General features: G+C 34.2%; 2 protein-coding genes and 1 non-coding gene across 5 annotated transcripts in view; 1 reads left to right on the top strand and 2 right to left on the bottom strand.

The window, feature by feature from the left end:
• Window positions 1-5,944, bottom strand: part of vdra (vitamin D receptor a) — a 56,944-nt gene extending 51,000 nt beyond the window's left edge. The window contains exons 1-2 of one of the 2 annotated variants that reach the window (XM_051104710.1): window positions 5,803-5,944; window positions 5,366-5,428 (exon numbers count right to left, since the gene is read on the bottom strand). In XM_051104710.1, the coding sequence (XP_050960667.1) occupies window positions 5,366-5,428; window positions 5,803-5,833 (94 nt within the window). In that variant the 5' untranslated portion in view covers window positions 5,834-5,944. The remainder of the gene's footprint in view (window positions 1-5,365; window positions 5,429-5,802) is intronic. The other variant, XM_051104711.1, reaches the window with a different exon arrangement.
• Window positions 5,945-37,003: 31,059 nt separating this feature from the next.
• Window positions 37,004-37,075, top strand: trnaq-uug (transfer RNA glutamine (anticodon UUG)). The gene has a single exon. It is a non-coding gene; the product is annotated as a tRNA-Gln (tRNA).
• A 2,094-nt stretch (window positions 37,076-39,169) lies between these two features.
• On the bottom strand, window positions 39,170-71,086 carry calcrl2 (calcitonin receptor-like 2). 2 transcript variants are annotated; one of them, XM_051104704.1, is made up of 13 exons: window positions 71,002-71,086; window positions 60,146-60,234; window positions 58,310-58,481; window positions 56,464-56,571; window positions 54,733-54,845; window positions 54,558-54,649; window positions 54,252-54,375; window positions 52,867-53,026; window positions 45,785-45,845; window positions 45,652-45,715; window positions 45,356-45,574; window positions 42,821-42,862; window positions 39,170-40,486 (listed from the first exon to the last, which is right to left on the bottom strand). In XM_051104704.1, the coding sequence occupies exons 2-13, from the start codon at window positions 60,197-60,199 to the stop codon at window positions 40,229-40,231; spliced, it is 1,467 nt and encodes a 488-aa protein (XP_050960661.1). In that variant the 5' UTR covers window positions 60,200-60,234; window positions 71,002-71,086; the 3' UTR covers window positions 39,170-40,228. The 2 variants fall into 2 exon arrangements, with proteins under 2 accessions (XP_050960661.1, XP_050960663.1); XM_051104706.1 differs by having other exon boundaries at window positions 58,310-58,478.
• Between the last annotated feature and the right edge of the window lie 1,003 nt (window positions 71,087-72,089).

Here is a 72,089-nt window from a genome sequence, read left to right as displayed (position 1 = left end):
CTCAATGGACTCAAACTGGACACAAATTACACTTTTTATTACTTGCATTTCAGACTTTTGTTGTCAAAATAAAACAGACTAGAAGGAAGTTCATGTATTGTTTGCTTAATAACAATAAATAACAAAAAAATAACAAAAACAAATGTACTTTTGACATTTTTCAGTGGTTTAGACTCGCTTGAACAATGTTTAGTAGAGAAACTGTTTGTCCAAACGGTTTGTTAAAAATGAATAAATAAAATGAAATAAAGTGGCAGATTATAACTTAATAAATTTTATAAAAATTAATTCATTAGCTATTTTAAGCTTTTTCAATTACCTATTTATTAAATATATATAAATGTAAATATAAATATAAAATATATATATATATTTTTTTTTTTTGGTCATTTATTTAACCTTTTTTTGTCTTGTGAAAGACTTCACGGCTAAAAAAAAAAAAAAATAATCATAGTTTAATAGATGTCATAAAAATTAATTGCACTTCATTCAGACCAAGCTCTTATGAAAGCTCTTATTACTTATTACTTATTAATTTATTGCACTTTTTTTTTCATTGATGAAAAAATATAAAGATATTTAATTTATGAAAGAGCTTTTTAAATTATCTATTTATTAAACATTTGTATAATTTTTTTTTTAAATGTATTTTAAAAAAGTTAGTTTAGACTCTCTTGAACGGTTTACTTTTGTTCAGTGTTTAGAAACTCCAAACTATTTGTTAAAAAAAATGAATAAATAAAATGAAATAAATAAAATTGAAAGTTAATGTTGCAGATTATAACTAAATACATGTTATAAAAAATTATAAAATTTACAAAGCTATGTTATGAGCTTTTAATTATCTATTTATTAAACATTTTTATTTTTTTTGTAATTTATTAACGTTTTTTTGTCTTGTTAAAGAGTTCATGACTATAACAAAAAAAATCATATAATTAAATAAATGTCATAAAAAAGCTCTTTCATAAGAGCTTGTTCACTTAGCAATTTATTATTATTTTTTTTAATTTATGAAACATTTTTGTCCGGTATCAGAACAAACACACCACCAACTACATAAACTTACAATGAACAATAAAAATAATAAAATAACAACAAAAGAGCTGCTTTTTGTTGTTTTTCAGCAGTTTAGACTCTTTTGAGCATTGTTTATACACTTGTTTACTGTTTATTACTTGCATTTCAGACTTAAAAAATAAAAGAGTTTGTGTAGTGCTTGCTTAATAGCAATTAATAATAAAAAATAGATTTACAGCCGTTTATACTCTGCTGAACATAATTTACACTTGTTTAGTGTTTATGAATAGCCATTCAGAATTTTGTTGCCAAAATAAAACTAGAAAGAGGTTCATGTAGTGTCTGCTTAATAACACTAAATAAGAATATAACAAAAACAAATCTAGTTTTGACATATTTAAGCAGTTTAGACTCTTGAACACTGTTTACTTTTGTTTAGTGTTTAGAAACTCCAAACTTGGAACTGTTTGTTAAAATAAATACAATTAAATAAATAAAATTAAATGAAGTTAATGTAGCAGATTATAACTTAATACATTGTATAAAAAAGAATTATGTTAAATTAGATTTAAAACAAAGCTATTTTATAAGAGCTTTTTCAATTATCTATTTATTAAACATTTTTATTATTTTTTTAAAACATTTTTTGTCTTGTTAAAGAGCTCACGGCCAAAAAAAAAAAAAAAAACATAAAAAACAAATCATATAATTTAATAAGTGTCATAAAAATTCATTGCACTTTGCACTTTCATAACAGCTTGTTCAATTATCAATTTATTAAACACACAACCCACTACATAAACTTACAATGAACAATAAATAACAATAAAACAACAAATAAGCTGCTTTTTGTTGTTTTTTTAGCAGTTTAGACTCTTTTGAGCATTGTTTATAAACTTGTTCACTGTTTATTACGTGCATTTCAGACTTCTGCTGCTAAAATACAAAAGAGGTTTGTGTAGTGCTTGCTTAATAATAATAATAAATCACAAGAAAACAACAAAAACAAATCTGGTTTTGACGTTTTTCAGTAGTTTAGACTCTCTTGAACACTGTTTACTTTTGTTCTGTGTTTAGAAACTCCAAACTGTTGTTAAAAATGAATAAATGAATAAATAAAATGAAATAAATTAAATTAAATGAAAGTAAGTTTGTTAAATTAATACTTGTAATAAAAAAAAAAATGTTAAATTAAATTCAAACTAATTTATCTTATAAGAGCTTTTTCAATTATTTATTTATTAAACATTTTTATATTTTTTTGTAATTTATTAAAGATTTTTTGTCTTGTTAAAAAATTACGAAACAAATTAGGAACTGTTTGTTAAAAATAAATGAATAAATATATAAATAAAGTTAATGTAGCAGATTATAATTTAATAAATTTAATAAAAAATTACATTTATTTAAAACACAGCTATTTTATAAAAGTTTTTTCAGTTTCCTACTTATTAAACATTTTTAAAATTAAAAAAAAAATTGTCTGGTTAAAGAACTCACGGCTATTAAAAAAAACAAATCACAGCACAGGTGCCATTTTCTGTCCTCCTCTCATGAACTGCTGCCAACAAGCACACACTGTAACTTTGGTGCAAGTGTTGTTTACAGATGTGCAACTCAAACACGCTCATAAAGATATCTAATTGCACAATTACAAAAGGCACGATTGGTCTCGTACACAACCACCCTGAACTGGAAAAGCCTCTCGCGAGCGCGCGTGTGTGTGTGTGTGTGTGTGAGGCACATGTTCACGGCACACCACCACAATCGACGCGTATGCCGTTTAAAGCTCACGACCGTTCTTGCGATGCAGCGCTTTTCCCTTTAAAAAGACTATAAAAGATTTATATCAGAGGGAGCAAAGGCTACGCTCTGACACAAAACAAACACGTCGGACGCCAAACAGGGCAAAGTTTGTCTCAAATCAAGCAATGAGGAAAAAAAAAAAAAGAGGCATGCGACACACTGCTGTTTCACCTACAAACGGCTCTGAAATGTGTCATGTAAAGTGTAAAAAACGCAATGCACACTAAGTGCTCTTTAAGGCACGTTTTTCCTCTAAAGACTTACAGGAACGCATGACGTTGCAGCCGTTCCCACTGAAATACAACACTTCAGACCACTGCAGAGAAAAATATCAACGCAACAGATGGAACACGAAACTATGAATCTGATAATAACTGCTACAAATACAACCAAAAAGAGACGTCTAGTATTTCCTGTCTTGGTTGTACGTCTGAGCCTTAGGCAAGCGTCTGATCCAGACTAAAACTAACTAATAAAGCCAAAAGAAGAGAGTTAATAATACTCGTAATGCCACGAACAATCACTGTAATAACAGACGGATTTATGCTGAAGGCCACACGTGGAATTACTCTTCAGTAAAATCATGCAATTATCACAAACCGTTATATAAAAAGACAAGAACATTTGGTTTAATACTGATAATTGTTTCGTTATGGCCATTAAATGATGTAATCATCTATATTATGAATCAAAGCTGCTTTGTGAGCTGTTGTTTTTAAAGCATGTAGATTATGCATTCAGCCTGTGCTGTTTTATATGCTTTTTTTTGTTATCACTTTCAATTAGTTTACTTCATATTTTTAACTTATTCTTCTTGTTGACTATTTACGGGTCTATTTTTAGCGTCAACAATGCGATGCACTTTCGAACTGCATTGATTTGTTAGAAAAAGTGCTATGCAAATAAATTTGATTGCTTAATATTAAATATTACAATGTTTTTAACAAACAAGTCATTGTCTCTGTCGTATTTGATATTTAAACTATGTCTTAATTTTTAAATAAAGACTCCAGTGTTTAGATGCAAATGTGTTAATTCACAGAAAATGTGCACACAAAATAAAAATAAATGCATTTATCAGAAAAATCCTGACAAAAGCTAAGTTCTGCATTCGATATACCCTTCTCTTTTAACACTAATTCACACAAAAATAAAAATAAATGCATTATGTAACTGACTTAAAAGAAATTTATAAATAGATTTTAACATTCACAATCAAGCAACAAGCTAAACTTGACCAACATGGAAACACTATTTTAAGTTTATTATAGGTCTATTTATTTATTATGGCAATTTTAGCATTTGATGCATTTTGAACTGCAATGATTTGTTAGGAAACTTGTTATGTAAATACATTCGATTGCTTGATATTAAATTTTAACATTTTTTCTCATTACCAAGTCATTCTCTCATCGATTTCTATTTGATATTTAAACCAAGTATTATTCTTTAAACAAAAACTTCAGTGTTTAGACCAAAATGTGTTAATTCAGCACAGAAAACACGCACACAAAATAAAAATAAATGCACTTATCAGAAAAATCCTAACAAAAGCTAAGTTCTGCATTCGATACACCCTTCACTTTTAACACTAACTCACAAAAAAATAAAAATAAATGCATTTATTAATACGTAACTGACTGAAAAGAAATTTATAAATAGATTTTAATATTTACAATCAAGCAACAAGCTGAACTTGACCAAGAAGGAAACACTATTTTGAGTTTAACTGATCTGAGAAACACTGCAACTAGTGAAAATACATCGCCAAACAAGAAAACTGGAACTAATATTAGTCTATACCGATATGGATCCAGTATACTGCGCATCTGTAATTTAGAGACGTTTTATATGCTTTTGATTTTACTCACTATTTTAACTTCTTGTTTATTATAGGTCTGTTTTTATTTATTATAGCAATTTTAGCACTTTGAACTGCAATGATTTGTTAGGAAACGTGTTATGTAAATACATTCGATTGCTTGATATTAAATTTTAAAAAATTTTCTTATTACCAAATCATTCTCTCATTGATTTGTATTTGATATTTAAACTCTTACTCTTTAAAAAAAATTTAAAAAATAGTGTTTAGATGCAAATGTTAATTCAACGCAGAAAACATGCATGCAAAATAAAAATAAATGCATTTATCAGTGCATGCTGACTAAAAAAAAAAAAAAAAGATACTAACAAAAGCTTCGGCATTGGATATACCCTTCTCATAACACTAATGCAGCAATTTGCAAAAAAAAAAATAATAATAATAATAAATTAAAAAATACAAAGAAATCCATTTATTAATAAGTAACTGTTGGAAAATAAATGTTAAAAAGAAGAAAGCAACAAGCTGAGCTTGACCAGCATGGAAACATTAACGTTATATCAAGTTTACTGATCTGAAAAACACTGCAACTAGTGAAAAAGCATCGCAAACACTGTAAACAAGTAAACTGGAAGATATAAACAATAAAAGCTCATTAGAAAAAACTGGATCCAGTTACAATAGATCAAAAACACAGGATCCAGTAAGTGTCTCTACCTGATGTGGCATCACCGTTTACTCTGGATTCACACGCGCCAGCTTCACATTTAGATCTGAGTCCTAAAAACACACACACACACACACACACACAATGAGTTTGAGAGCAGCACTCACAATATTATACACTATTAGCAGCACTTCAAAACACAACTATAAATCACTGAGAGCCCAGAATCAACTCGCAGAATTATTTACACACCAGCAAACAAACACAGGTATCCAATGGTGTTGTTTTCCACAATCCAGTGTGTGTGTGATTGTGTTGTTTTGTGTGTTAGCATGTCAGATCTGCCACACACGCACACAAACATACGCTCGCGCACGCGCGCGCGCGCATATATTCACTCCACAGCCACATAATCGCAAAAAACTGACAAGTACAACGATCTTTTCTCACACGACGAACGCTAGAATGTAATTTAAACACATTTTACCCGAGTTAATCGGAGTTGTTTCCGTAACCATCCACTGAATCCGCTCACAGGCCGCAGTCTAAACTCCCGTTTAGTCCCACAGAACGCTGCTTCTTCTTCTTTCTCCAGATAAACCAGCAACGAGACGGACAGCAGCTTCGCTTCGCCCCGCCCTCCCCCGCCTCTGCCCGCATATCTATAGACATAGTTACCGAGCCGACCAATCGCGAGCGGCCCTCGCGACACCATCTCCGCCGATTGGGCGCAGCGCCTGACAGCTCGGTCGCGATTGGCCGAATGGCGCGCCACTGACTGCGAAGGCGGGCAACGCCCCCTGTCCTATAGGGGTGTGTCCTGACGTCATCGCTCAGCCGCTAAGAGGTAAACAATCTGTCCCCGCACAGTGTTTCTGTGTTTAAAAAAGTTAAAAATATCAAAAGTGGGTAATTCACATTCAGAAGCAGACCTCAGGAGACAGGACACAAAGAATGTGAGGGCAGATTTGGGTAAGAGGGATTTCAGAAGCATAATAAGGGGATGGCTGCAAAAATATGCAGGGTTTTATTGTGATTTATGACATAATTTGTAGGAATTTCCTTTTTTTAATCAACATGAATATATGAGTATTATGTAATTAATATTATAATTATATAATTGCTAATAATATAATCTGATAGTGTTGGATATCCAACAACAACCTGAGTAATTTGCAGAAATAAGATCATTTTTGTTGAATAATTTGTGGGGATTTCCTTTTTAATTACTATATGACTGACCCTTATGGAATTTAATATTATTATCATATTGTTGCCAATAAAACTAACGTTATTAAACATCCAACAACAACAACAGGGTAAATTGTATCATTTTTCTGGTAAATAATATAAATACAATTGCACATGAATATGGTAGTCATTCAGCTGAATGATATATATATTAAAATATTTTGATAAAAGTGAATTGTAGCAGTATAATAAGGGGATGATTGCAAAAATATGTAGGATTTCATTGTTTTATGATAATTTATCCAACAACAACTTGAGTAATTTGCACAAATAAGATAATTTTATTATAATTTTTGTTGAATAATTTGTGGCGATTTCCTTTTTAATTACTATATGATTGACCCTTATGGAATTTAATATTATTATCATATTGTTGCCAATAAAACTAACGTTATTAAACATCCAACAACAACAACAGGGTAAATTATATCAGTTTTCTGGTAAATAATATAAATACAATTGCACATGAATGATATATATATCAAAATATTTTGATAAAAGTCAACTGTAGCAGTATAATAAGGGGATGACTGCAAAAATATGTAGAGTTTCATTGTTTTTTATTGCATAATTTGTAGAGATTACTATATAACTAACCTATATGTAGGCTTAATCTATCATGATTATTATTTAGTTGGCAATAAAATAAACTAATATTACTAAACATCCACCAACAACAGAGTAAATAATATAAATACAATTGTACATGAATTTAGTTGCTTGGTAGATATATATCAGATTATTTGCGTAAACATTATTTCATTTTTTAAATTATATAATTTTTCTGGTAAATAATGTAAATACAATTGCACATGAATATGGTGGTCATTCAATTGAATGATATATATATATCAAAATATTTTGATAAAAGTGAATTTAGCAGTATAATAAGGGGATGACTGCAAAAATATGCAGGGTTTTATTGTGATTTATGAATAATTTGTAGGAATTTCCTTTTTTTAATCAACATGAATATATGAGTATTATGTAATTAATATTATAATTATATAATTGCTAATAATATAATCTGATAGTGTTGGATATCCAACAACAACCTGAGTAATTTGCAGAAATAAGATCATTTTTATTGAATAATTTGTGAGGATTTCCTTTTTAATTACTATATGACTGACCCTTATGGAATTTAATATTATTATTAAATTGTTGCCAATAAAACTAACGTTATTAAACATCCAACAACAACAACAGGGTAAATTATATCAGTTTTCGGGTAAATAATATAAATACAATTGCACATGAATGTGGTGGTCATTCAGGTGCATGGTATATACATCAAAATATTTGGATAAAAATGAATTTAGCAGTATAATAAGGAGATGATTGCAAAAATATGTTGGGTTTCGTTGTGATTTATCACATAATTCGTAGGGATTTCCTTTTTTTAATCAACATGAATATATGAGTATTATGTAATTAATGTTCTTATTATATAATTGCCAATCATATAAACTGATAGTGTTGGATATCCAACAACAACTTGATTACTATATGACTGACCCTTATGGAATGTAATATTATTATTATATTGTTGCCAATAAAACTAACGTTATTAAACATCCAACAACAACAACAGGGTAAATTATATCAGTTTTCTGGTAAATAATATAAATACAATTGCACATGAATATGGTAGTCATTCAGTTGAATGATACATATATTAAAATATTTTGATAAAAGTGAATTGTAGCAGTATAATAAGGGGATGATTGCAAAAATATGTAGGGTTTCATTGTGTTTTATGACATAATTTGTAGAGTTCCTTTTCAATCAGAATGATTATCCACAAATAAAGTAGTTTTATTGTGTTTTTTATTGCATAATTTGTAGGGATTACTATATAACTAACCTATATGTAGGCTTAATCTAATAATACTATTATTATTATGATTATTATTTAGTTGGCAATAAGATAAACTAATTTTATTAAGCATCCACCAACAACAGAGTAAATAATATAAATACAATTGTACATGAATTTAGTTGCATGGTAGAAATATATCAAATTATTTGCGTAAAAATTATTTTAGCAGTATAATAAGGTAATCATTTGATTGTAATTTTAGTGCATAATTTTTTTTTTCTTTTTAAATACTGTATGACTGACCCTTATGTAATTTAATATTATTATATTGTTGACAATAAAATAAAGTAACATTATTAAACATCCAACAACAGAGTAAATTATACAATTTTTCTGGTACATTTGCACATGAATGTGGTAGTCATTAGTTTGCATGGTATATACATCAAAATATTTGGATAAAAATGAATTTAGCAGTATAATAAGGAGATGACTGCAAAAATATGCAGGGTTTTATTGTGATTTATGACATAATTTGTAGGGATTTCCTTTTTTAATCAACATGAATATATGAGTATTATGTAATTAATATTGTTATTATATAATTGCTAATAATATAAACTGATATTGTTGGATATCCAACAACAACTTGAGTAATTTGCACAAATAAGGTAATAATTTTATTATAATTTTTATTGAATAATTTGTGGGTATCTTCTTTTTAATTACTATATGACTGATCCTATATGGAATTTGATATTATTATTAAATTGTTGCCAATAAAATAAACTAATATTGTTAAACATCCAGCAACAACAGTGTAAATTCTACCATTCTTCTGGTAAATAATATAAATACAATTAAACATGAATATAGTAGTCATTCAGTTATATATAAAAATATTTGGGTGAAAATAATTTCAGCAGTATAATAAGGTAATAATTTAATTGTAATTTATATGGCATATTTTGTGGGGATTTACTTTGCAATCAATGTGGCTTTATATTTAATATTGTCTTTAGGTAAAATTTGGGAAAAATTATTCTACAAGGAATCGTGTTAAAAATATGTAGGATTTTATTATAATTTATGATGATTTCTCAGGATTTTTCTTCTCAATAATGTGGATTTTCTTCTCAATTGATATGAATATATGAATATCTTAATATAAAACTAATAAGATATTATTATTATTATTATACTGTATGACTGACAATAATACAAACTGATATTGTTGGATATGAAGCAACAAAAACAAGAGATTATATAGATTTTTTTCCATTTGGGTAAAAATTACTAAAAATATGTAGGAATTTATGTATTTATTATTTATTTTGTAAATGATTTAAATACAGTGGCACGTATATGGTAAGTTTCATGATGTAAACATGGTATAAAAAAATCTCCAGAATTTATTTATTTTTTATTTTTAGCTGCAACACTATTCCAAAACCAAAACATACTGTAGGAGTTTCCTACGAATCCAGTGTGATCCAGTTCTTTTGAGTCTTTGGGAAATTCCCGTCAGGATCCTATAGGATTAGTCGCTAATTATGCTATGAATTCCAGGACGAATCCTGTATATGCCGAGTATATTGTGTCTAGGTTCAGTATGTGGCTGTGTCTCATATATCTCATGTGAAATGTATACAGTAGATCACGTGAATGCTGAAAAATAACGCCGTGACCACGGAGGCGGGAATCTTCTTTCAACCGTACTGATTCCATATGTTGCTTCTGCCACTGTATATGTGTGTGTGTGTGTGTGTGTGTGTGTGTGTGTTACACAACTGCACAACAATAGTCCCATCAGCACATGGTTTCAGGTTGAAACCCGAATCGAGGGGCTACGGTTAAACTTCTGACCTCGTCTTTATGTTACGCCGCCTGAAGCATCACTGGCCTCATTTTCCTCAGCGTTTCTTTTGTCTGTTTTGCCTGGGATGTGCTTTGAACATTGTTAGTCCCGCCGGGGCCGCATCCTGTGTTTAGGGTGTGTTTGAGGGCCTTTGGCTTTGTTGTTGAAACGTCTATACATTAATTGTAAGTCTGTGTTTATTTTGCTATAGTTTAAGGACAGAATTGTTCCTGAAACAGCTAAATTAGACTAAACTTCCCTTCTGGAGGGGAAACGTACCTTTTTTTTTGCCCACCAAAGCTGCATTTATTTGATTAAAAATGCAATAAAAACTGTAAAAATGTGAAATATTTTTATAGTTTAAAACAGCTGTTTTCTTTGTGAATATGTGTTAAAATGTAATTTATTTCTGTGATGAGCAGCTGAATTTTTCAGGCTCATTACTCCAGTCTTCAGTGTCACATGATCCTTCAGAAATCAGTTTAATATGCTGATTTGCTGCTCAACAAACACTTCTGATTATTATCGATGTTAAAAACTCAATATTGTTTGTGGAAACCATCATATATTTTATTTTTTTAGGATTTAAAGATGAACAGAAAGTTCAAAAGAACATCATTTATTTGACACGGAAATGTTTTAAAACATTATAATTGTCTTTACTATTATTTTTAATGAATTTAATACATCCTTGATGAATAAAAGTGTTGACTTTTGAATGTTTCCACAAAAATATGAAGAATTCATAATTTTTGACAATGATTTCTGAAAGTCATGTGACACTGAAGACTAAAGTAATGATGCTAAAAATTCAGTTTTGATCGCAGAAATAAATTACTAAATAAAAATAAAATTAATAAATTTACTATATACTCACATAGTGAACAGCTATTTTAAATTGTAATAATATACTAAAATTTTTTCTATTTTTTCTGTATTTTTAATCACATAAATGCAGCTTTGGTAAGCATAAGAAAAAAAAAAAGGTATTTATTATTATTCTGTTATGTTTAGAACTCACCCAGAAAGCCTTGCAACCTTCCAGTAACCATAAACGACTCTAAATTAAACATTTGAAGTGATAATTTACCTAACTTACACAAAAATATGAAGAATTCATACTGACAATGATTTCTGAAGGCTCACGTAACACTGAAGACTGGAGTAATGATGTTGAAAATTCAGTTTTAATTGCAGAAATAAATTAAATTTTACTATATACTCACATAGTGAACAGCTATTTTAAATTGTAATAATATTTCACAATTATTCAATTTTTTTCTGTATTTTTAATTGCATAAATGCAGCTTTGGTGAGCAGAAAAACCAAATGTGGTATTTATTCAAATTCTTCTCTTATAGAACTCATCCAGTAGGCGTTGCAACTTTCCATTAACTATAAATGACTCTAAATTAAACATTTAAAGCAATAGTTCACCTAACTTACACAAAAAAATTAATTCATACCGAAAATTATTCTGAAAGTCATGTGACACTGAAGACTGGAGTAATGATGCTGAATTCAGCTTTGAACACAGATATAAATTACATTTTAACAGATAGTCTCATTGAAAACAGCTGTTTTAAATTGTAATAATATATTACAATTTTTCGAAGTGATAATTCACCTAACCTACACAAAAATATTAAGAATTCATACGGAGAGTGATTTCTGAAGGTCACGTGACACTGAAGACTGGAGTAATGATGCTGAAAATTCAGCTTTGATTGCAGAAATAAATTAAATTTTACTATATACTCACATAGTGAACAGCTGTTTTAAATTGTAATAATATATTACAATTTTTCAATTTTTTCTGCATTTTTAATCACATAAATGCAGCTTTGGTGAGCAGAAGAAACAAAATTGGTATTTATCCCAATTCTTCTCTTATGTTTAGAACTTACCAGAAAGCCTTGCAACCTTCCAGTAACCATAAACAACTCTAAATGAAACATTTAAAGTGATAATTCACCCAACTTGCACAAAAATATGAAGAATTCATACCGCCAGTGATTTCTCAAGGTCACTGAAGACTGGAGTAATGATGCTGAAAATTCAGCTTTGATTGCAGAAATAAATGAAGTTTTACTATATATTCACATAGTAAACAACTATTTTACATTGTAATAATATATTACAATTTTTCTAAGTGATAATTCACCTAACCTACACAAAAATATGAAGAATTCATACGGAGAGTGATTTCTGAAGGTCACGTGACACTGAAGACTGGAGTAATGATGCTGAAAATTCAGCTTTGATTGCAGAAATAAATTAAATTTTACTATATACTCACATAGTGAACAGCTGTTTTAAATTGTAATAATATATTACAATTGTTCTATTTTTTCTGTATTTTTAATCAAATAAATGCAGCCTTGGTGAGCAGAAGAATCTAAATGTGGTATTTATTCCAATTCCTCTGTTATTTTTAGAATTCACCAGAAAGCCTTGCAACCTTCCAGTAACCATAATCGACTCCAAAGTGATTACGCAAAAGGCAGTAATGTTAAATAATGTAAAATGAAAGTCATATAAACACAGAATGTGTGTGGTGCGTTTTCACTTGTCAGCACGGTTGCATGAGTGTGCATGCATGAGCAAGCTTATATAATGTTTTCTCAATGTTTTCCCTCCCGCCCGTGTGTTTTGAGGGTTGAATCTAGGCCATCTCATCAGCTTTGTGTCTGTGAGGCGGATCAGGATGGGGGGGAAGGGCTGGAGGGGATCCGAGGGGCTGCGAGCACTTCCCGGGTCAAAGGGCAAGTGCGATCGGAGTGTCACGTTTGTGCACATACCGGCATTTCGAGACTGATGGAAGCGGTCTGAGATGAGCTCTCGTCCATCGGTCCGGCTGCACAGGAGGAGATCTGTGCGCTCCGGCCCTTTACTGGGATCCTACTCCTGCATCCAGCTGGAAAAACAAACACAGTGTGGGAGTGAGAAGAGCGAGAAGAGAAGAGAAGAGCTTTGATGGAAACGCTCAACTGGAATACGAAGGAACGAGATTTTCTGCGAACGTCACCGCTGGAGGTTTTCGCTGCATGACTTGGAGCTTGGAGTTATTATCTGCTTTAACTAAAAGCAGAACCATAAAACGTACTTGAAATAAACATTGACTGACATAAAAGTATTGTCATCTTTTACTGACTCTAATGTCTATTTCAAACCCACATGACACAAATAACATGTTCAAAACTATTTATGTCTATAAAATGAGTCATATGAGTCAAGTCTTATTTATAAAAAAAATCCACATAATATAAAATATATTGTTTAAATAATAATTGTTTAAATATTTTTTAAAAATGTACTTCAGATAGTTTCCAAAGCAACATTTTTCATTTCGTTTATCTTGATATTTTAAATAATTACTGAAACTGAAATAAAAAATAATAAACAACATATGGACATTTATACATTAAAAAAATAAAAATAAATACATTACAAAAACGTACTAAACCTTAACTAAAATTTCAGTTAAAACAGAAAATACAAAAATGTAAAAATATTAAGCATTTAAAATATGAAAAAATAAATAAGAAAATATAAAAAACTTAAAACAACATTACTTACATAACTTAATAATGCAAATTAAATAAACTAGAATTAATAAATTATGATGATAACAAAAACATCCAATAAAATGATTAAACAAATTAAAATTAAAAAGAAACAGAATAAAAAAATATTATATATATATAAATTAAATTTGAGAATGAAGAATTTAAAATATTTAAATACAAAAAATGTAAATGTTTTTCAGCTAGCTGCCAAACTAAAATTTAATAAAAAAAGACATATTTAATAATAATAATAATAATAACAAAAACAACCAACAAAATTACTACAACCTAAATAACATTAAAATGATTAATATATATACATATATTTATACAAAAACTTAAAACAAAGCAAAATTACAAATTTTTGTTTAGTTTAAGTTGAAACAGTAAAATAACATTTAAACTTAAACTGAAATGAAAACAGAAAATACAAAAATTGTATATATAAAGAATGTAAAATATTTATTTAATATTTATTCTTTATTAAGCATCTAAAATAATAAAAAATATTTTAAAAAATTAAAACAAGGCAACATTACTAATTTCCGTTTAGTTTCAGCTGAAGTACTAAAATAATGTAAACAAAATAAACTTAATTAAAAAAAGACATATTCAAGGAATAATGATTATTTATGACGATGACAAAAACATCCAACAAAATGACTATAACTTTATATAGTTTATAACTATTACTTTCATTAAATTGAAATGAAAAACAAGAAAATTCAAAAAAAATTAAAATACAAAGAATTTTAAATATTTAATTTTCATTTATTTTAAATACTAACAGAACTTAAACTGAAACATAAAACTTAAATTTTTTTTAATAATAATAAAATGAGAAAAACATCCAACAAAATTACTAAAACCTAACTAAAATAAAAAAAAACAGAAAACACAACAATGTAAAAATATTAAGCATTTAAAATATGAAAAAATAAATAAGAAAATATAAAAAACTTAAAACAACATTACTTACATAACTTAATAATGCAAATTAAATAAACTAGAATTAATAAATGAATTATGATGATACAAATTAAAATTAAAAAGAAACAGAATAAAAAAATATTATATATATATATATAAATTAAATTTGAGAATGAAGAATTTAAAATATTTAAATATAGAAAATGTAAATGTTTTTCAGCTAGCTGCCAAACTAAAATGTAATAAAAAAGACATATTTAATAATAATTAAATAATAATAGAAAACACAACAATGTAAAAATATTAAGCATTTAAAATAATAAAAAATATTTTTAAAAAATTAAAACGAGGCAGCATTACTAATTTTCGTTTAGTTTAAGCTGAGGTACTAAAATAACATAAACAAAATAAACGTAATTAAAAAAGATATATTCAAGAATAATAATGATTATGACGATGACAAAAACATCCAACAAAATGACTATAACTTTATAAAGTTTATAACTATTACTTTAATTAATTTGAAATGAAAAACAAGAAAATAAAAAAAAAAAAAAAATGAAAATAAAAAGAATTTTAAACATTTATTTATTTTAAATACTAACAGAACTTAAACTAAAACATAAAATTAAAATGAGAAAAAAAAAAAAAAACATTTATTAATAATAATAATAATAAAATGAGAAAAACATCCAACAAAATTCCTATAACTTTATATAGTTTATATATAATAACTATTACTTTAATTAAATTGAAATGAAAAACAAGAAAATACAAAAAAAAAGAAAAGAAAAAGAATTTTAAACATTTAATTTATTTTAAATACTAACAGAACTTAAACTAAAATGTAAAAAAAAAAAAGTTTAATAATAATAATAATAATAAAATGAGAAAAACATCCAACAAAATTACTAAAACCTAACTAAAATTAAAATGAAAATAGAAAATTTTTAAATAAAATTAATTTGCAAAAGGATTATTGGATGTTTATTGGAGAAAATACCACTTCAGGCTTTCTACATTAAAATTTCATGTTTAATTCAATGTGTTACTTGCCCTTTCTTTGCAATTATTTGCATAAACTTATAAGCAATTCTAAGTGAAAACAGTTTTAGATCCTACTAAAAGAGAGTTCTTTCCAGCATAATTATTAAATACCAATAGTAATTAGGAGCATTTGAGGAAAGCCAAGACATGCCTCGAATAGTTTAAGTGAACTAACTGTGGCCCGAAACAGCCAAACAAGTTCAAAGAAAAATAAACAAAAAGCGTTTTAATGCATTCTGCCGGACGGATGCTGGGAAACGTCTGGTCGAATGTGCGTGTGCCGCAGCGGGATACTGCTGGTATATTGATGATGGCCGATCGATCGGGACAAAAGATTCAATAATCACACTCTAGTCAAGTAGAGACACAGCAATGAAGTCAAGAGAGACAAGTTCATTTATGTATTCATGATTTCCCATTGAGAATATAAGAAAAATTGAGTTAAAAATTACTCAGGAGGAAGAAAAACAAACTCTATCTGTAACCACCCTAATGTTGGGATTTGTCCGATCAGATTTCGCGGTATGCGTGCAATAAAGCACGTTTGTAAACTTGGCGCCGTTCTCCGTCCGGGCACGACGCCCGTTATGTCAACTAATATGGGAAATGTTTAAGAAATATTTCTATAAGATTCAGATTCGTTTGAGATTGCATTGTGTACGTTGTACAATTCATCAAGCACGCTGATGCACAGAGAAAGCATGTTTTTCTTTATAGTCGTTTAGCGAAATAATATTTTTCTTCGCTTTCTCCAAGTCTTAGCTCATGCGGTATAATCCATCCCTTTTATTTCCCAAACATCTAATCAATTCCTGATGGACGAAATCAAGTCCAGCACCACGTGCTTATATCATCAAATATTCAGTTTCGATTTGAAACGTAACATTACGGAAGTAAAATTGGTTGTAATGTTGATTTTAACGCTGCCAAAACTAATTCCTCAAAAGAACCATTGTTTTTAGCCAATGGAGTCTGACGGTGACAGAAAGCAGGAGATATTACAAGTAGTGCTGACAGATCACCAACATGTATGAAAGTTAAAACACAGTTTTTGTCACAGCTGATGTGTGATGTGTTTACATGTCTGAGATCAGGAATAGCTCACCTAAAACTGTAAAACTGTTTCGAATTTACTCATACAAGATTAGGATGAGTTTGTTTCTTCATCACATTTGGAAAAATGTTGTATTGCATCACTTGCTTGTCAATGGATGTGAATGGGTGCCGTCAGAATGAGAGTCCAAACAGCCACATATTTGTTTAGAGCTGTTTTGGTTTGTAAACACTGTTTAATCTGTGCAGATTTCTTCATTAGATTTGGAAAAATGCAGCATTGCATCTCTTGCTCACCAATGGATGTGAATGGGTGCCGTCAGAATGAGAGTCCCAATAAACATCACAATAATCCACAAGTAATTCACACCACTCCAGTCGATTAATTAACATCTTGAGAATCCATCTCAAATCCATCAAGATGTTTTAATCTAAAATACGAGTCTGTAATCCATAATAACACTGAAGAAGTCCATTTCCTGTTATCTCTCTTATCAATATCCAGCCACATATTTGTTTAGAGCTGTTTGGCTTTTTAAACACTGCTTGATCTGTGCAGATTTCTTCATCAGATTTGGAGAAATGTAGCACTGCATCACTTGCTCATCGATGGATGTGAATGGGTGCCGTCAGAATGAGAGTCTAAACAGCTGATAAAGAACATCACAATAATCCACAAGTAATCCACACCACTCCAGTGTATTAATTAACATCTTGAGAATCCATCACAAATCCATCAAGACATTTTTATCTAAAATACGAGTCTGTAATCCATAATAATACTAAAAATGTCCATCTACTGTTGTCTCTCTCATCTAATTCCAGCCACATATTTGTTTAGAGCTGTTTTGGTTTGTAAACTCTACTTGATCTGTGCAGATTTCTTCATCAGATTTGGAAAAATGTAGCATTGCATCACTTGCTCACCAGTGGATGTGAATGGGTGCCGTCAGAATGACAGACCAAACAGCTGATAAAAACATCACAATAATCCACAAGTAATCCACACCACTCCAGTCCATCAGTTAACATCTTGGGAATCCATCAAGACTTTTTTTAAATCTAAAATACGAGTCTGTAATCCAAAATAACACTTAAAAAAAAGTCAGTCTACTGTTGTCTCTCACATCTAAATCCAGCCACATATTTGTTTAGAGCTGTTTTGGACCGTTTCTGCTTTTAAACAGTGTTTGATCTGTGCAGATTTCTTTATCAGATTTGGAGAAATGTAGCACTGCATCACTTGCTCGTCAATGGATGTGAATGGGTGCCGTCAGAATGAGAGTCCAAACAGCTGATTAAAACATCACAATAATCCACAAGTAATCCACACCACTCCAGTCCATCAGTTAACATCTTGAGAAGACAAAAGCTGAAACAATCCATAATGAAGACATTTTTAACTAAAATATGAATCTGTAATACATAATAGCACTAAAAAAGTCCATCTACTGTTGTCTCTCTGATCTTAATTCAGCCACATATTTGTTTTGAGCTGTTTTGTCTTTTACACAATGCTTGATCTGTGCAGATTTCTTCATCAGATTTGGAAAAATGTAGCATTCCATCACTTGCTCACCAATGGATGTGAATGGGTGCCGTCAGAATGAGAGTCCAAACAGCTGATAAAAACATAACAATAATCCACAAGTAATCCACACCACTCCAGTCCATCAGTTAACATCTTGAGAAAACAACAGCTAAAACAAATCCATCATTAAGACGTTTTTATCTAAAAAAAAATCCATAATCCATAATAACACTAAAAAAGTCCATCTACTGTTGTCTCACTCATCTAATTCCAGCCACATATTTGTTTGGAGCTGTTTTGCAGCATTGCATCACTTGCTCACCAATGGATGCGAATGGGTGCCGTCAGAATGAGAGTCCAAACAGCTGATAAAAACATCACAATAATCCACACCACTCCAGTTCATCAGGTAACATCTTGAGAATCCATCACAAATCCATCATTAATGCATTTTTATCTAAAATATGAGTCTGTAATCCATAATAACGCTTCAAAAAGTCAATCTACTGTTGTCTCTCTCATCTAAATATATCAGCCACATATTTGTTTAGAGCTGTTTTGGCCTGTAAACACTACTTGATCTGTGCAGATTTCTCTCCTGATTCAGACCAGACCACATCATGCACATGTGCTTATTGACAAAATTAAACACTTATTTCATAGATACATAGTTTTTTAATAATTCAAGCGCTTTTCAAGTTCCTTTTCTTGAATACTGCTATTTTCAAGTCAAATTTGGACTCTCATTCCGACGGCACCCATTCACATCCATTGGTGAGCAAGTGATGGAATGCTACATTTCTCCAAATCTGATAAAGAAACAACTTCATCCTAAACTTGGATGACCTGAGGGTGAGGACACTTTCAGCAAGTGTTCATTTTTGGCTAAACAACATTATCGCTCAGGAAGTGCATATTCAATTAAATTCAAGCAGACACAGACGAGTCAGTTTTTTTAGAACATGCATGTACGCATTAACTCTGTTTACATGTACGTGTGAGCGTCGTGCGTGATGTCCTGCAGAACACCGAATGTTCTCTTCCCGCGAGGCGACGCCCCTGACCGCGCGAGCGCGTATGTGATGTACCGTCCTCGCTCTTCTTCCCTCGTAAACAGGTCAACAGCAGCACTGCCTGACCGGTCATGTTCATTTATAATCAAGAGCATCCGCAGCCGACGTGGCGGGGGGTTTCGAGATCGTCATTACCTGTCAGACTTTGTGCTCATCATCTGGAGACAAAAGCCTTTGAGATGCATTTATATCTGAAAGCGAAAGGGGGTCATCTTCACATACCTGCAAAAACAAGAAAGAACTGGATGCTTAAGCAATTTTTTAAAAATATTATAAACAGTCAAAATGAAGCGACAAACACTTGGAGTTCGGAGGTTACGTCCAACAGGACACAAGCAGCTCCACTTAGACACGCACAGAGCTCAAATTCCAAACTATTTAGACAATTAGCTTCATTCCGGCTAATTATGAGTCTGAAGATGGAGGAAGCAGGATGTACTGTAGTAAAACATTTGATCCGTGAGGCTTTTATAGCTCATATAGTCTGACATAGCAAGAATACGGAGGAAAAAACAACCTAAGTTGTATTTAGAAACTCAGTTTGCTGCAGATTTGCTGCTGATTTTTATAACAGCAGAGCAGATACTGAAATGATCCAAACATATAATGCAATGCAATCCAAAGCTGACTGAGAGATGAACAAATAAACGTTCCTCAAAGGATGTGAGATGTTTTGGAGGCTCCACAAACGTTCCTCAAAAGACCCTAAAGACCAGATATGAGACTAAAAAATGATTCATAATCAATTAAAACCAAGCTGCTTCAGTCAAGTAAGTGTTCATTTAGAAATATTACTAGTTATTCTGATGTTTACTTGATGAAAATCAGTCAAGATTTGACTGACAGCAAACTTTTGATTAGAGGTCGACCGATATTGGATTTTACCGATACCGATAACTAGGTTGGACCACACTGGCCGATACCGATTAATCAACCGATAGTTTTTAAAATGGATACTGAACAAAAAATGAATAGTGCTCTACTATTTGAAAAAAAGTAGCCTACTAAATCATACTTTGTAAATGAATAAAAATATTAATATTAATTATATATTGATAATTACAGTTAGTTCATTTATGTTAAAGGAGAAGTCCACTTCCAGAACAACAAATCACAAATAATTTATTCACCCCCTTGTCATCTAAGATGTTTCTGTCTTCAGTTATGAAGGATTTCAGGATTTTTCTTCATATAATGGACTTCAATTGTGCCTGCGATTTTGAACTTCCAAAATGTAGTTTAAATGCAGCTTCAAAGGCTCTAATCGATCCCAGCCGAGAAAGAAGGGTCTTATCTAGCGAAACAATCGGCCATTTTTTTCGTAAAATGTGTATACTTTTTAAACACAAAAGCTCGTGTAGCACAGGCTCTGGGATGCGCGTTCACGTACTATTGAATAACATTGAAAGGTCACGCGGAACGTAGGCGGAACCACAGACCCAGTGTTTATAAAGCGAATGTGGAAAGACTAATAAAGTGCAAGTAAGTCAAACGCTGTTTACAAACAAAAAGGTACAATGATGTCGGACGATTCTGAAGTTATAGGAGAAAATAAGATGGAGTTTTTCGACATACTCTACCTTTTTGAGCTGGAGTACACAGACGATGAACTTATTATTGGTAATTCGAAGATGTGATTTGTAGTAGTAATGGGAAGCTCGGATCATTTTAACAAGTCATTTCGTTCATTTTAGCAAAATCAGCATCACATGACAGCCCCATAAGATCAACAAATGACTTGAAAAACCCGAAGACTCGAAACAGGTGAACTAATTCCAGTACAGAACCTAATAGGATGGTGCTAATGAACGAATCACTCCCCGAGACGACTCATTCTTCCCGAGTCACATTAAAGATTCGTTCAAAATGAACGAATCGTTCAAGAACGACCCGTGGACGCGCATCCCAGAGCCTGTGCTACACAAGCTTTTGTGCTTAAAAAGTATACAAATTTTTTATAAGACCCTTCTTCCTCGTCTGGGATCGTTTAGAGCCTTTGAAGCTGCATTTAAACTACATTTTGGAAGATTAAAATCGGGGGCACAATTGAACTCCATTATATGAAGGAAAATCCTGAAATGTTTTCCTCAAAAACCATAATTTCTTTACGAATGAAGAAAGAAAGACATGAACATCTTGGATGACAAGGGGGTGAGTCAATTATTTGTAAATTGTTGATCTGGAAGTGGACTTCTCCTTTAACAAAAGCAACTTTTTTTTTTTTTTTTAATATATCAGTAAATGCTGAAATTAACACACTCAACAAGGAACAATACTTCTACAGCTTTTATTAATCTTAATGGACTCATATTGTAAAAGGTTACCATTACATCAACAATCAAGCTGTAGATGGCCATCTTTAAATATCTACACAAAGGCCACAGTATTGAAATTGCATACATATGGATATTGTGTACTTTCACAATTTAACTGCTTCTATTCTAGAACATTTGTAGTTATCTAATCAAAATATAAAAATATGTTAATCACACAACAGGCAAAAGCATCTAGAAGAACTCGCAGCTATCCGGTATCACACACACTGGATGTGTCGCGGTTCAATTCAAGTGGCGTCTACAAGACTTTATTTGATCACCAAACAGGCAAAAGTATACTGCTGTCCTTTCTCCACTAATGCAGCATCTAGTCAACAAATATATCGCTTAGTAATGACATGAAAATTTAAATCCTTTGAAGTGCCGCGCAGTGCGCAGTGTCACGTTTCTAAACAAATGGCACGTGCAGTCTATATAGTCTCGTGCTGTATAACTAAGACTATAGGTACTTTGCTGTACCATGACGACCTTCTCAGCCGCTCCAGCAACGGACCCAACCCAGAAAAAGTATCGGCATGGAATTTTGCCGATTACCGATAGTTCCGCCAATCAACTACAGGCGCCGATTAATCGGCAAAACCGATACATCGGTCGACCTCTACTTTTGATCATTCAGAGCAGATTTATAGGGTTAAAAACACCTGAAGCACAATCACCATGTTTAAAACTTTAAACAAATACAGAGTTTTTGTTAAGCCGGTTCACTCATCGGCCGTCCTGGAGTTCAAGAACAACTCCACTTCCCGAAATCTCCAAAAAGCGTCTGCCAAACCCACATCTTCATAACATACTTCACTTAAACAATAAAATCTGACTACAACGCCTTTATAAATGGTGCTTCTTTAACTCAAATGAGGCTAAAATAAACTGTATTTTGCTAATGCAAATACAGCTTTCCTACAGCCAACATGTTTCCCTTGAGATTCCTGGGACTGTGTTTGAAATATAATACTAGTTTGTTGCTAACTAAAAACTGAGTGAGTTTTTGTGTGAAAATGCAATTTGCCAGTTAAATAATGATGTTAAAAATCACAGTTGATTCACTCTTCATAGCAGAAATGGCAGGTCTAGAAGCTTTTATGCTCAACAAGGCTGCATTTATTTTTAGCAAAAATAAAAAATTGTGAAATATTTTCACAGTTCAAAACTGCTGTTTTCTATGTGAATATCTGTACAAATAGAATTTATTTCTGTGATGCACAACTGAATTTTCAGCACCATTACTCCAGTCTTCAATGTCATATGATCCTCAAGAAATCATTCTAATATGCTGATTTGCTGCTCAAGAAACATTTCTGATGTTGAAAACAATTGTGCTGCACAACATGTTTGTGAAAACCGTCATATATTTTATTTTTCAGGATTCTCAGATGAATTTAAAGTTCAAGCTTTTGTAACATTATAAATGCCTGTACTGTCATTTTTGATCAATTTAAAGCATCTTTGCTGGATAAAATGATTATTTCTTTAAAAAAATCCTTGTTTTTCGGAAGACAGAAGAGTGCAGCTGAGTTCACTTCACTCTGGGCCGATGGGTAATCTCTGCCTGTTTAACGACACAAGCAGATACATGTGATTGTTCAGACTCACAGATGAGAGACCCGGCTTCCCTCAAGCTCCTGTTTTAATGAAACTGATGGTCATTTGATTGGCAGGAGTGCTGACCGCCCCAGCAAATGATCGCCAGACAGGCGTGTTTCCTTTAAACAGCGTTTGAGCAAATCAATGAGTCAATGGACCACAAGTCTGAGTCTGCGTAAAAAAGAAAAAAAACCCACATTTTTTCCAAACAGTTTCATGTGTCAGGATGGTGGTCGGCTGTCTGCGTTCTCCGGGGCCTGCAGAGGGGGATTTTACGCCTTTCTATTGTTTTATATTGACTCGAGCTCAAGAAAAAACATTAAAGAGCCGAATCGTCAGGACTAAAGAATCAGTTGCTTCTGCCAGTGCTAAACTTAGAAAATAACAGGACTCCTTTGCCAAACACTGAAGACACTGCCCTGGAAAAATGGCATGGTAAAACAGGCCCAAAAAGGCGAACACAGAGACACTTATCTAAAAGATGACAGAGACTGAGAGACAGCTAAAGTAGCATCAGCTGCTGCCAAATACTTATATAAACCTGCACACACCCTTTCATGCTAACTGGCTGTAACTTTAGCACATCGCTGCTAAAAATGAACAAACTGCTGTGCATAATGCATATCAGGAATAATTATAATGATTATCAGTAACTCAAACGCACTCAGGCTGATTTCTGACATTATCTTTGATGATATCACTGCATGTTAGCACTGAATAATAAACCACTCACAGCATGCTTTTAACTTATTGCATACTGAACTGTCAGCAACTGAACTGCAGTGCTCAAACTATTTCAAATATAGTGAATTAAGCTACAGACTTCATCATAATGAACACTGTTTCCATCTAACATGTATTTTGAGCTGCAGCTCGTCATATTAATGGAGTTTTTTTTTACTAGTTAGCAGAAAACTGGCTATCTCACCTCAGTATGTTTGTAGATTTGTGTTGGACGTTATCTTTGGAATGTAAATATGGATATTTTATCTGTAAACATCATACTTTTTTCGCTTAAATCAGTTAATATTATCAAACTAGATGAGTAAAGTTTGAGAACAAACTTTAAGTTGGCTTGAGAAAGCCTAGCCTGAAAGTTTGAAGCAGTTGTAAAAGTATGGAAGCAGCTAGATTGCATGATTTAACACATTGCTTACATGATTTAACATGTTGTTAACATGTTTTAGCATGATTAGCTTATTGCTTGTATTTTTATAGGCTGATTACAATGTTGTTAGCATGATTAGCATGTTGTTATAATTTGCAAGTTACGAGAATGTTGTTAGCATAATTAGCAAGTTATTAGCATGTTTCTAGCCTGATTAGGATGTTGATAGCATGTTTTGCACATGATTAGCATGTTACTAGCATGTTTCTAACATGGCTAACGTGTTACTAGCTTGTTGTTAACATGTTTCTAGCATGATTAGCATATTACTAGCATGTTGCTAGCATTTTTCTATCATTATTAGCACGTTACTAGCATGTTGTTAGCATGATTAGCATGTTACTAGTATGTTGCTAGCATGATTAGCAAAGTTGCTAGCATGTCTCTAGCATGATTAACATGTCGCTAGCATGTTTCTAACATGATTAGCAAGTTACTAGCATGTTGTTAGGATGCTTAGCATGTTACTAGCATGTTGCTAGCATGATTAGCATATTACTAGCATGTTGCTAGCATTTTTCTATCATTATTAGCATGTTACTAGCATGTTGTTAGCATGATTAGCATGTTACTAGTATGTTGCTAGCATGATTAGCATATTACTAGCATGTTGCTAGTATGTTTCTAACATGATTAGCATGTTACTAACATGGTGCTAGCATGATTAGCAAAGTTGCTAGCATGCCTCTAGCATGATTAACATATCGCTAGCATGTTTCTGGCATGATTAGCAAGTTGCTAGCTTGTTTCTAACATGATTAGCAAAGTTGCTAGCATGTTTCTAGCATGATTAGCAAAGTTGCTAGCATGTTTCTAGCATGATTAGCATGTCGCTAACATGTTTTGGCATGATTAACAAGTTGTTAGCATGATTAGCATGTTACTAGCATGTTGCTAGCATGTTTCTAACATGATTAGCAAGTTACTAGCATGTTGTTAGGATGCTTAGCATGTTACTAGCATGTTGCTAGCATGATTAGCATTTTTACTAACATGTTGCTAGCATGATTATCATGTAACTAGTACGTTGCTAACATGATTACCAAGTTACTAGCATGTTGTTACCATGATTAGCATGTTACTAGCATGTTACTAGCATGTTGCTAGCATTATTAGCATGTTAATAGCATGTTGGTAGCATGATTAGCATGTTACTAACATGTTGTTAGCATGATTAGCATGTTACTAGAATTTTGTTAGTATGTTTCTAACATGATTAGCATGTTAATAGCATGTTGCTAGCATGATTAGCATGTTACTAACATGTTGTTAGCATGATTAGCATGTTACTAGAATTTTGTTAGTATGTTTCTAACATGATTAGCATGTTACTAGCATGTTGTTAGCATGATTAGCAAGTTACTAACATGTTGCTAGCATGATTTAGATAGATTAGAAATATTAGAGTGAAGCTTAAATGAGTTTAAATGGATTAGAAATAGTACATAGAAGGGAAGCTTGATTGAGCCTCAAGGGATTCTGGGAGTTTAGATTTGAATTTTGTCAGTTGGAGTGTCAATGTAAGTCTATGGGATTTTTGGTGGTTTTGATAGTCTGGTTTATGAAAACTGTAAGCCGGATCAGTTAGAAAAGATACAGCACACCGAGTCAGACCAGTCTGAAGGTCTGGGCCGAGTTTGGTGGTTCTAGCTTGAAAACTCTAGGAGGAGACAGATACCGAAATTTGGCTCAGAAGAAGAAGAATAATAATCTTAAATAGTAGATCAGCAAGTTGGCTTTCTCAAGCCAACTTAACTAGCGATCTAAGCTAATAGTAGCACTGACCGGGTCATGTAAACACTGCTGAAGGAGCGAAAAGCGGAGCAACTGACAAACCGATTCAACTGAGTGAGTGATTTACGCTGGAGCCGCTCCAATTGATTCAAAATTAAACTCGATTCACCAACCAGAAAAGATCAAAAGAGCTATTTGTTTTTGAATTTCAGCATCGTTTGTAAACCGTTGTGTCGCAAAAGATTCACTGCTTCGAAGTATCGCGAATCATTTGATTTAGATTGGAACTTCAGAGCGGGTTCGCAAATCTTTTGATTTTTGGTCTTTTTTATCTTTTCGTGGTTTCCCCTGCGTCCCAGTGTGCACACTATCCAACCTATCTGCCCTAAATAGTATTTAAAATTACTATTATCACACTGAATTTTAGATCGATAATTTGCACATTGGGAGGCATGCCTTCCGAAGTCTCGATCTGACTTGACGGTTTGCGAATCATTACTCAGTTCGGGAGATCGTAGCTCGGAAAGCGAATCATTTGATTTAGATTGAAACTTCGGAACGGTTCGCGAATCATTTGATTCAGATCACAACTTTGGAGTGGTCTCGTGAATCTTTTAATTCATATCGCAATTCGTGAAATGCGCTCCGAAGTCTCAATCTGAACTGACGGTTCATGAATCAATATTCAGATCGGGAGATCGGAGCGCGGATCGCGAATCATTTGATTTAGATCGGAGCTTTGGAGCCGGTTCATGAATCGTTTGATTCATATTGAAACCTCGCGAATCATTTCGCAAACTGATTTGTGATATGTACTCCGAAGTTTTGATCTGAATTGATGGTTTGCAAATCATTATTCAGATCAGGAGATTGGAGTGCGGGTAACGAATCAATTTCATCTTCGGAGCAGATTCATGAATCTTTTGATTCATATTGGAACCTCGGGCGGATCAGGCGGATCGTGAATCATGTGATTTAGATCGGAACGGTTCTCGAATAATTTGATTCAGATCAGAATTTTGCAGTAGTCTCGCAAATATTTTGATTCATATCCCGACCTCGGGTTTAAGAATAATTTCACAAATTTAAAGATTTGTGATATGCACTCCGAAGTCTTGACCTAAATTGACGGTTCGCAAATCATTCAGATCGGAAGATCGAAGCGTGAATCGTGAATCATTTGATTTAGATCGGAGCTTTCGATCGTGTTCGCGAATTATTCCGCAAATTGATTTGTGATATGCACTCCGCTTCGGAGCGGATTTATGAATCTTTTGATTAATATAGGAACCTCGGGCGGATCGCGCGGAACGCAAATCATGTGATTTAGATCGGAACTTCGGTACGGTTCACAAATCATTTGATTCATATCAGAACCTCGGGTTCATTTCGCAAATTGATTCGTATTATGCGCTCCAAAGTCTCGATCTGAACTAATGGTTCGCAAATCATTTTTCAGATCAGGATTTCGGAGCGCGGATCGCGAATCATGTGATTTAGATCGGAACTTCGGAACGGTTCGCGAATCTATTGATTCAGATCGGGACTTCGGAGTGGTTTGCAGTTCATTTTTCAGATCGGAATTCCAAACTGCATATTGTGAATTATTTGATTCAGATCGGAACCTCTGAGAAAACACTCCCAGTTGTGAATGTGAATTTTGCATTGAGTGAGAAACAAACTTCTCTTTTTCAGTGAGTTTCACGTAAACCACAGCCAACATGAATCCGTAAATCGATCAGTGTTCGATTCATGACCAAATGACTCTTACCAATCAGTTCTTCTTAATGAATGAATGAACGCGCATGGCTTGCTGAGTTGATTCTCTTTGAAAAATGTGTTCAACAGTTCTTGTGGGCACATGCAAAATGTTCCATTCATATCTCAAAATCTTTCTGACATTTATGTTATATTAAATAGAACACAGAAAATGACCAGCATGGCTCACATGATGACAAAAATCTTTTAATTTTGGTGCCTTTGGCAAGTTTACTGACAATATCCATGTTCTGAATGATGACAGAGATGCCTCGGTGAGATCCTGCGTTCTGCAGTAGAGTTGTGGTTAAACGGTTCTGACATCTGCACTTACAGTTTAAAGGAGACTGGTTGCCGCTTGCTGGTTTTAATCAGTCTGAAAAATCTATTACTCAAATAAATCAAATAGAACATCTGACTCAAATGCAAGTGTTTTCAGCAACATTTGGACTGAAATTAGGCTATTGTGCTGAATTAGATTTCTGCAGCACTCATCCAATGACTAATTTAGGCTATAAAAACATTGAGGGAACATTATTTAAAGGTTACAAAGACATTTCCTGTGATATTCAACTTAATATTCACTCAAAATAATGTTATATGAGTGTTTATTTTCAATATTCTAAGTATGTTAAAACTTCCAGTTTTCTGTTAGAGTGTTATTTTAAGTTTGCTAAAACATTTCTTACAACATTTGCCTAACTTTATTTTAACTCATAATATAACGTTATTTGAAAACTTACTGAAAATGTTACAAAAACATTTCTTGCAACAATATAATGCAATGTGAGAATGTTGTTTTCCGATGTAATTAGGAAACTTACTAAATGTCTATTATTAATATACTAAAAACATTCAAACTTCCAGTTTTCTAATGTTATTAGAATGTTATTTAAAAATGTTTCTTACATTCTTCTAACTTTATTTTCAAACAAAATGTAACATTTGAACATTTGTTTTTAACATTCTAAGAATGTTACAATGTCCACTTTTCTACTGTTATTAGAACATTAAAGGTTACAAAATCATTTCTTAGAATGTTTATTTTCACTCAAAATGTAACATTATCTGAACACTTATTTTTAATATTCTAAGAATGTTCTCTCGACATTTATAAAGTTAAACCGTTGTGTTATTTGAATCTATTTTAACCTAGCCTATTACATTTTATTAGCACGTTGTGTGTTAAATGTTTTATTTGTATTTATGGCAGCGTTACGATGCGTCAGGATTCGGTCTATTAATACACGCGGTCTGTGAGGACAGTGAGGGGTTTTTCTGTCCAGCGGTGAGGTTTCCCCCGACTCTAAATCAGAGTCAATGTTTGACCGCACGGGGTTATTTGTGTCACAAGGCCTCGTCACAGTCTTCAGACTTCGACCGGCCTGCTGTTTTTGCGTGATTGTGTGTGTTGAAGCGGCTCTTATGTAACTCCAGACGCAGATTAACCCCGCAGTCAACCGGACGCTTGTTTGCCAAAGACCCTCACTAATGCTGTCGTCGGGAAAGAGCTGAACTGGCAGTATCTGAAATGTTTGCACTGAGCATATTATGGACATTAATAGACATTTTTTGCACTAAACTAAATGTAACATTAATATTATTATATTTCCGTCGATTTTTTTAGTAGAGGCAACATTACATTACATGAAAACATGTCATGTAATCCAAGTCACAGAAGACATTTCTCATGAAAAATACATACTTTTATTCAGTGCAATTTTTGCATTTGTTTTATATAAAAGCATCGACTGAATGCATAAATGTAAATGTTGAAAATTCTGATCACAACCAACCACAACATGAGATATCTGATGATCCGCTGACCTTTGACCTGTAAACAGTGACATGCATTGATAACTGGAGCCTAGTGCAAAACCTCTTCCTGTGTTGCGACAGACCCGACCTCATGACCTGCGCTTATGCACAATATCCTGTGGAACTAATCAAGTCACTCATTTAAATAATAAACTATAATTTAATAAAGCCAGTAATGACAAAATTGAAAACCTCAAACAGCATATACGTCACTGAAATGCATGAGAGAGTCAGACATAAACATATTTTTAAGCTAATAACATGTTACTCTAAAATGCACAAAATGCTCTAGGTTTGCTGTGCAGATGGAAAATGATTTTTGAATATTCATCTTTATTTTTCATCTTTTTTAATGCAGTTAACTTTTTTGTTGAAAAAATTACTAAAACATCATATTCATATTAATAAAATCTAAGAATAATGACTGACAGTATCTCAGTAATACTTATATGACACAACAACAGACTTTTGTATTGTTTATTTACTTAACTAGTTAAACAAAAAAAATAAAATAAATATATATATATATATATATATATATACACATACAGCATTTCGTTTTTAAAATCCAGTATATACAATATAAGACAATGCAAGTAACCATTTAATGCTTTTAATAAATTTGTTTAAAAATATATATATTATAAAAACAAAATATTATTATTTATAACCGACCTTTCATTCATTCATCTGTCTTTTGTTTTTTCACTGAGCTCCAGAATGCATTCTGGTATTGATTTATCTGTGAAAAATCTGAGCAAAATTTGTGTGTTACAAGACAGAGTAATATCGTTGTCTATCTTTTGGAAAGGCCTTCATGTCAGAGTGTCACTGGACACTGGCTGTAGTGTTTGTCTGCTTTTAGCCGCTCTAAATTTAACGCATCACTTCTTCCAGTGTCTCTATTAAAGCAGCATTGTGGGTCCTGTAGTTTTGACATCAGTGTGTGGCTCATTAAGCATGCGTCTGCACTCTTTGATTTAGCAGTGGATGTGCAGGTGGTGCTGTGATCTGTGGCTGCGCCGGACGCCGTGATTCCTGTGTTTGCTCAAGTTTGAACTCAACACAGACCTGACACTGTACGACCACCACCACCACACCACACCTATGAGCCTATGAGTCCATTAATCTGCTCCATCATGAGTGTTTAATTATGAGAGAGAGAGAGAGAGAGAGACTGATGATGAATTCAAAACACAACACTAGCATACGGATAGAACAATAGAACAATAGATAGAATGATAGACAGAACGATAGAATGACAGAAAGGCAGATAAAGAAAGAGAGTAAGAGAGAGACAGAACGATAGATTAATAGATGGACGGATGGATGAACAGATAGATGAATGAACAGATAGATGATAGATGGATAGAAAGATGAATGGATACATCACAAACAGATGGATGACAGGTAAATGGATGGATGAATGAATGGATGACAGATGGATGGATTGATGGATGGATATATGACAGACGGACGGATGGATGGATGAATAGATGATGGATGGATGAATGGATGACGGAAGGATGGATAGATGAACAGATGATGGATAGATGGATGGATATATGACAGACGGATGGACGGACGGATGGATGGATGGATGGATGAATAGATGATGGATGGATGGATGGATGAATGGATGAATGGATGACGAAGGATGGATAGATGAACAGATGATGGATAGATGGATGACAGAAGGATGGATAGATGGACAGATGAATAGTTGATGGATGGATGGATGGGTGACAGATGGATGGATTGATGGATAGATGAATAGATGAATAGATGATGGATGAATGGATGGATGGATAGATGGATGAATAGATGAACAGATGATGTATGGATGGATGGATGACGGATGGATAACAGATGGATGGATAAATGGATAGATGATGGGTGGATGAATGACAGAAGGATGGATGGTTGGATGGATGGGTGACGGATGGATGGATGAATAGATGAATAGATTATGAATAAATGGATGACAGAAGGATGGATAGAAGGATAGATGAATAGATGATGGATGTATGGATGACAGAAGGATGGATAAATGGATGGTTGGTTGGATGGATGGATGGATGGATGACAGACAGATGGATGAATGGATGACAGATGGATGGATGAATAGATGATGGAAGTTTGGATGACAGAAGGATGGATAAATGGATGGTTGGTTGGATGGATGGATGAATAGATGATGGATGACAGAAGGATGGATAGATGGATGAATAGATGATGCATGAATAGATGTCAGAAGGATGGATGGATGGATGAATAGATAACAGATGGATGATGGCTGGATGAATAGATGATGGATGTACGGATGACAAAAGGATGGATAGATGGTTGGATGGATGGATGAATAGATGATGGATGAATGGAGTACAGAAAGATGGATGGATGACAGATGGATGGATGGATGGATGAATAGATGATGGATGACAGAAGGATGGATAGATGGATGAATAGATGATGCATGAATAGACGTCAGAAGGATGGATGGATGGATGAATAGATGATGGATGAATGGAGTACAGAAAGATGGATGGATGAATAGATGATGGATGTATGGATGACAAAAGGATGGATAGATGGTTGGATGGATGGATGGAGTACAGAAAGATGGATAGATGACAGATGGATGGATGGATGGATGAATAGATGATGGATGACAGAAGGATGGATAGATGGATGAATAGATGATGCATGAATAGACGTCAGAAGGATGGATGGATGGATGAATAGATGATGGATGAATGGAGTACAGAAAGATGGATGGATGACAGAAGGATGGATAAATGGATGGTTGGTTGGATGGATGGATGGATGACAGAAGGATGGATGAATGGATGACAGATGGATAGATGGATGGATGATGGATGTATGGATGACAGAAGGATGGATAGATGGTTGGATGGATGGATGAATAGATGATGGATGAATGGAGTACAGAAAGATGGATGGATGACAGAAGGATGGATGGATGATGGATGGATGAATAGATGACAGAAGGATGGATAAATGGATGGTTGGTTGGATGGATGGATGGACGATGAATAGATGACAAACAGATGGATTTGCAGGTCAGTATGAATATCACAGCTGCTTGTTTCATATGTGTTTTGACTTTTGACGACTCATTGCTCATGTGTTGAGTTTCTGTTAATGATATGATTTGTGTGTTTGCGTGTGTGTGCGTGTGTGTGTACTTGTTTTTGCTACATGGTGGGGACCAAATGTCCCCACAAGGATAGTAAAACCTGAAATTTTTGGCCTGCGGTCCCCACAATGTTAAAAAATGATTAAAAATAGTAAATGATGTTTCTCTGAAAGTGTAACGATGCAAACATGTTTTCTGTGAGGGCTAGGTTTAGGGTTGGGTTAGGGGATAGACAATATCGTTTGGTCAGTATAAAATCTATAGAAGTCTTTGGAAAGTCCCCACAATTCACAAAACAAACGTGTGTGTGTGTGTGTGTGTGAGCATGTGTGTTGAGAGTGTGTTGTAAATCCATCTTAATCAGGAAACAGTAATTAGGTAAATGTTGAGATTAACACTAATGAGGACCTAGGCTAAAGTTAGACATTGCAGGATTACAGAGTCACATGAGGAGGAGGTGTGTGTGTGTACTTGTTTTTGCTACATAGTGGGGACCAAATGTCCCCACAAGGATAGTAAAACCTATAATTTTTTTTGACATTGTGGGGACTGGCCTGCAGTCCCCACAATGTTAAAAAATGATTAAAAATAGTAAATGATGTTTATTTGAAAGTGTAACGATGCAAACATGTTTTCTGTGAGGGCTAGGTTTAGGGTTAGGGTTGGGTTAGGGGATAGACAATATCGTTTGGTCAGTATAAAATCTATAGAAGTCTATGGAAAGTCCCCACAATTCACAAAAACAAACATGTGTGTGTTTATAAAATCACCTTTGCAAACACTGCATTTGACATGAACATGATCAGTTACATGCAGGACAATGCTGATGTTTATCTGTTGCACACACAGAGAGAAGAGGAGGCACGTGTAAAATGTTTTCAGTCATTCTTAAGTGAGACTCTCATCAGCTGTAATGAGTCTCTTCCTCTGAGAGTCTGAGTGCTCCTGAGATGCATCAGAAAACAATCAGTCCTCCTGAGAAAGCCATCAGTCCTCCTTCACTTCCTTACATTCAGACGAGTGTTCCCGCAGCTCCCGCTCTTTATCTGGAGTCATGTGCCCTCAGCGTGTTATGTAAGGTGTTCTTGTGGGTATTAATAAAGTTCCAGAGGGGAAGATTATCAGTCAATAACAACCTAAATAACACATGACCTCAGGAGAGACAGCACTCATGTGAACTGCTGCTTTTATGTGCTACATTTAAGTACTTTTTCCACAGATAAAAATAAAACAATACAGGTTTAGAGTTTCTTGCTGCTAGCAACAACAGGGTCATGGGTTCGATCCTCGAGTGCTGTGTGAGTTATTGTGGGTGCATCTGTCTGCCAGATGCATCAGTGTAAATGAAGCAAAATATTTTCATTTTTCGGTGAAGTAAACATTTTTAATATTGTTCCTGCAATCCAGCGCTGCTTTTTTATTCACGTCATTATTTTTGGCTATTTTAAAGCCATTTTCTTTCATTAAAATGTTTGTGTATTTTCGCAAGGCTGAAAGAGTCTGAAAAATAACAGAACAATGTTTGTCTAAAAACCATTCAGTTTAATGAACAGTGAAAATGCAAAGAACACACGCACTTTTTTTTTTTTTTACTAAAATATGTTTTTGTTTTTCAGCACAAAAGGTCACATAAATCTGGAGAAAATACAGTTGAAGTTTTATAATAAAAACTAAAGGTTGCTAATATTGTTAGTTCCTTGCTGTTCAATTTATTTTTGTAATTGTTTCAAGTCACTTTGGAAAAATGTGTTTTTACCATTCAACATTATTAAATGTCAACATTTAGCAACAATGCTGACAGAAAATCAAGAGTGCAAAAGTTTAACAGGAGGGCCCTGGATAACAGTGACCATTCTCACAACTATAAACGTTTTTTTAAAAATTACATGAAGGTTAAAACAAAATGTTCCCAAAGTAAAGTAGTAAAGTGTTGTAAAAACTGTTCTTAAATAACGACAAGAAAACTGAATGTTGTTTCCCCCTGAAATGTTTTAACTGGATGTTTGTCTAGCATTTTTTTAGATAGGACAGTGTAATGACAAGAAGCAATCGGAAAGGTTTGTAAGCCGGGATTCGAACTCGGGACGCCCGAAGCGTAGTAGAGTTATATGTTGGCGTGCTGCCCACAAACCTATCGGTGCCGACATCATTCAGCGTTTTTTAAACATTATTATTCACCAATCGTGTCACTTTCAGAACGTTCTAAGAACTGCAAAGTGATACAATGGAATGTTCACATAACCAAAAAGAAAAAGCTTTTAAAACTTTTTTTAAAAACTCTCGACGTTCCGAACATTCAGAAATTACATTTTCATTGCTTAACTCACTTAGAACAAATATTGTTAGCTGGACGCTGTTCTGGGAAGGCAACAAACGTCTAGTCAGGTCATAACAAACATAATCAGCGTTCCAGCCTGATTGTTCTGCGCGGCGATTTACTCACGAGGTCAAAGGTTGTAGATTATTCCCAGTTTGAGCCGAATGATTCTTGGTTTCATCTGCAGTTCCTCCAAAGGCACTGATCAAGTGCAAGACTCGAGGTATGTTTTGGTTGATTTTCTGGTTTATAGCTCCACCTAGTGGTGATTCCGGATTCCGGATGGTCTGGAGAGTTTCTTCGGCTGCAGGAATGTCTGGATGTCGATCAGTAATTCATGAACTTCCAGCTCTGCGTCACAGATGTCATGAATAAATCAAGACATAGCGGAGAAAACATCTTGACAGAACACACAACCATGAAACCACACGAACACAAACAGCAAATGCACTAACGATTCCCTACAGGCCAGTAAAACTGTCCAAATCTGAGTAAATAAAGCAGCTGATAACAGCAACATGATTTAGCAGCTGCTTCTGTGACATCGTGTTTGAATTTAATTAGCCCAGTACATTCTATTCTATTCTATTCTATTCTATTCTATTGAGAACGTTCTCAGAACTTTAGCTAACGTCCTGGCAAGCTTCTCTCAGTTATGAAGAAACATTCTACCAGTAACTTAAATAGAACGTTCATTTGTTATGTGGTCTTGTAGAACGTTCTCAGAACGTTAGCACAAAAACATTTAGCTATACATCGATCATAGAACGTTTTGTTTCTGAACCATTTTAGTTGGACATTCATCAGCCATTTATTGAACATTACTAGTTTCAGATTGTTTAGGGACATTCATACGTATCATGTTGGCAAAATGATAAAACGTTCCCTTGATGTTTTCCAACGTTCACCAAGAACAAAAACGTTTTTAAACACTTAAAAAACGGGACGTTTGAATGATCTGAGGAACAGTCGAAATAGCGGTTTTAATGGGAATTTTAGCTAAATGCTCTTATGTTTCTTACCTTCCTGCTGTTCATGAATTAAACATCTCCTCACAGTCGTTCACACTTGTCTTTTCACCTCAGATGAAAGAGATGTTTTTGAGGTGAATTATTGAGGTCTCTGTCGGCATCACAGTTTATAAATAATATAACAAAGAAGAAAACATGTTCTGCTGAAGACGGTGAAGCTCTTGGGCTTTCAACTTAAATGAGATTAGCTTGAGAACTGAGTTCAGGAAACAAAACTGTATTTTGTTTTTAAGTTAAATGTCATTACATACATTATATATCACATCGCACAATGTTTACTACTATTTTTTATACCATGTTTTTGACTGTACCATGGTATGCTAATACGGGGATCATTCAGTATCATATCAAACTGTCGATTTATTCCTCTTTCAACCATTACTGTATTATAACCCCAGTCGCTTTACATTATAGTAGTATGTATTTTGTTGACGCACTTTATGAAGAGAAAATAACACACGACACTTGGTGCAGTGACTAGCAAGCTAGACTTTCACTGATGCTAATTCGTAATGATGATTAGCCTGTTTATAGCGAAACAGCTGCTGTAATGTATCCTTATGTTATTTAATGAAGTGTAGACGTGTTTTAAAACGCCTGTTATTGTTGTTTATGTTTTCTAAAGGACTTATTTCGCGTTGCTGTCGCCGCGGTCCCATGGTGTAATGGTTAGCACTCTGGACTTTGAATCCAGCGATCCGAGTTCAAATCTCGGTGGGACCTCGTCCTTTTCCGATGATCAAGACGTGAAAATAATTTGGGAAAACAGCGTTAATTCCGCCAAATAGTGTTAAAGGTAAGATCATTTAGTGGTTAAAAACTGCCCTGGAAACCACAAGGTTGCAGAAAGCAATCCTGAAAAAGCTATAATATGCTGTAACGTCGATTGGGTGGATGACTGAAAGTGCGTCTGTTGTGCTCTATAATAAAGACCATATAATAAAGACCAAGGTTAATACATAAAAAGGTAAAACATTTCAACAGAAGCTTGGATGTCCATCATGGATTGTTCAAGAACGACATTCTTATGCAGTTAAGAATAAGGAAAGCACATCTTAAGAGTGACTCATTCTGCATTCATACGAACAATGCATCTGTACGTGACTCAGTATCCTGAAACGCTTTTCAAATAAATAGATGAAAACTTCACGGACTTTTGCGTCTATTTATGTTACAAGGATCCGTGTAGCTTCCCCAGGAAGCCTAGAGAGAATATGGTGCAGAGACCCTGGGTTATAGGCTAAAATAAAAATGTAGGCTAAAACACTCCCTGCGTTTTAGGGAGGTTAGTTTATGGTTATAAAACCTAAACATAACCTTTAGAGAACTATTATTTGGTTTCCCCCTCAAAACGAGTGGGAACAAATATGGGGACGTTCTTTGTTTACAGAGTAATTTACACAATACACATTATTGAAAGTTCAAATGCAAGTGCTTTTATTAAGTTTACACAAACACAAATAGCGATATTACAATATTAACAAGTCAAAAGGGAATGTTTCGTCACTTCGCGTTTTCCAATAACCGCACAAAAGAAAATGTGACACGACGTCATAAGGGCTTTAACACACAATCACACAAACTCCTCTCAAACGGCTCACGAAGCAGATTCATTCAGTGAAAAACACAAGCGATTTTACAACATCTTATTTACAACATATGTACAAAAGCCCCGCTATATCCCCTTTTCGCTCCGTCCCGCGCAAAACTCCCGCCAGCGCGAAAGGGTAGATGGTAATACAAACAAGTCCACTAAGTAGTGCGTGAGAGACGAAGCGGGACAAGCGAAAATATTCGTTTGGTTTTAATATATGTATTTTTTAATATTAAATTATACGCATTCCTTGTATTTAGATCGAAATATAAATACGTGAACAGTAACTTTACAGTCATACTCATGTGTTTAAATGTACAAATAGGATACAAAATGTGTGTCAAAAGTCCAAATAAAACACTGATACATTAATTAATCCATAAACAGAATTAAATCTTTCACTTGTCATACTTCACAAGTACAACCCAGCTAACAAGGAAAGTTTTCAGAACTTTAGCTAACGCAAGGTTCTCTCAAACATTCTTACAATAATGTTAAAAGAACGTTCATATAAAGTTATCTGGCCTTCAATAGCGTTCTCAAAATGTTAACGTCGTTCATGGAACATTTTAGAAGGACATTTCTCTGACATTTTTAAATGTTCTCAGCTACAAGGGAACACTAATGTTCTTTAAAGGTTACATAAATGTTTATAATGTTTATAGAACATTCCTATAACTTTATTAATATTTGATACGTTCTCATAACGTTGAGAAAAGTTCTTAGAAAAACCTTCTCTGTATGTTCTTGTGATGTTATTTGTATTAGAACATTTTTTGTAACCTTTAAATATCATTCCAATCCTGACATTTTTAGCATTCTAAGAATTTAAAAAAATAAACGTTCAAATAACGTTACATTTCGGGTGAAAATAAACTTAGTAGAATTTTGTAAGAAATGTTTTTGCAACCTTTAAATAACGATCTAATTACATGAAAACTGGACATTTTAACATTCTTGGAATATTAAAAATAAATGTGTAAAGAACATATTTAAGGTGACAAATTATTAGAACATTGTAACCTTTAAATATTGTTCTAATCACTATAAGAAAACTGGACATTTAAATGTTTCAGAAATATTTCAAAACAACGTACCCACAACGTTAAATTCATTTTAAACTACTTGTTTCAGAATATTCAGAGAACATTCAAAAGTAATATTCCCATAACGTTTGCAAAACAATAAAATGGAACGTTCTCTTAATGTTCTCATGACCAGGGAAAAAAAAAACATTTTAAAAACATTCAAAAACGGTTCATTTTAAACATTCAGAGAACATTCAGAGTGGTGCTTGCTGTGGGAAAACTCAGGATTAGGCACGAATACCAACAATAATTGTATTAACATTATGTTAATGACATGCTCATTTGTTAGCATTATGCTAGAAACATATTAACACAATTATCCTGTTGTTAACATGAAATTAGCATGATTAGCATGTTGCTAGCATGATGTTAACATGTTTTTAACAAGATGCTAACATGGTTAGCATGATGCTAGCAACATGCTAACATGATTAGCATGTTGTTAACACAAAGTTAACATGATTAACATCTACCTAGCATCATGCTAGCATGTTTTAGCAAGATTCTAATGTTTACCATTATGCTAATACAGTTAACATGTCATTAGCATGATGTTAGGTAGGCGATCCTAGTATGCTTTAGCATATTTTTAGCATGTTTTAACACTTAGCTAGGTGATGCTAGCATGTGTAGCATGTTGGACGTCCTATTTGCTAACATGCATCAAAAGAATGAATGAAAGATATAAAGCAACCCTCAACCTCTATGAAGATATTCCACTTATGGTTTGGGTTGCTAGGGTCCTTTTTTCAATGTAAGTCTATGGACTGGTTGCTACGTTGCTGTAAGTGGAGGTAGGGCGTGGCTAGGAAGCTAAAATGTCACCATTTATTGGCTGTTTGCTAGACTGAGTGAAATGAGCCCACCCTGAAGTCCCTACAATGTTCTGATCCGGAGATATGATGTCACAAAGTTTGGATTAATGTTAAGTCAGTGGGACTTTTTCGCCCGATTTTTCAGCCGCTGTTCGAACGTTGTACGCCCGATCGCTTATAAAAGTCATAGCACACCTCTTCTCATTAGGCTGCACAATGTGACACTTCTTTCCATGATTCCCAAACAGAATAGTAATAGTCACCACTAATAATGTTTTAATAACTTAACATGAACGTTAGCAAACCGTTCTTAGAACACATTTGTTAGCTGGGAGTGCGCTGTAGTGTTGTTGATATCAGTGCGTATGTGCGCAGATGCTCATATTTCAGTGAAATCTGGTAGGTCGCAGCTGTCGGGTTCGCCGCTGGAGCAGCGTTTGCCGTTGCTGTGGCCATTGAGCGCGTGCGTACCGCCGCTCGTGTAGGTCGGGCCATGCTCGAGGCCGATGGTGACGCGGCTGGTCTCGGTGATGGACGAGTTGGTGTGGTAATTACAGTGAGAGTCGTAGGTCACCAGACTCCTGCGCTTCCTCTGACCGCGATACTGCACAAACTTACGCTGCAACGCCAACTGCACCTGCGGGACGACAACACATGCTATATAACTTGTTTCTAGCACACTATGTTATACATTATTGTTATATTTATATATAAATAGCATTAATTATGTACATATTAAATTTATTATAAAAATAACACATAAATAATATATATATCATAAAGAAATAAGCCCCAAAAAGTCGTGGTTTACAGTGAATTTATAACAGCTAAGGGGTTTTGTTAAGCATGACGCAAAGCCGTCTTAGCTGTTATAAATTCACTGTAAACCATGGCTTTACAGGGCTTATTGCTTTTATAAAACGCTTATTCCATATACATAGCAAGGTTTTACAAAATAAAACAGAGCAAATAAAGTGTAGTGATGTAAATAAAAACAGTATTAGAAAACGGATATTTCCGGTCCTTGATTCTGATTGGTTGAGCCGCATTCAAAGCTGTTTACTTTGTTGTAAATTACTCTACAAACACACATTTGTTTACGTTTGTGTGTTGCTCGGCAACACTTTGTTGCAACCACAACCGTTTCTGAGGAACTACATTGTTTGGTGGAAGAATACTGTTTTTATCTATATCATTATACTTTGTTTGCTCTGTTTTATTTTGTGAAACCTTACTATGTTTATGGAATAACCGTTTTATAAAAGCAATAAGCCTCATGAAGCTGTGGTTTAGAGTGAATTTATAACAGCTAAGGGGGTTTTACGCACTCCACGACAATGCCCCTTAGCTGTTATAAATTCACTGTAAACCACGGCTTCACGGGGCTTATACTTTATTCTTCCACTGAACAATGTAGTTCCTCAGAAGCAGTTGTGGTTGTAACAAAGTGGTTGCCAAGCAACACACAAATGTAAACAAAGGTGTATGTTTGTAGAGTTTTTTACAACAGCTTAGAATGTGGGCTCGACCAATCAGAATCAAGGACCGGAACTATCTGTTTTATAATAATAAAATAAAAAATAATAATTATATTAAAGCAATAAGCCTGTGATTTACAGTGAATTTATAACAGCTAAGGGGGGGTTGTCGTGGAGTGCCTAAAACCCCCTTAGCTGTTATAAATTTACCGTAAACCATGGCTTCACAGGGCTTATTGGTTTTATAAAATGGTTATTCTATATACGTAGCAAAGTTTCACAGAGCAAATAAAGTGTAATGATATTAATAAACACATTATTCTTCCGCCAAACAATGTAGTTCCTCAGAAACAGTTGTGGTTGCAACAAAGTGGTTGCCGAGCAACACACAGATGTAAACAAAGGTGTATGTTTGTAGAGTTATTTACAACAGCTTAGAACGTGGCTCAGCCAATCAGAATCAAGGAGCGGAACTATCCGTTTCATAATAATAAGATAAAAATATAATAATTATATTAAAGCAATAAGCCCCAAGAAACCGTGGTTTACAGTGAATTTCCAACAGCTAAGGGGCGTTGTTAGGCATGACAAAAAACCAGAGTGCCTAAAACCCCCTTAGCTGTTAGAAATTCACTGTAAACCACAGCTTCACAGGGCTTATTACTTTTATATAAAACGGTTAATCTATATACATAGCAAGGTTTCACAAAATAAAACAGAGCAAATGAAGTAAATAAGAGACAGTTTAAAAACAGTATTCTTCCACCAAACAATGTAGTTCCTTAACCAGTCATAAGGGACCATTTTCTGAAATTGAGATGTATGCATCATCTGAAATCTGAATAAATAAACTTTCCACTGTTGTATGGTTAGTTAGGACAGGACAATATTTGTCCGAGAGACAACTATTTGAAAATCTGGAATCTGAGGGTGCAAAAAAAAATCACCTTTAAAGTTGTCCAAATGAAGTTCTTAGCAATGCATATTTCTAATCAAAAGTTAAGTTTTGATACATTTAAGGTAGGAATTTTATAAAGTATCTGCATGGAACATGATCTTTACTTAATATCCTAATGATTTTTGCCATAAAAGAAAAAAAAAACATTTTTTTGACCTATACAATGTGTTTTTGGCCACTGCTACAAATATACCTGTGCTACTTAAGACTGGTTTTGTGGTCCAGGGTCACATTTCTGGAGGCAGTTTGCTAGTCACTGTTGTCGCATGAAAGCATGTATTCAGTTATTATTTCGGGACGAAAAAAAAAACAAGGACGAAATATTATTTTCCATTTGAATTGAATTCTATGTAAAAATGTCTAACAATTTTTTTTTGCCAGTCTGATTAATTGCAAAAAAAAAAAAAATCAGCATTAATATTACTTCTGGTTTATACTGGAAGTGAAAAACATACTGATTGCCACTACAATTCTCAAAAGCTTACGCTCATCTAAAATGCTTTAATATATTATTAATGATATAATTAAGTCATACCTCTCCATTACAGAAGCAGAAGATTACGGCCACCAGGAGACCCTGCAGAAACACAAAACAAACGCTCAAGAAAACACTAAAACCATTAGAAAGATTTTTGTCATTTGAAATAAACTTTAGCCGAATATGAAAGCACACTGAATTGAAAAGTGGCATGGAATACAAAAATAATAATAATAAAAAATAAACTTTTAATCTCATAATTCTGACTTTTTTCACACAATTATGAGTTTATATACAAATTAACATCTGAATTGTAAAATATAAACTCAGAATTGCAAGAAAAAGTTAGAATTGTGAAATAATCCATACATTTATTTCAGTTTTTTAATTCAGTGTAAACAAGCTTTTATACTAAATAAAATAAGATATATTTTTTTAAAAATCAGCTAGTTGCCAAGTCTCATAAAAAACACTATATAGGTATTAAAAATAAATAAATGACAATGACAAAAACAAATTATTAAAACTTTCACTAAAACTAAAATGGCAAATGAAAATACAAAGAATAGACTACAAAAAAATCCAATTATGTGTAGAATGTCTATAGATTTTTGATGTGGTAATTGAATAATTACAAATAAATAAATAAATAAATCCCTGTTGATATTTGTTGGAAGTGGAAGGTCAAGTCAAGCACACAGCAATATTTAAAATATTAATAAAAACACTAGATAAAAAAGTTTGTCAAGACAAACTTTAAGTTGACTTAAGAAAGCCGGACCAGAAAGTTTGAAAAAGCTTGAAAAGTTTAAAAAGTTTAAGACGTTTTAAAAAGTTTTAAGTTTGATGGTTTTCAGTCTGAAAGAGTTTGAAGTTTAAAGTAGTTTTAAAAGGTTAAAGTTTGAATGCAGTCTGTCAGATAGATACAACATGTAAGTTACTAGCATGTTGTTAGCACGTTTTTAACATGATTAGCAAGTAGTTAGCATGTTTTGCTAGTATGATTAACAAGTTGTTAGCATGTTTTAGCATAATTAACAAGTTGTTAGTATGTTGCTAGCATGTTTTAGCATGATTAGCAGGTTGCTAGTATGTTTCTAGCATGATTACCAAGTGTTTAACATGTTGGTAACATGTTTCTTGCATGATTAGCTTGTTGTTAACATGCTGTTACCATGATTAGCAAGTTACTAGCATGATAATCATGTTGCTAACATGCTGTTACCATGATTAGCAAGTTGCTAGCATGTTGTTAGCATGATGGTATGATTCTAACTTGATCAGCAAGTTGCTAGAAGATTGCTTGCATGATTAGCATGTTACTAGCATGTTGTTAACATGATACGCAAGTTACTTGCGTGTTTCTAGAATAATTAGCATGTTACTAACATGTTGTTAGCATGATTAGCAAGTTACTAGCACATTGCTAATGTGATTCTAACATGATTAAAATGTTACTAACACATTGCTAGTGTGATTCTAACATTATTAACATGTTACTAGCACAATGCTAGCGTGATTCTATCATGATTAGCATGATACTAGCATGTTGTTAGCATGATACGCAAGTTACTTGCATGTTACTAGCATAATTAACATGTTACTAACATGTTGTTAACATGATTAGCAAGTTACTAGCACATTGCTAGCGTGATTCTAACATGATTAGCATGTTACTAGCATGTTGTTAGCATGTTTCTAGCGTGATTAGCATGTTGCTAAAATGTTTTAAGCATGATTAGCAAGTTATTAGCAGGTTGCAGGTTGATTAGCAAATTACAAACACGTTTCTAACACAATTAGCATGTTGTTAGCATGATTAGCAAGTTACTAGCACGTTGCTAGCATTATTGTAACATGATAAGCATGTTACTAGAATGTTGTTAACATGTTGCTAGCATGTTTCTAGCATGATTAGCATGTTTCTAGCATGATTAGCAAGTTACTAACATGTTTCTAGCATGATTAGCATGTTGCTAGCATGTTTCTAGCATGATTAGCAAAATAGATTCAAGGGATCCCTTGATAGTCTCAAAGGATTCTGGGAGTTTTGTTAGTTGGAGTTTGAATAGTGTTGCTCATTTGAACATTTCGTCAATGTAAGTCTATGGGATTTTTCCCAGTTTTAATCATCAGTTTTAGGAAAACTGTAAGTCTGATACAGATACAGAAGATACAGCACACTCTGTCGGATCAGTCTGAAGATCTGGGCTGAGTTCGTAGAGTTGAAGCTCTAGGAGGAGTTACAGTCAGAAATTTTTGTCTCAGAAGAATAATAAGAACTGTAAGTTTAAATAGAATTTCAGTAAGGTGACTTTCTCAAGCCAACTTAATTATATTATGGACAGTAAACTAACACTACTGTACAGTCATACAGGTTATAAAGAAATGTATCTGTTTAATAAAACCCTTAAAATGCAATAACAGCGCTTTCTGTGCTGGTGATATTAATAATGCAGTGGAAAGTGCTGAAGGAGGTGTTTGTTTAATTACTTACAGAAACAAAACGCTGATGCTAATGTCCTCACGGGCTGATTTTACACATCTGTAATGCATTTTTGACCGACTGCAGTGATTCTCCAAGTTTATTACCTGGAAATGCACAAAGATGTTCATGAAGAGCTTGTAGACGGCCAGAGAGATGCGTCCGCTGGGCTGCAGCGGCACCAGGATGAAATGAATCCCCAGCAGAGGAACCAGGATGATGGTGGCGCGAACCGCCTTCATGTAGATGTTGCTCTCGGTGCGGTGAGTGACCCGCAGTTTGGTGATCAACACCCGCACGATGTTCAGCAGGAAGAACAGGTTCACCTGTCGGGTGGAGAGAGACGCCGGGTCAGATTACACAGATGGATGAAGATGATGATGAAGATGATGATGAAGCTCACCACCAAAGCGGCGTGTATGGGGACGTTTGTGATGTACAGCAGGCCCGTGTTCATGGCCCAACACCTGGAGGAAACATGACGTATATTAGGCATTTCAGGATTAAGAAGAGAACATTTTTAGTGTGAAATGTACCTGTCATCGTGGAAGAGCAGACGGGCCACAGCGTGCAGGACAGCAGGGATCACTGGGAAACCTGTAAAGAACACACTCATGACGCCAAATGAGTATAAACTAATATAATGCAGTGAAAAAAAATCATAATCATTGTGTAATGTGTTTAAAGAGCTCGATCTGTCATTTCTTGCACATTAGATTATGAAGTCGGCAGAAGATTGAAACTTGACATTTAGTGAACCCATTTTCTTAAAGGAGAAGTCCACTTCCAGAACGAAAAAAATTACAGATAATGTACTCACCCCCTTGTCATCCAAGATGTTCATGTCTTTCTTTCTTCAGTTGTAAAGAAATTATGTTTTTTGAGGAAAACATTTCAGCATTTTTCTCCATATAATGGACTGCTATGGTGCCACGAGTTTGAACTTCCAAAATGCAGTTTAAATGCGGCTTCAAACGATCACAAATGCAGTTGTAAATGATCCCAGCCGAGGAACAAGGCTCTTATCTAGCGAAACGATCAGTTATTTTTATAAAAATAATATAATTTATATACTTTTTGATGTCAAACGCTCGTCTTGTCTTACTCTGCCTGGACTGTTTTTGTTCCGGTTCATGATAGTTAGATCTTCTTTGCATGTTCACTTTGCAAACACTGTGTCGGTACTTCTGCAGCGATGTAGGATGATTCTGAAATGATTTTTGAAGAAAATACGTGTTTTTCGACATAACCTAACTGTTTTGAATACACAGAGTTCAGGGAGAGCAAGGCAAGAAGAGCGTTTGAGATTAAAAAGTATTTTAACTGTGTTTTTTTTAATCAAAATAACAAGTTTTGCTAGATAAGACCCTTCTTCCAGTCATTTCGGAAGTTCAAACTCGGGGCACCATATCAGTCCATTATATGGAGAAAAATGCTGAAATGTTTAACTCAAAAAAACATAATTTCTTAACGACTGAAGAAAGAAAGACATGAACATCTTGGATGACATGGGGGTGAGTACATTATATGTGAATCTTTGTTTTGGAAATGGACTTCTCCTTTATGTTGGCTTGAAAACGCCAAATTACTGAAATGCTATTTAAACAACAACTTCTACTTCTTCTGAGACTAAAATGTCTGACTTTAACTCCTCTTAGAGCTTTACCTCTACAAACTTCAGATCTTCAGATTGATTGTGCTACACCTTTTCTGATCAGACTTGTGTCTTTTCCACTGATCTATAATAGAGAACTGGATAGTTCATGACGTCACAGAAGTGAAGCCACTGCGCCGCCATATTGCTATTCCCTAGTACTCGCAAACATTCTACTGAATGAATAGGAAATAATACGATTTTAATGAGAAAACATCACATAACAAGTCAGCATTTTCATATCTGACGTCTCACTGTACATTCTCGCAACACAAACGTCCTAAGCATGTAAACGTTTATTTGTTTAATGTCCGGAATTCCTTCTGCTTATTAAAAAGTTACGTACATATACATTACAGCAGCGAACAGCAGAGGAACATGATAAACATCGGACGTTCACCATGTTTACAAATGACAAAATGCTCATTCTGAAATCTGAATAAACATTTATGCTTTGTATACATGTAATTTGCCTTACAGTCAATCACTGTTTATGCTGTTTTGTTATAGTGTTTTTATTCGTACAGGCTTGCATGTTTCAACAATTATCTCGTTCACATAATTTTGAAGCAGGTAATGATTTAAATGTTTCTTAATTCAGTCTACATACCATTCATGTTGAGATAAATGTTAATAATAAACGTTAATAATACAAAAATGTCAAATATAACATTCTGAATATAGACATATCAAATGATTTAAATAAAATAATAAAAGATAAAATGAAAATGAAACTAAAACTGAACACAGCTGTGTTTGAATAGAGATGCGGCTCAGCTGTGACTTTGTTTCACACTATTTTCATTGATGAAATTGGGCAAAATCAGGTAGAGTTATAGTCAGATAATTTAAGGCACTTAATATAATAGAATTTGCGTGATCTTTAAGAGTTTGAAATTGATGTTTCTCAATTAGGGACATTAAAATATGCACATCATAACTTGGACTAATGACGTATGGTACAGGTTTAAATACATCGAGCTTTCCAAGATTTGAATTTCAATACAGCATAGAGCAATATAGTAAGAGGCTTGTGTATTGTTTGTTGTATATTCAAATCAATTTCAGATACCAGATATATGTTCATGTTTAATATGTCCTGCATAATTCCTTACATAAAGAAATATATTTTGTGTTGGATCAGTTAACTGTGTCCAGCTGATATGCCCATCTGAACGATTTCAAAACATGGCTTATCCTGCCTGAAAAGACGATAAACATCGCAAATAACATTTTAAGTAAAAATTAATTTACATACACATATTATAAAAACTAGTCCTGTGTGACTGATACGCTTAAAATCGGGTGATTTTAGGTCAGCGGTTTGGCTGTGAGTCAATGGTGCTCTCTGCCGGTTGGGAATAGTAAGATGGCGGATCGAACACTTCCGGTGGCTTCACTGCCTGACGGCAGATTAGAACACAATGAGCGATCCAGTCATTATATATAGATCAGTGGTCTTTTCCTAAAAATGATGATTAACATTGACGGAATGTTCAAATGAGCCAAGACTATTCAAACTCCAACTGTCAAAACTCCCAGAATCCCTTGAGACTCAATCAAGATTCCATTTTATGTACTATTTCTAATCATGTTAAAAACATGCTAATCATGCTAGCAACATGCTAATCATGCTTTCTTTGTTTTAACATGCTAGTAACTTATTAATCATGCTAGCAACATTCTAGTAACATGTTAATCATGCTAGAAACACGCTAGCAGCATGATAATCATGCTAGAATCATGTTAGTACCTTGTTCATCACGCTAACAACATTCTATTAACATGTTAGTCATGGTAGCAACATGCTTATGATAAATCATGATAACATTTAAGTGATGCTTATTGTGTTAGAAACATGCTAATAACTTGCTAATCATGTTAGAAACATGGTAGTAACTTGCTAATTATGCTAACAACATTCTAGTGACATGCTAATCACACTATAATAATACTGACAACAGGATAGTAACTTGGTAATCATGCTAAAAACATGCTAGCAATATGCTAATCATGCTATAATAATGCTAGCAACATGCAAGTAACTTGCTAATCACGGTAACAACATTCTAGTAACATGCTAATCACACTATTATAATTTTAACAACAGGTTTGTAACTTGCTAATCATGCTAGAATCATGGTAGCATGATAGCTTTCTATCTATCTATCTATCTATTCTTTAAAACCTCTTTAAACTTCAAACTACTTCAAACTGAAAACCTTCAAACTTCTAGCTTTTAAAACATTTGTTAACATCCTGTTTTAGCTTTCTCAAGCCAACTTCAAAGTTTGTCGAACCTGACGAATTTTTTAATCTAGTCCAAATGATTATTCTGTGAACCGTATAACAAATTAATTCATGTTCATTCATGAAGACACAAATGCAGCGTCAGATTAAAGGGGTCGTCGGATGCTGAGTTCACTTTTTCATGTTGTTTGAACATTAATGTGTGTTGTCAGTGTATGTACAAATCTACCCTATAATGATAAAAATCCATGCAGTGGTTTTTAATTAATCTGTAAAAATAATGTCCCCTTATTCAAATCGAGCTGTTCTCAGATGCTTGTCGTTGTAACATCACACCAACAGAGGGCGCTCCCACAATAGTTGATTGACATAAGCGTCTTACCTCAGATCAGCTGTAACAGTCCGACCTCTTTGTTTCAATGCCGGAGCAGGGATGTAAGTTAGACAAGAATATCTCCGATTGAGCGATTGAGGTGTTGTGTTGCTGGATGTAATAATGAACATAGTGGTCGTCGTTTACTCCCGACATCTGAACAGCTGAAGATGCAGTGGATTACGTTTGTTTGTGAAGGGAATGTCTACATATATCCGTCCATGTTCGCGCGAATCATTCGTGATCCAGCTTCACTTACAGCAGAAGTGAGTATAAGGGTTTTTTTATGAATCTTTGCGATCGTCTTTACTAATAATGTGCTAGTTAGCAAGTTTAGCCGCTAAACGGGCTAAATGCAGCTAAAGTAAACAGACTGTCACAGCACAGAGAAGAGAGGGGCGGGGCGAGCAGAGCTCATTTGCATTTAAAGCAGCCTCGACCAGGGGCGTGCTAGGGTCAGAAGAGATAAGGGGCTTAGCCCCTAAGGAGTACCAAAAAAAACAAAAAAAAAAACAGCCCTACTTCACCCCGCTGCTATGGAAGGCATTTTCTGCCAAATTTAGATAAATTAATTAAATGATGAAAATGAAAACCAGATTAACAATTTAATTATAGAAAACTACATGCAAAATATGTGCCAAAATTGAAAATAAAATGAAAAGATTTAACTTTCATTTTATTTTTCACTGTGACAACGCATTGTCCTTGTCAAACTGAAAAATAAAACGCAGTTGGTGATTTGACTTTTCATTTTCACTGCGATCTGGCAAGACTGCCAATATTAAAATGGAAAGCCAAATGTGAAAAAGAAAATGCAAATACATTTTTACAAAGCGTTTTACTAATGCTCACGAAACAACAGTGACACAATTCAAATTAAAATGTAAAGTTTACTTTTCGTTTTATTGTCTCTTTTATTTCACAGTTTTCATTTTCGTTTTCATTTTCAAAGTCAACCTGTATGCAAATTATATGTTAATCAGTGGGCGGGTCTTGTTGTGTAAGCGTGGCGTAGAGTGTCAGAGCGTGAGTGAAGTTCGGATCATTTTTCCGACTCGGACCTTTAAGTCTCGTTCAACAAAATGAACAAATCTTTTTTTCCGAGTCATTTCGTTCATTTTATCAAATTATAATAAAAATGTTACGTGTTACTTCCTGACTTATCTGACAAGACTTCGCATTTAGGTCGTTCGTTCATCACTTGACAGCCCTATAAGCTTAACCTATGCAGTCTGAGCCGGAAAAAGAATTGATTAGTTCATCTTGTCTTCGGGTTCGAGTCGTTCGTTCATCACGTGGCAGCCCCATAACAAACGACTCAGAAAAAAACCCGAAGACTCGAAACAGGTGAACTAATTCCAGTACAGAACCTAATAGGATGTTGCGCATGCGCGATTGAACGAATCACTCCCCGAGACGACTCGTTCTTCCCGAGTCACATTAAAGATTCCTTCAGAATGAACGAATCGTTCAAGAACGTCCCATCACTATTGAGTATGCCATTTCAGACGCAGCCTGAGTTAACTTTCTCTTACCTCACGTGATGCTGTTCCATCCTCCGTCTGATTGTTCTCTCGCTTACTCCGAATAAGTTCGCTATGCCTTGAGCACTAAAACCATTTAGAAGATGCATCTTTAGTGCCTCTATTGGGATGTCGTACATGGGATGGCCATTTTGCATCGTAATTTAGCCCCGCCCACTGATTAACATATAATTTACATACAAGTTGACTTTGAAAATGAAAACGAAAATGAAAACTGTGAAATAAAAGAGAAAATAAAACGAAAACTAAACTTTACATTTTAATTTGAATTGTGTCACTATTGTTTCGTGAGCATTAGTAAAACGCTTTGTAAAAATGTATTTGCATTTTCTTTTTCACATTTGGCTTTCCATTTTAATATTGGCAGTCTTGCCTCCAGATCGCAGTGAAAATGAAAAGTCAAATCACCAACTGCATTTTATTTTTCAGTTTGACAGAGACAATGCGTTGGGGCAAAAAAAAAAAAAAAAAAAAGAAAGTTAAATCTTTTCATTTTATTTTCAATTTTGGCACATATTTTGCATGTAGTTTTCTATAATGAAATTGTTAATCTGGTTTTCATTCTCATTTTCATCATTTAATTAATTTATTTAAATTTGGCAGAAAATGCCTTCCATACGCTGCCTCCCACCAATATCAATATCAATAATATAACGCGTTATTTGTTTTCCTTGCCTTTCTGAATACAAATATATATTAGTGTATTTGTAATATGGTAAATGCGTGGGGGGAGGGCTGAGCCCATTCAGAACTGCTGGAGCCCAGAGGGGAGCGTCGGCGGATATTAAAGAGAAAACCGATTTTCATTCAAACAAATCGATGTAAACTACACATTCGAGTTAATCGATAAAATCGATTTATGGCCCAGCCCTAATAGGCCTATCGAAAAATCTAAATTTTTGACAACGCTAATGAGGTGTAGCAAGCTATAGCCTAAGCCAACCATTTCTGATTTAACTATTACAGTAACAGATGTGACTGACTATATCATATCTAGATAAATATGTCTAGATATCTATATCATATCTAGCAAGCTAGTACAATTTACGATTTTCTGAATAATGCACGTTATTTACATTAATATGACGCACAATTTATTGATTACTGTTATTTTTATTTCACCGAAACTACACACATTTTAGACTGTGAAAACAAATATTAAGCTTCATCAACTATTCAGTTTCGCCGAACAGTTGTATTATTACCTCATCTACTCCTCAAAATAATGAATGAATGACGACAGTGCAGTGGCGGGATTTTTTTAACACTTGCCGTCTGACAACAGTCCCACCTGCCGGTAGAAACATGTACTGCTGAACAGCTGACTATTTAAATACCCGACACAAAAGCTGCGTTAAGTGGAATGCGCGTGATGTAAGCGGTAATCTATCACAACCAGACTGCTTTTCATTATGGACAGGCGAATTTTAAGTACTTGGATAACAAAATAAATGTTATACAACCTATTTTATTTTAAGTGCAACATATTCCAAAAGATCAGGGGCTTTTGACAATATCAGGGGCTTAAGCCCCCAAAGCCCCCCCCCCCTCGCAACGCCACTGGCCTCGACCAGAATGAGATGATTTTTGCAGAGCTGATTTTGGCAAGGTAAAAAGGGTGTTGTTTAACACAACCATTGAGAATTTTTAACCAAAGTATATTATAGACTTTTCATTAAGACCCTAAAGAATCATATCAACTTGTAGAAAATGGGCATCCGATGCCCCCTTTAAAGACTGAAGTGAATGGAGGTGAATGTGAGAGCGACTGGGATGTGGATGAGGATCAGTACGTACCCCAGCCGAGGACGTAATACCAGCCCAGCTGCTGCTCGCCCACGAACACGGCCACGATGATGAGCGTGTGCAGGTAGATCCCCTCACACAGCATCCAGAAATAATTAGAACAGGACGTGTAGTGCATGATACTGGCCAGCAGCTTACAGCCGATCTGAGACTGAACATCAACACAACAACAACATCAGACCTGAGACTCAACATATCAACATCAGCAAATCACTACACTTCAGACCAACACTTCACAGACTGTTTGATGCCAAAGTCGACTAAATAAACCAATATCCTTACATAAATATTTTCAATTCATGCATATATATATATTGAAACTTATTTTACTTCAGTTTTATTTTTATTTTTGTATAAAATAACTAAGACTGAAATGGCTAAAACTAAGTAAACTAAAACTAATAAATAAAAAATAATAAAAACCTGTATGGACATTTACAAAAAAAAACAAAAAAACAAAACAAAACACTAAACAATCCTAATCAGTTAAGTAAATAAAAAAAAAAAGGAATATTAAATCACATAATATTTATATTGCCATTGTACTAAATGAAATAGTCTAAATATTAAAATATTAAAATTATAACAAAATATTATATTTTTATATAATATTATACATACAGTATTTTTACAAACACAAATTACTATGGTGATTAATTATTAAATCAGATAATGCAATTTTTATACACTTCCTATTGTAAACTTTTTTAAATAAAATTATTAATTACATATTATCAATATTATTGTACAACATTTTATTATCTAGGATATTTACTTTAATGTTTATGAAATTTGTGATTAAAACTTAATAATGTATATAGTAATGTATATTAATTTAATTTCATTTATATACCATTATAGTTTTTGTTCATATTTAATATATAATTTTAATTTTTTTTATTTAATTTTAGTTAGAGTTTCATAGTTTTTCTGTAAATGTCCACAGTTAGTTTTTTTTTTTAATTTTTATTATTTATTTATTTATTATTTTTTGTTTACTTAGTTTTAGCTATTTCAATTTTAGTTATTTTAATACACAACATTTTTAATATTTCATTTGAGTTAACATTCATTTTATTTAAATAATGCATTTTTTAATGGTTTTAGTTTTTAATATATTCTAATATAATATATTTAGAATTTATAATATATCACATATATACAATTTACAATATACAAAACAATATATAATATATACAATATACAAAACAAATTACAAATTGCATTAATATTTTAAGCGCACACATTAAATTTTACAGCCCAAAACAGATTTGTAATGCTTTTCCTCAGTTTTTGTGGCCCATGCACAGTAAGTTTATTTTAAGTTTTAAAATTATATATATATATATATATATATATATATATACACAACTTACAGACTCTGTTGTGGTGTGGTGTTCTCCAAAAACGACGTAGAAGTAGCCAATGGTGGCAATTGAGTTGAGAATGAAGGAGGTGAACATGTTTTTATGAAGAGTGATTCTCTGACAGCTCAAACACCTGCACACACAGCAGCCATTCACTTACATTATATAAAACAGAAAGCATTTGGGAATTATGATTCATCATTTGTTTTGCAAATACATTTGAACACGTCTGCTGCTGTCTCAAGGGCCATTGATTCTGTTTTCATGAGCACAGACTGACAGAAACATCATCATGTGTTTATTTCTCTGACGTACTTGAAGTATGAGAAGATGCAGATGGAGATGAGCAGCGATATGATGGACAGGGCGTGTCCCACCATCACCAGATAGTACATCACATACATGAGCTGCAGGAGAAAGCAAACACACACACACACAGGTGTCAGGACAGGATTATGAATGATTGAATGTGTAAAAGTCAGGCTCTGACCTTGTGATCCTGTTTGGTGTAAGCAGAGCACTGCGTGTAATTGGACCACAGACGGTCGCTTTCCGGATGACGAAACCATTGACCGTCTGAGTTACACACTTTGGTCACTTTCTCTGATGGAGTAAAATGTGAAATATGAGCCGAGTTTGTGTGCATCACACATTTGATTTGGGAACATCGTTTCCCAAAAGGCATCCTCTATTTTTTTGGATTAAAATAAGTCTTATTAATCAAAAAGCATGTCTAATTCATTTTTTTACAAATTAATTTTTTTTTCCATTTCATTTGTTTTATTTTATCCCACATTATAATTCCGTTTTAATGGTCAAATTAAGTATTATTAATCAAAAAGCATGTTTAATTAATTGAAATCATGAAACAATTGAACAACAATTAGTTAAAAGTTTAATTTAATTTAATTAAATAAAAAAATGAAGAAATAAAATGTCATTTTTAGGTCCCTAAAAAAAAATCTGTTTTATTTTATTCCAAATTACATTTTCATTTTTTCAATTTATTATTTTCAAAAAAAAAATGCATATATATATATATATATATATATATATATATATATATATATAGTTATATTTAAATGGTTAAATTAAGTGTTAGTAATCAAAAACAACCATGTCTAATTAGTTGAAATCATGAATCTAATGTGATTTAACAACAATTTATTGAAACATTTTTTTTCCATTTTATTTATTTTTTTTATTTTATTCCCACATTATAATTCAGTTTTAATGGTCAACTTAATGAACAACTATTAGTTAAACGTTTTATTTTTAATGAAATAAAAAAATAAAAAATAAAATGTCATTTTTAGAGCCCTAGAAATCAGTTTTATTTTTTTTTTCCAAATTACATTTTCATTTTTCCATTTTATTATTATTATCATTTATTTTTTTCTGGACTGATTGACTGATTTTTTTTTTTCCCTCCACATCATAATTCTGATTTAATGGTCAAATTAAGAGTTACTAATCAAAAAAGCATGTCTTATTAATTGAAATCATTAAACGAATACAATTTAAAAACAACTGAATGAAAGGTTGACAAAAACGACATTTTTAGGGCTCTAGAAATCCATTTGGTTTTGTTTTTTACATTAAATACAATTTAATCAATTTTAATTTTTATTTATTAATTTACTGATTTAATTTATTAAAACAACTTGCATAAGAGGGGATTATTTTTTCCCAAAATATGTTTATTAAATTCAAATAATAAGAATTCAAATAATAAATAATAATAAAACTTTAACAACTGAATTTATTGACAATTTTACAATAATAGGGCCCTATTTTTTTATTATTATTATTATTTTCAGTTTGTTTTAATTTTTCTGGATTCATAACATAAAATATAAAAATAAAATTTAAAATTTAAAATGGAAACATGGAAAATTGTGTGGGGGTGTGGGGGATGTAAAAAGTGTTTTTTTTTTAATCCAAATTTTTCTATTCAGTACCCTACTTTCCAAGTTTAAATACTTAAATTAAATTAATAATAAAAAAAAAATATATATATATATATATATATACTTTTTTTTTTTTTTTTGTGAATAATTTAAAAAGTCCATTTCAACATGGTCTTAGACTTCTGGACCCCACTGCATGAATTGTTGGTAATAACATTTATATGATTTGCTATTGGTTGTGTCACACAGAGGTTCTTTTCTCTTTTGATGAGAATCTGCATCACTGTGATTGACAGACATCATCAGCTCACCATTTGGATCAAAGTCATGAAAGTAGGAGGGGCAGAGCTGGACAGCGGTGCCAGGGGCGGAGTCTCCCCAGCAGAGCCACCCGTCCCACGTGCGATTACAGTACGGACCTGCAGGGGGCGACAAACAGAGACATGAGCCTCACATTCACACACTTCAGACAAGATGAGAGCAAAGAAAACGATTTTCACTGAACTGGATTGATCTAAATGATGGCACTTGTACCTTCTGTAGAGCTGCTTTACAGCTAAAACTGATGAATTTTACAATATTAACACTGAAATTTTACTGTTTATTACTGTGAGTGAATCTGTATTGTATAAAGTGCTACAGAAATAAATGTTATTTGACTTGAATTTTTAGCCACCAAATTAAAATGATGTAATCTGTTTTCAGTTATGGCCAGTGTTATTTTAAAATTAATATATATATTATTACAGCATTTATCTATAGATTAGGGCTGTCAAACGATTAAAAGTCTGTGTTTACATAAAATATGTGTGTGTACTGTGTATAAGAATTATGTATATATAAATACACACATGCATGTATGCAATTAAAAAATATTTATATGTATACATATATTTACATATAATTTATATGTATATATATATATATATATATATATATATATATATATATACAGTGCCCTCCACTAATATTGGCACCCTTGGTAAATATGAGCAAAGGTGGCTGTAAGAATAAATCTGCATTGTTTATCCTTTTAATCTTTCATTCAAAAAATTCACAATATTCTAACCTATCATTTAAGTAAAACCATGGATATATATATATATATATATTTTTTTTTTTCTTAAATACATACATGCATCTGTGTGTTTATATATACACTACAAATATGTTATATGTATTTTGCATGCAAATAATGGCAATTAATCATTTGATAGTCCAAATCTATAGTAAAAATTAGCTTTAATTTTCATATTTTCAGTTGTAATTAATTTTAGTAATTTTTTATGTGCTTTTTTTGCAACATTTCTATTCAGCTTATTTTTATTATTTTTTTTATTTTTTTTAGTAATTTTAGTACTTTAACTTAAAATTATTTGTTTTCTGTTTATTAGCAAGTCAATATTTCTAATTTTTAGGTTTTTATTAAGCTATATTTATTTTATTTTCAAATAATGAAAATGATTCTTAATATTTTAATAGTTTTAACTAAATGGAATAAGACACATAAATAATACAGATCAAAATAAAAAACATAATATTATTTAAAATATGAATTTATACTGTTATTTTTGTGTAACAATAATAATGATACATATAAATAATATATATTTAATACAATTAATGTAATGCAATTTTGCTTTTTTAATTAACGTATCCTGTTTCTAGACGTTTTGCTGTAACTACAATAACACCCAAATAAAAGCTATTTTATAACCACTAAAAAGAAACAAAGAAACACTTGAGACTGAAGCGTGTTTCCTTATAACTCTCCGGTGTACAATCATAGGAAACAAACTCGTGACGCTACAAATCATTTCCTGTCTTTCAGAGGAGAGAACAGTCCTCGTTTTCCCTCGTGCTGCAGTGGATTCTGGGATTGTTATCTCAACGCGATTGGATTAGAGTTACATAATTACACACTAATTATTAACGTTCACTCGTTAAAGCGTTATCAGCTTCCTCAGAGTCTCTCTACGATGGTGATGTGAATCCATTATGATCCCCCACGCAAGAAAACAGGAAATAATTACATTACGGTTAGATTTGAGTGATGAAACCTAAACTTGTTTTATTTGAACAAGTCTCCAAGGCAACATTGTTCATTTTTATTTAGTTTAACTGCAACATAGATATTTTTAAAAACAAAAGTCTCACCCGGGTCGCTGCGTGGTGGCTCGTAAATGATCTTCAAGTAACACTCAAACTGGGCCGAGAGGATCTGCTCTCGCGTCGTGCTCGGAGGATCAAGAGAGGATGCTGGGATATCGCTCACCTGCTCCGCTGACGTCATCACCATCATGAGCTCTTCCTCACCGCCACACAGCTTCTACAGAAAACACACGTCACAATCAGTTAACACTGCTTAACGCCAACTAACTATGAAGTAACCGGCAATTTTAGTACTTTGTACTTTGTAGTTAGTAACTTTGTTGTGTGCTTTCGTCATTTTTATTAAGTTGGCTTGAGAAAGACAATTTACTGAAATGCTATTTAAACTTATTCTTCTTCTGAGACTAAATTATCAACTCTAACTCCTCCTAGAGTAACTGGCTAATCATGCTAATAACATGCTAATCATGTTAGAAACAGACTAGTAACATGCTAGTAACTGGTTAATCATGCTAATATCATGCTAACAACATGCTAATTATGCTAAAAACATGCTAGCAACTGGCTAACCATGCTAGAATCATGCTGAAACATGCTAACAACTTGCTAATCATGCTAGTAACATGCTAGTAATTGGCTAATCATTCTGATAACATGCTAACAACATGTTAATCATGTTAGAAACAGACTAGCAACATGTTGGTAACTTGCTAATCATGCTAGTAACATGTTAGTAACTGGTTAATCATGCTAATATGATGCTAACAACATGCTAATTATACTAAAAACATGCTAGCAACTGGCTAACTATGCTAGAATCATGCTGGAAACATGCTAACAACATCAATCATGCTAGTAACATGCAAGTAACTGGCTAATCATGCTAATAACATACTAACAACATGCTAATCATGTTAGAAACAGACTAGCAACATGCTGGTAACTTGCTAATCATGTTAGTAACATGCTAGTAACTGGCTAATCATCCTAATAACATGCTAACAACATGCTAATCATGTTAGAAGCAGACTAGCAACATGCTAGTAACTTGCTAATCATGTTAGTAACATGCTAGTAATTGGTTAATCATGCTAATGTCATGGTAACAACATGCTAATTATGTTAAAAACATGTTAGCAACTGCCTAACTATGCTAGAATCACACTGGAAACATGCTAACAACTTGCTAATCATGCTAGTAACATGCTAATAATTGGCTAATCATGCTAATAACATGCTAACAACATGCTAATTATGTTGGAAACAGACTAGCAACATGCTGGTAACTTGCTAATCATGCTAATAACATGTTAGTAACTGGTTAATCATGCTAATATCATGCTAACAACATGCTGATCATGTTAGAAACATCCTAGCAACATGCTAGCAAATTGCTAATCATGTTAGAAACATGCTAGCAACTTGCTTATCATGCTAGTAACATGCTAGCAATTTCCTAACCATGCTAGAAACATGCTAGAAACTTGCTAATCATGCTAGAAACCATAGAAACCAACAACTTTTTATAAATAATAAACTATAATTTTATTTTATTCCATAACACACATTCACACAACTCTGTATAGCTATCTCTGTGAGGACATACATTTGACACAATGCAATCTCTGCCTTCTTCCCCTAAACCTACCCATCAGAACTAAGTGCTTCACCCAAACCCTCACCCTAAACGTTACCTTTACCCAATTATAACCTGATCCTTAATATCAAGTCCTGACCCACAAACAGGCCTTTAAAGGGGTCTCAGAAAGTGAGGACTGGCCAAAATGTCCTCACTTTACAAAACTGTCCTCAGTCTGAAGGTCTAAAACTCAAACTGGCCCTTACAAAGACAGCTGTACAAGTACACACACACACACACACCTGTGTGTCCAGCAGTGTTATGAGCAGCAGCAGGACTGACGGGTTTCTTGTCATGATGATCTGCTGGCGGCGCTAGAGAGCATCTGTGTCTGCAGACAAACACAAATATCTGCATCTTAATACTGCTTCAGCGGAATGAGTGCTAACAAACAGAAAATATTATAATAAATCATGCTTGTGTTTTGTCTAGTGTAGAAAACAATGTGCTGTCCAGCTCCAGAGCAGCCGACACTCTGACATCTGTAGAATCCAGTGTATCTGTATCTGTCTACAGTGCTGTTACTGATTACACATTACACATTACATGACAAAAATACAGAGTAACATAATCCATTACACATTTTAGGTAATATAGATTACTTTTGACCTCACTCATTTATCACATTACATTAAACAATCCTGTACCTTATTGATCTAAAAATACAGAGAAAGAAAATATATTCCATTCGTTGTTTGCATGAAATGCATTAAAATTACACTATGTGAAGGTTTCTCAAACTGGGGTTCATGAACAAGAATCAGTCAAAACCTATATAAAAAAGTTTGCCATGACAAACTTTAAGTTGGCTTGAGAAAGCTGGACCAGAAAGTTTGAAAAGTTAAAAAAAAAAACAGTTAACAGGTTGAAATAGGTTGAAGTTTAAAACAGTTTTAAAAGGTTAAAGTTTGAATGTTTTAAAGGCAATACAGTCTCAGATAGATAGCTAGTCTCAGATAGTTACTAGCATGTTTTTAACATGATCAGCAAGTTGCTAGCATAGTTAGCACATTGCTAACATGGTTCTAGCATGTTTCTACCATGATTACCAAGTTTTTAGCATGACGCTAACATGATTAGCAAGTTGCATGTTTTTAGCCTGATTAGCAAGATGTTAACATGTTGCTAGCATGTTTCTAACATGCTAAGCAGGTTGCTAGCACATTTCTAGCATGATTAGCAAGTTGCTATCATGTTTCTAGCATGATTAGTAAGTTGTTAGCATGTTTCTAACATGATTAGCAGGTTGCTAGCACATTTCTAGCATGATTAGCAAGTTGCTAATCATGTTTCTAGCATGATTCTAGTATGATTAGAATGTTGCTAGCATGTTTCTAGCATGATAAGCAGGTGCTATCATGTTTCTAACATGATTCTAATATGATTAACATGTTGCTAGCATGTTTCTAGCATGATTAGCAAGTTACTAGTATGATTCTAGCATGATAAACAAGTTGCTAGCATGATTAGCAAGTTACTAGCATGTTTCAAGCAAGATTAGTAGGTGCTATCATGTCTCTAGCATGATTCTAGTATGATTAGAATGTTGCTAGCATGTTTCTAACATGATTCTAATATGATTAACATTTTGCTAACATGTTTCTAGCATGATTAGCAAGTTACTAGCATGTTTCAAGCATGATTAGTAGGTGCTATCATGTTTCTAGCATGATTCTAGTATGATTAGAATGTTGCTAGCATGTTTCTAGCATGATAAGCAGGTGCTAGCATGTTTCTAACATGATTCTAATATGATTAACATGTTGCTAGCATGTTTCTAGCATGATTAGCAAGTTACTAGTATGATTAGTAAGTTGTTACCATGTTTCTAACATGATTAGCAAGTTGCTAGCACATTTCTAGCATGATTTAGCAGGTGCTATCATGTTTCTAGCATGATTCTAGTATGATTAGAATGTTGCTAGCCTGTTTCTAGCATGATTAGCAACTTACTAGTATGATTCTAGCATGATTAACAAGTTGCTAACATATTGCTGCATGTTTCTAGCATGATTTTTTTGAAGAGTTTTTAGCATGATGCTAACATGATTAGCAAGTTGCCAACATGTTTTTAGCCTGATTAGCAAGATGTTAACATGTTGCTAGCATGTTTCTAACATGATTAGCAGGTTGCTAGCACATTTCTAGCATGATTAGCAAGTTGCTAACATGCTTCTAGCATGATTAGTAAGTAGTTAGCATGTTTCTAGTATGATTAGCAGGTGCTAGCATGTTTCTAACACGATTCTAATATGATTAACATGTTGCTAACATGCTTCTAGCATGATTAGCAAGTTACTAGTATGATTCTAGCATGATTAACCACTTGCTAGCATTATTAGCAAGTTACTATCATGTTGCTAGCATATAGCAACCCGAGTCAGATCAGTCTGAAGATCTGGGTTGCTTCCTCAAGCCAACCTAATAAAACACTTGCAATATATATAAAAACACATGCAAATGTGTTATTAAATTATTCAAATTATGTCAAAATCTCAGGGAGACTTTAAGTAAATATATTAGATCAAAGACGTTCAGATGGCAAAAAAAACAGGTTGTGAATGTCTGCATTACATGTAAATAAGAAACAACATAAATTTCTGAGTTTCAAAGACAAAAGCTTTCAGAAGACATGGATAAATAAAACTAGTTCATCAGTAATTCATGCAATTTTGAATCCTTTTTAAACCTGAAATGATTTTTGTAAATCCAGTGTTCAAATGCTGTGTTGCCACTAGTGTTGTCACGATTCCACAATTTTGATTTCGATACCTGACTAAAATATCATGATACTACTATTGAACCGATACTATAAAAAAAACAAAATAGGAAAAGTAATTGAATAATTTCATGAAATCATGAAACTTGCAGAATTCAACAGCAATTTATTAAAAGTGTATTTATAATTTTCTGGTAAATAAATTCTGGTAAAAATCCTGTAAACATTTTTTTAATAATATTTTTTATTAGTAGTACTACTATCTTTACATTGAGTAATATTGTCACGAATCTGGTCGGTGACTTGCGGTCCGCTCACCACCAGATGTCGCTCTCACCCTGTCACATCACTCAGACTGTTGCACCACACCCCGGACTACATTCCCCATCATTCAGCGCGCTGATTGGGTCAACACCTGTGACCAATCAGCGGCACTATAAAAGCCCCGGTCTTTCCCCTTGCAATTCACGGAGTAGTGTGATTAGTATTGTTGTTGTGTTTATCGCTGTGATTATCATTGTAGTTCCTAGTTTCCCTGTTCCCAAGTTCCTAGTTCCCTGTGTTTAGTTCCCTCGCCTGGCCTTCTCGTCTCGTCTGTCTCGCCGCCTGCCTACTTGGACTCTAGCTCGTTTATTGGATTATTCCTCTCGCTTAGCCCCTTTATGGATTATGTTCGCCGCTGATTGACCCACGCCTGCTTCTCGGACTCTCTCTACTTCTTGCCTGAGCTATACCTGTTTGCTACTGTTCTGACCCTGCCTGTTGTCGACTATGTCTCTGTCTCGTCCTCTTAATAAAAGCTCGCAAATGGATCCGCTCGCCTCTCACTCACCGTTACAAATATATTAACATATTTCTGACTGTCAAGTTAAACCAAACTTTTATTTTGAGGGTTGCTATGAAGACCTTTAGGGTTTTCATTGTATAGCGATAGTTTTTCGCAAAAGAAACGGTAAAATGCTCATGAAGAGCAGTTCTACAGATGTTCATGTGTTCATATATTGAGGCGGCAGAGGTTGAATACACCACGAGTGTCACGCATATGTGTGTATGTGTGTACCATTCACTAACACAGACACACAGAAATACGGCTTTTATTAAAATACATTCTTAAAGTATCGGTACTAGTAAAATGTGGAATCGTACCATTTTTAAAAGCAGGGTATCGTGACACTTTTTAAGTACCTGTATATCGTGCAACACTAGTTGCCACCTGACTAATGACTGGTCATTGTGTGAATGTCCACAACACTGAAGACTTTCTAAATGTATGTAAGTGGTATGCTATTTTAGTGAGGAAAATGTAAAAGATGAAAACAAGGAACTAGGAAGAATCAGTGGACTTCATTGGTGCCCTGATTTTTAACTTTCAAAATATTTTAAATGCAGCTTTAAAGGCTCTAAACTATCCCAGCCGAGGAAGAAGGGTCTTATCTAGCGAAACGATCGCTAATTTTTTTTGGAAAATAAAAATGTGTATACTTTTTAAGCACAAAAGCTCGTGTAGCACAGGCTCTGGGATGCGCATTCATGTACTATTGAATCATGTTGAAAGGTCACACCGAACTACAGACCCAGAGTTTACAAAGCAAACGCGCAAAGACTAAGAAAGTGCAAGTAAGTCAAACGCTGTTTACAAACAAAAAGGTACAACGATGTCAGACGATTCTGAAGTTGTAGGAGTTTTTCGACATACTCTACTTTTTGAGCCGGAGTACACAGACGATGAACTTAGACATGATTCGTAGTAGTGATCGGAAGTTCGGATCAGTTTACCGACTCTGACCTTTGAGTCTCATTCAGCAAAATGAACGAATCTTTTTTTCGAGTCATTTTGTTTATTTCGTTCATTTTAGCAAAATATAATTAAAATGTTATGTATTACTTCCCTAACACATCTACTGCTTACACAAACGTTGATCACACTACAAACAAGACAAAACTATAATGCTATTAGAAACAGAAAAGATTCATTCATTGTTTACCTGGGTCTTTAGTCTATGATTAGCTCACCTCACCTCAAGTTTTCCAGTTTGAGTCGTTCGTTTATCACGTGACAGCCCCATCAGATGAACGAACCACTCGAAAAAACCTGAAAACTTGAAACAGGTGAACTAATTCCAGTACAGAACCTAATAGGATGTTGCGCATGCACGACTAAACAAATCAGGCGACTCCCCTGGGTGACTCGTTCTTCCAGAGTCACATTAAAGATTCATTCAAAATGAAAGAATTGTTCAAGAACGACCCATGACTAATTCGTAGCGTCGTGAACGTGCATCCCAGAGCCTGTGCTACACCAGCTTTGGTGCTTAAAAAGTATACATATTTTTATTTTCTGAAAAATAAATGACTGATTGTTTCGCTAGATAAGACCTTTCTTCCTCAGCTGGGATCGTTTACAACCGCATTTGGGATCATTTGAAGCTGCATTTAAACTGTATTTTGGAAGTTCAAAATCAGGGCACCATATCAGTCCATTATATGAAGAAAAATGCTGAAATGTTTTCCTCGAAAAACATAATTTCTTTATGACAGAAGACAGAAAGACATGAACATCTTGGATGACAAAGGGGTGAGTACATTATCTGTACATTTTTGTTCTGGAAGTGGACTTCAGAGTGGAGTTTTGAATATTTACAGTAGGAAATTTACAAAATATCTAACGGAACATGATCTTTACTTAATATCCTAATGATTTTTGGCATAAAAGAAAAATGGATCATTTTGCCCCATACAATGTATCGTTGGCTATTGCTACAAATATACCCGTGCTACTTAAGTTTTGTGGTCCAGGATAATCATGTAATCCAAAAAAAGTATTTTAAAATATATTTTTTATAATCTGATGACATAATCCAGAATACATGTAGTCAGTTACTACCCAGCTCTGTATATGAGCACGGGATGTTCATGAGAACATGCTTGTTTATTTAACAAGAGGATGTCGCTCTCAGTCTATAAACACAGTGGTCAAAGCCCTATGGCCGCAGATTCACACCACACACCATTAAACACTCTTCAGCTTCCACCAAAACACTAGCACTGCTCTGAGCGATTCATAACATGATGATCATAAAAACAGACGCTTACAGTGAATCTGTGGCAGAAGATGCTCCTTAAGAGATCTCAGGAGCTAATGAAGACATTCAAGAACAAATCTTCTTAAAACAACCTCATTCGTGGCTTTAAGTGAAAAGCTTCATGCATATTAATAGATCTATTATTAATTACACTAAATACATGTAGCATTAAATTTATAATACATAGCTAATTACAAAAATGATTATTATAAATCATATTATAATTAGCGTTCTTATATTAATCACAAATAAAAATATTATAAATAAAACATTATTTACACCCATGAGTCGCTCATAACAATAGTAACGTCACTCTTTGTTTAGTTCGATTGTGTATGTGATGAAAGAAAGGAAACACGTAAAGTGGATTTTATCAGATGCTTTTCTGTAAAATTTATGAGACAAAATACTGGACTAATCACAGGATAGAACAGGTTAGTGCATGTGCGTGTGTTATTTGGGCTGTGTGAAGCATTTGAGTTACTCACTAAAGCGTCTCGAGGGGCAGAAACGAGTGTTTGTGAACATTACACAGTCAGTCTTTCCCATGAGTTTAAGGTCAAAGGTCACGATCATGAGAAACTACACAAACGTCCCAAGATCTTTAATTACTGCGCTAAACCACCAGAGGATGCGTGTTAATTTTAGCATCACAGACATGACGTGAATCATACCGTGGAATGTAAAAATTGCTTATAAATGGAGCAATATGACAAAATATATAATATTTGCTTAATATTTGTTTAATATTTATATAAATAATATATGTTAAAATCTAAATTGAAACATAAATAAATTAAAAAAATATTTTTAATGTTTAAATATTAAATATATTTAAATAGTACTATTTGAATATTAAATAAATTTAAATATATTTAAATAAATATTCATCATTTAAAATATCAAAAGTTTATTCCACATCTGTGTCTTTTTATGGCTTGACCACGTCTGACTGTAGATCTTAAGAAGCTTTTGGTTCCTCATGGAGAAAGTTATTTCTGTTCTGAGGAGCAACAGGAAGCAGAAAGAGAAGAGAGGCCTGACTTCCTGTGCTGTCTGTGAGTTTCCGTCCTGCTCCGTAACATGAGGATAAAAATAAGCCATTGTTGCACCTGCACAAAAGAGACGAAACCGACAAAACATCTCCAAACACCTCAGTGTCCGACTCCAGTGTCCGATCGAGCGCCGATCGCTCAGAATCAAACGCTCACAGAAACCAGGGGAGATTCCAGAAAACAGGAACGTGATGTTGATGTTATGAAGCCGAACCGCTGCCAAAACCTGATCAAACGCAATCCTGGGCAACTCTGGCAGATCATTTTACATATATGCTCATTATTCAAATACCTGATAGATGACAAAGCTGAAGAGAAACAGCTGATTACGTGTACATCATCTACAATCATACATGCGTGTGTGTTCGTGTGTGTGTGTGTGTGTGTGTGTGTGTGTGTGTGAGACGTCCTTTCATAGTCAAAGATTATACGCTTTCTTATTTTCCCATTGCTGGGTCCAAAAATAACAGTGTATGACTGGACGAAAGCCAGAAAACTACAACCAGACCACTGAGAGAAAGAGACCAAACACACACACTCACAGTCCTTCATTACCTGACACATAAAATATTTGAAATATTTCTACATGCAACAAGCTAGAACTGTACAATGTCAGTAGAAAATGTGGTGTTTTCCGGTGCAAACTCACTGTCACTGCTGGTGGTTGGTAGGGCATTGTCAGGGCGCTCTGGGTGATTGGTAGGGTGTTGTTGAGGTGTTCTGAGTAGTAGGGTGTTGTCAGGGTGTTCAAGTTGGTTGCTGGGGTGCTGTCAGGCTGTTCTGGGTTGTTGGTAGGGCATTGTAAGGGTGTTCTGCATTGTCAGAGTGTTCTGGGTCTTTGCTGGGGCGTTGTCAAGGTGTTCTGCATTGTTAGGGTGTTTTGAATTGTTGCTGGGATGTTGTTAGGGTGTTCTGGGTTGTCAGGGTGTTTTGGGTGGGTGCTGGAGCATTGTCAAGGTGTTCTGGGTTGTTGGTGGGCCGTTGTCAGGATGTACTGCAATTTCAGGGTGTGTTGGGTAGTTGCTGGGATGTTGTCAAGTTGATCTGGGTGGTTGGTTGGGTGTTGTTGTGGTGTTCCAAGTGGTAGGGTGTTGTCAGAGTGTTCTGGGTTGTTGCTGTGGTGTTGTCAGGCTGCTCTGGGTTGTTGTAAGGGTGCTCTGTGTTGTCAGGGTGTTTTGAGGTGTTGGTGGGGTGTTGTCGGTGGGACGTTGTCAGCGTGTTTTGCGTTGTCAGGGTGTTTTGGCTGGTTGCTGGGATGTTGTTAGGGTGTTAATGGGGTGGTAGTTGGGGTGTTCGGTATTGTCAGGGTGTTTTGGCTGGTTGCTGAGGCGTTGTTGGGGTGTTCTGAGTGGTAGGGTGTTGTCAGGGTGTTCTAGGTGGTTGCTGGGCTGTTGTCAGGCTGTTCTGGGTGGTTGCTGGGCTGGGTTGTCAGGGTGTTTTGGGTGGGTGCTGGAGCATTGTCAGGGTGTTCTGCATTGTCAGGGTGTTCTAGGTGGTTGCTGGGGTGTTGTTAGGCTGTGTCAGGGTGTTCTGGGTTGTCACAGTGTTTTGGGTGGTTGCTGGGGCATTATAAGGGTGTTCTGGATTGTTGGTGGGGCGTTGTCGGTGGGACGTTGTCAGGGTGTTTTGCGTTGTCAGGGTATTTTGGCTGGTTGCTGTGATGATGTTAGGGTGTTCATGGGGTGTTGTTGGGGTGTTCTGTATTGTCAGGGTGTTTTGGCTGGTTGCTGAGGCGTTGTTGGGGTGTTCTGAGTGGTAGGGTGTTGTCAGGGTGTTCTAGGTGGTTGCAGGAGTGTTGTCAGGCTGTTCTGGGTGGTTGCTGGGCTGTTGCAAGGGTGTTCTGGGTGGTTGGTAGGGTGATCTTATGGTGTTCTTGGTTGTCAGGGTGTTTGGGTGGTTGCTAGGGCATTATAAGGGTGTTCTGGTTTCTTGTTGGGGCGTTGTCAGTGTGTTCTGAGTGGTTGTTTGGGCGCTGTTGGAGTGTTCTGAGTGGTAGGGTGTTTTCAGGATGTTCTGGGTTGTTGCTAGGGTGTTGTAAAGGTGTTCTGCTCTGTTAGGATGTTTTGGGTGGTTGCTGAGGCATTATAAGGGTGTTCTGGGTTGTTGGTTGGGTGTTGTTGTGGTGTTCCAAGTGGGGGGTGTTGTCAGGGTGTTCTGGGTGGTTTGCAGGGCATTGTTGAGGTGTTCTGAGTAGTAGGGTGTTGTCAAGGTGTTCTAGGTGGTTGCTGGGGTGCTGTCAAGCTGTTCTCAGTTGTTGGTGGGGTGTTGTAAGGGTGTTCTGAATTGTCTGTGTTTTGGGTGGTTGCTAGGGCATTATAAGGGTGTTCTGGGTTGTTGGTGGGGCGTTGGCAGTTCTGAGTGTTTGGTAGAATGTTCTGGTCATTGGCAGGGCGTTGTTAGGGTGTTCTGGGTGGTTGGTAGTAATGGTGGGAATCTTCTGGAATCTCATGATTCTGTTCAAATCAATTCTTGATTTTGAATCAAATTTCTTTGATATTCACAAAGATGTAAAAAACTTTGAATTTAATTTAGTGTCAATAAAATAAAACTGAAACTATAAAGGTGCACGTCTTTTGCATCATTAAAATGTGATTGTTTATGTGAGCTTGTTTGAATTGGCGGCCATTTGTTTAACATTACAAAAACATAATATACACCACTGCTTTCTCAGTATTTACTGATTCAGCCTGAGATACAGGATATGCTATTATTTACTGTCTAGGGTCTCGACTGCAGTGGAAATCCCTCCTGATTCTCCAGGATGGCGTTTGGCTGTGGGACAGTGATCTGTTGAGCCAAATGAAAGACCTTGACCTGTTATGACTGTGAAATCTCCCTATATGGAGATCAGCAGCAAAGGAAACACATCTGGAATACTCAGAACACAGCATGAATCAGCATCTAAACCGGACTGAGGATCTGTTCCAAACCCTAATGAGCTCCCTACATGAGCAGATGCATACTTACTTCAATCAAACAACATGCTGATGCAATTCACGTGAACAAATGATTTCAACAGACGTCTTGCTTGGCATATTACTAAGCAATAAACACTGTTTACGACAGCCCATGATTAATTAAACTGAACAATTTTCCACCAATCATTGTTGTTTTCAATTATTTGACCAAATTGTATTCATAATCATATTTCAATCACACATAAATTAAGATGACAATTTTTAAAATACATATTTTTAGTATACACTAATTTTAAGTTATTATTAAAATTTATAAAATTAACATTTCTCTCTTTTTTTTTTTTACCTTGTGAAGAAATTTGGCCAAAAAAAAAGCAGGATAATTGAAAACATACCTATGATGCCTTAAAATGTGTCCTATGTAGGCTGCACACTAGGTTTTGGAACGGTACATTATATTCTTCTAACGACTAGAATTACACAAATAACACATTAGCAATCACACCGCATCGCAACATGTGTTGCATCTCTTTAGAAAATTCAAAAAACTAATTTGCTAGATTAAAGCCACAAAGTAAACTCACAAATTGAGTTCAGCTCTTTCGAGGTTGTGAAAGCGATGGTGTAAAACACACAGACCCTATTAATACACCAAACAGCTGCCTGGCAGGGCACCATGTCCTAACAGTGCAGGGTGGGCACCTGTGATGCCTCTTTAGTGCCCTTGAAAGTGCACATGGCTGAGAGGTTCACTACAGACCAGTCGACACAAACACACATGCATAGCCAAACTGACCACTAATTTATATAATATGAATAATATATAAATAAGCCATTTACAGTCATAACTGCATTATGTCACAATATTCACTGTATTTCTGATATTACTTCAGAGAAGTACTGTGACTTGTTCTATAGTACATTAACATTGAGTGATTACCATATTCATGTCCTACCATGGTACATGTCCAAAAAAACATGATTTTCTAGAAACGCCAACCAAATAAATCAATGCAGATTCATATAAAAAATTATTTATTTAACGAGGAGGCAATCTCTTTCTCTCTAAGCATACTATATTTATAGTCTGAGTACTATATGAATAGTAAGAATACCAATTACCAAATACATTCAAGACGTTATTAAATTATCTTTGCAATTTTTCGACAAGTTAAGCACTGCCACAGATCTCACCAACACGTTTCACAACTGATTTCAAACTTGGTACGTTTGTAAAACAACACAATGAAAGATCAAATCAAGCATATAGAAAGAAAACCACATGATGAATGAGAAATAATGAAATTAGTGAAGTTTTCCTACCGTTCCGGTGTGTGAGAGGCTCGTGGGTGTGTTTGGTCCTCATGAGCGTCTGACGATCTGCGGCTCTCCGAGGCGATTATAGGCGGCGCGTCTCCACCCCGACACACGGATATACAGGGGTAAATGAACCATCGGTTCTAATTATATTGCATTTGCTTAATTATCACTATCAGGTATTTCATTTATTACACTTCAATTGGTTGTTTGAAACAAATTATGTAAATATTTGAGATTCACTGCAGTAGCGCAAGATTTTTGCGCAACAGCGCCACCTGCTGTCAAAACACGGCCATTGGCTCAAAATCAGTAATAAACCTTCAAACTTCGCCAAATAATAATAAAAATCCCACTAATCCCCACAGGACTGTTTTTTTTTTCTTTTAAACAAACACTAAGAATACCACATGAAGCACTACAGAGGTCTGCAGTTATAAAGCAGTAGATGCAGTGTTGAATGAGTAGATACTTAAGAACGATAGATGGATTACAGCAGCAGTTTTAAAGATGTTTTCTTTGGATTGTTTGACTACTCAGAAGAAAATATACCAGAAGTCAGATGTCAGAAGGAGCTTTATTGTCAAGTACACACACAAGGAATTTGTTTTGGCAACAGGAGCTTGCAGCGCAGAAGTATATTTCACATACAACAAAAATCTGGCTCTGAATTTCTCTTTTTTTTATTCAGAGTTGATTTAGGCAAGCTTGGAAACTATCTAAAGCTCTGTTCATCCTAAAACAGTTAAAACTGCATCTTTATATTCATCCCATATATCCTCTTATGGTGTCATTTATTTTATTTATTTATTTCATTATTTATTTATTGTTAACTTGGCAACACTTTTTTTTTTTTAAATTAACAACAGTTTTACTACTAAAACAAAAACAACAACAACAAAAAAAAAAAACAACAACAACAAAAAACCCACCATAGTTGCTAAAGTTAAACTACACTTTTAATAACACCATGGTTAATTTTAATAAGTGAATTTGTATCGGTGTTTCTTTCCTTTTTTCTTTGTTTTGTTTTTATAACTGTACTACCTTAATGGTTTGATCTGTTGTCCTCTTTAATTTAAAAACAAATCAGA

This window comes from Labeo rohita, unplaced genomic scaffold (genome assembly GCF_022985175.1).
Source record: "Labeo rohita strain BAU-BD-2019 unplaced genomic scaffold, IGBB_LRoh.1.0 scaffold_78, whole genome shotgun sequence".
Taxonomy (NCBI): Eukaryota; Metazoa; Chordata; class Actinopteri; order Cypriniformes; family Cyprinidae; genus Labeo; species Labeo rohita.
The sequence above is the reverse complement of the archived record's forward strand: the minus strand, read 5'-3'. Positions and strand labels throughout refer to the sequence as shown.

What these genes read in the sequence shown, in the direction of transcription:
- calcrl2 (XM_051104704.1), bottom strand. Translation starts at nt 60,199, where the DNA reads ATGACAAGAAACCCGTCAGTCCTGCTGCTGCTCATAACACTGCTGGAC. An exon ending in TAACACTGCTGGACACACAG is followed by an intron (nt 58,482 to 60,145) that starts GTGTGTGTGTGT and finishes TGTTTTCTGTAG; the next exon opens with AAGCTGTGTGGCGGTGAGGA. An exon ending in GTATTACGTCCTCGGCTGGG is followed by an intron (nt 45,846 to 52,866) that starts GTACGTACTGAT and finishes TGTTCTTTACAG; the next exon opens with GTTTCCCAGTGATCCCTGCT.